Source organism: Podarcis vaucheri (assembly GCF_965113315.1).
Source record: "Podarcis vaucheri genome assembly, chromosome: 4".
In the NCBI taxonomy this organism is placed as follows: domain Eukaryota; kingdom Metazoa; phylum Chordata; class Lepidosauria; order Squamata; family Lacertidae; genus Podarcis; species Podarcis vaucheri.
In genome coordinates this window covers 103,536,606-103,590,694 of record NC_138762.1, presented here as the reverse complement: position 1 = coordinate 103,590,694, position 54,089 = coordinate 103,536,606, and the positions used below count along the sequence as shown (strand labels likewise).

The following is a 54,089-nucleotide window of genomic DNA, read 5'->3' as shown; positions in this document are numbered from 1 at the left end:
TACTGACATAATCAGATGTCTGAGGGCTCAATGGTGTCTTAAAGACACACAAATGCAATAGCACAAACTGCTGTGCTCTCACAAACTGAGAGCTCTCCCAGATATCTTGGCATCAGCAGAATAATTGGTAGCCATTTGTCCATTGTCGACTTTTGGGGAAGGGAGTCACTTGGGCCGCCATCTTAAGCTTATTATGACGCCTTGATCTTGTGTGGAAGGGGTCAGTTAAGATGATAATTTGGTCAGGGCCTCCAGTTCAAGAGGTAGTCAATAATTGTGATGAGCTGTATGTCTGAAATCCAGAAAGCTTTATCCTGAAGAAGCAGATCAGTAGCAGGGGATCAAGTATGCAAGCACTCTCGTAGAACAACAAATAGGAAGACCAGTGACTAGAATAAGGTTAGCGGATGCCCAAAGCCATTTCCGAACTGGAGAGGAGAGGGGGTTGCGGGCTACCCCCTCCCACACTCGCGGGGGCTGGCCTTTTGCCCCCGCGAGAACAGGGGAATCCCCGGGCGTGCCTGCAACCCTGCCCGCCAATCGGCGGGCTGGGGAGGCGTGGCCTATCCTACTTAAGGCCAGGCACACCCGGGGACCACCCTCTTTGCCCTGTTCCAGCTGACCGGTTTTCCCATCCCACCCACCCTTTAGGCTTAGCTAGCTATGACCTTGCTATGGACGCCGCAAGGGGCCTGGTAGGAATTTTTTCCAACTTGGCGCACTTCCAGCCTTTTGGTTTTTTCGCCTACCTCGTAGCAAACGTCACAACTTCCTCGGTATTGGCGGTTAGGCATTGGCAGGGGTTAATTGTTATGCAAATGAAGGGGGAAGGAAGCGCCATCACCTTCCCCCAATGAAAAGGGTAGTCCGGTAGAGGACTCCGGGGGGTGTTGCCTTGTCCGAAACCTAGGGAGGTGAGGGCCTCCGGCACGCCCCCGAGTGGTGACACTCGTGGGATCCTAGTTGGCGTACTTCAACAGGACCACAACGGCTTGTGGATAACCCTTCCCGGTCTCCATGCCGGGTAGTCGATAGGAGCCAATGCCTAAGGCCAATACCTTCCTATTCCTGTAATCAATAAAGTTGTGGCCTTTTTATGCCCATTAACCTTAAATAATGTGTCCCGTGTCTTCATTTCACATGGGGGAGGGGACTTGCCACGCAAATAATTCTAATAGTTCAGACCAGAGAGATGACTCAGAAATTTGCTTAGAAGGACGAGCCTCTGATATTCATTCCAATACCGCTAGCAAATCCCCAAATGGTTGCCACTGCTAAGTCCTGTACCATAGTGACCAAGCTGATATATTTTAATGTCCATATATATTTCATAATGCTGTATGTATTTGTCACTGTGTTTTGCTTTGCTTCCTACATTTCTGTTATTTGTTTCTGGCTCCTGAGGTGAAAAGGAAGCCGTGGTTTACATGCACAAAGTTGTATAAACCTAATCACAATTTGAAAACATGGGAATTGGAAATCTAAGGCCCATGAACCAGGTATGGCTGACCATGTTTCTCCCCACAGAAAAGGTTTCTTCTAGAAAAACCAGTCCCTGAGTTGGGCATAACTGGGAACTCCACGAGCCGGAGAAAGATTGGTGGAGCATGTTCTATGGGCATTAAGATGCCTGATCCGGTGCCAAGAACGAAATACCGTACTGATTTAAATTATTCCCCTCCATTTATACAGTATTCACACGGGGGGGGGGGTGGACTGAAGCTATCTATTCCAAACATGTCTTCACCCAGAAAATGAGGGCTATATTAAGACTATTTACAGAAACATTGTAAAATTAATGAATGTTAGAATGATGTTGGAATGAATCTAGGTGATTTTAGCAAAAATGTATCAAAGTTAAGAAAAATAGACTGTTAATTGGTGAAAAGAGGGAAAGTAAACTTATATTAAGATCAAGATAAATTTTCAGGATAAAAATTTTGAAGAGAGGGAAAGGATTTGCTGAAATGGATAATTGACTTAGAATACAAAAAAGGGAGGCGTGAGGAGGTCAGGGAAACAAGCAAATGAAAGATAAGCTATGGGAAGGTTTGATTTGTTTTTTTGTTTTGTTTTTTCTTTTGTTTTTAATTGTCTCTATTTTTTATTTTTTATTGTTATGTGTTGGTTTTGTTATTGTTCAATTTGGTGTTTTTTCTTTTGTCTTTTTGTAAACTTAAAACTTTAATAAATACTATTTAATAAAAAAAGAAAATGAGGGCTATATTAAAATGGCAGAAAGGACCTTTGTTTACAGAATCTATTCAACATACAGTATAGAGGATTGACGCCAAAGATGGTGGATGTTTGTTATAAGAAAAACAGGCTGGAGAGCTCCAGATCTTAATGGCCCATTGCATTAGGGTTAGAGAAAGTCTAATTGAAAGGATTATATTTTGCATCAAGATGGATTAAGAAACCCACTATGGTCCACAGGAGACGAGGGAGAGTTACTCCATCTGACGAAGATAAGCTGTAAGGGTGAGAGAAGAACGACTTTTCAGGCTTTTCCTGGCCTTCAATTTCCCTGCTATTTAACTTTTAGATTAACCTTTCCCCTTTCCAGAGCTCCAACCATCCACAGGTGACGGCTGCTATCCTAATGCTGCTGCTGCTGCCTCAAAGGAGAATTTACTCAACCTCTCTCCCCTGTTAAAGCTCTTTCTTACAGTCTTAAGTTGATTATGAGAGAGCAGTTTCAGACTTGACAGCCGTTGTTGCAGAGTGACGAGGACACCTGAATTCGTCTAAAGCATTGCCCTGTCCATAAAACACATTTTGCCTCTCCTCTGCCTGATGTGTACCCCTCTCAGCTTTCAGACGGATCTGCTGTGGCTGTGAACAGCAACGCAGTTCAGGAAGAGAAAGGGGACAGTATTGTTTTGAGTCTTCAGTGGGTGGAAGTAGGCTTTATGCCCAAACCTGTCTAACTCTTGGCTCCAGCAAGTGTTAAAATATAAGCGAGGCTAGCTTCCTGATGAGGTGATCACCTGGGTGATGGGCCATTTGTCAGGCTTCAGGGAATCAACTTCCTCCCCCCTTTGACAGTAGATAAGCATAACAAAGGAAAAGGAGTCTTCTTACCAGTTAGAAACTTTAGTGATCACAGCAAGAGAAGAATCAATTTCCTAGGAATGGTGGTGCTCCCAATTAAGGGTTGCACCCACTTCCTCCCTAGTCACCCACATCACTACTGCGTCTTGTAACCTGAGCTCATAACCACTGTGCTTTCTGTGCTGCCACCTTATCAGCTCTTCTTGACCTTGGGCTGAGTGGATGAATGCTTTCCAGTGACAGTGAGTCTGTCAACTCTCTTTCCCAGTTCTTCTTCTCCTAGCTGTTCACCACCCAGGACTTCCCAGCTTCTGCCTTCTGAACTATGTCCCTCTGCAAACCACTGTTCCAAATCTATACTGTCCTCCTGCTCCTGGGAAGATTCAGGATCCTGATCAAGAGCCAGCGAAGGCTCCCTCCATTCCTCCTCAGTGCAGCCCTCCTAAGCACGGTCCCTGACACCATTTAGGAAAGGGGCTCTAGGTGAGATGGCAAAAGGGTGGGGCCCTCAACTCATGAATGGTTAGACGGACAAAGCGAGAGCTGGGAGTTGAGCGGTGCAGTGATGTGAGCTAGAGGGGATTATTCAGTTGTTTTTGTTTTGATTATGTATTTTGTGTTTTATAGTGTGATTTTATATTGTGAACAGCCCTGAGACCTGCAGGTATAGGGCAGTATACAAATTTAAATAATAATAATCAGATGTTAAGGAAATAAATAACTATACAACTTTGAGAAGACATCTGAAGGCAGCCCTGTTTCAGAAACCTTTTAATATTTGATGTGTTGTTGTATTCCTTATATTTCATTGGAAGCTGCAATACAAACTTCCAAGAACTCTGGAGAACAATTTGAAAACCACTGATTTAATAAAATGCCACATTGCTAAATCCAGTATGTTTCTGGAAATTATGGTAAGTAGAAAACAAGCAAACAAATTATGGCTTTTCCCTTTGAAAGTAGAAGCATGTTGGCTATGTGAGATTAGCAGTGAAAATGGTCAGCTGGTTCCTGATTAATGCGGACACCTCCCTTGCTGGATGGCAAAATAGGTCAACAGAGCTTTCTTTCCACAGTTGCCTCGAGTAAATGGAAATGTCCGTATCCAAGTCTGCAGGAGAGGGCGCATGCATTCACACGTACACCCACTCAGCCCTTTCTTTACATAGATCCATATTTGCAAAGACTCCACCTTTGGCGGGAAGGGGGAAATTCCTTCTTTGTAAACCTGGCACCAGCCTTTCCCAGCTTCTGCTTTCAGTGGCTCAGGTTAGCAGCGACGGAAAGCAGCAGAACCTCCAAGTTCAGCTCGCCCGGGCAAGGCAAGGTCAGTCAATTAAAGGAGAGGAGGGGGTGAGTCGGCAGGGTGAAGAGAGGAGAGCAGGTGGGGAAGTGCAAAGTGACCAGAGCCCTAAGAACGGTGGCTCAGTTTCTAATGGCAACCATCTCAAAGGCTTTTGTCTTTGTGCCCTGCTTCGTAATTAAGTGTTAAATAGAAGTACGGCTCCGTCAGCAGTGCTTCCTTCCTGATAAAAAAAAACCCCTTGGCTTATATTCATCTTCTGGCCTGACAGCTTATTAGAGAACTGCAGTTGGAAGATTCTGCATACTTGGGAACAGAGGAAGAGATCAAGAGATGATTCTAAAATCCCAGATTGGTCAGTGTCCAATATTGCAATGGAGACACAGCACGTGTGTATGTGTGCAGGCAAACCATTTTGAGGCATCTAAATTTTATTAAATAAAACAGGCACTTGTAAGATTGTTAAAGCAAACGTCGGACATTTAGGTGCACTGTGCAGGTCAACAGGCCCTGACAAGTATGAATGTACGAAAATTCAGCAACACATTCACAAACCTTTATCCAATTGCCAGCCATTAAAAAAACGTGGAAATATATGGATCTGTTTTGAACATATATGAAATTAAACTGGGGTTGTCAGTAATCATGTGGGACTGTCAACAGCCACCATAATTTGGACACTTGCTACACACATGCATAAAAATATCCTCGAGCATTTATGCAACATTGAAGAAGGTTCAGGGCAGTTCTTTGTTTATGATGTGCTCTGCACAATCTCATCCATTGTATGTTTGCGCATGACTGCAACTAGTAAGAAAGATCAGCAATAGACTGCAGATTGAGAAATAATGTCTAAAAGAAGACTATTGTGCCTAGCAGCCAAGCAACATGTTACATTTAAGGTGCCATCGCATTTAACATACATTTTTGTTTTTGGAAATGGCACCCACATGGGGAACCAATCAGGTCTGGAGCCACAGGGCACTGGGAGGGGTGATCAATCTATCCCCCGCCATGCTGCTGTCTGACAAAAATTAACCTGCTGTTGGCGCAGATATTGGACAAGGTTCACCCAATGCTAATTGCGTCCCACTGCCATCACTTTGGAAGGCAGATACCTCAAAGGCATGTAATGTAACATAGTTTGCCCGTAAGGCTGCCTAAAGATTTGGCTCTTGGCAAAGATGAGATCTGAACTGTGGACTCCACAGCGTACGATTTCAGCAGCTACACTGAACTCCAGAATATACAAACTCTTCCTTTTCCCCACATTAATATGTTACTAAGTATGTTCCAAAGTTCACAGAGGATTCTTGCTGGGGCAGCTTTTTTCCAGTCCATTTCTTCCAAACGGAAGAACGGGGAAATTAAATGACAACTGACACATTCGTACTTGAAAGTTGCTGGTTATTATCAATAAAGCATAATGAGGGGGAAAGAGTCAGTTCCTGGGGGAGAGAAACGAACACAATAGCAAAGTAATATCTGTGGCCAATTTGGCTGTGTGTGCATGAACAGCCAAAATAAATCTGTGTGCTGCATGTGTAAGGACCAGTACCCCAAATTCATGGTCCTCTGTATGCCACTATCTTTTAAACATTTGCTTGGGCACCAAAGCTGTGGCAGCCCCCGTTCGCTTCCAAAGCATGTGAAAGGGCCCTGCTACAAGTGTGTCAGGGACTAGCAGAACTCTGACAAGTGTGTGTCAGAGGCAGGGCACTAGGGGACTGACCCAGCAGAGGGGGCTAGTGATTTTGTGGGTTATCAGTGTTTCGCAACTTTGACCTGTTGCAGGACCTTAGCCAGACCTTAGCAGAGCATACGCAGAGTTCCAGAAAGCAATCAGTTGCAGGCAGGATGGACGAAGCAGGAACCAGATGTTGCTACTAGTAACTTGGTTACTTAGAGATGTTTATTATTTACAGCAGACTCTACAAGTTACCATATACAAGAACAGATACGGATCTTAACTAGCTGTCTCTTAACAAACTCCAAACGACTCTCAGAACACCACACCGACCAACACACACTCCGGTCAGTAAGGTCATAAGTCATCATGCCTGTGTGAAACCTCAACCAATGGTAGAGCTGTATCCAAGGTCTCATATCTCCAGGCAGAATAACTCCTCTCTGCTCAGTCTTCTTGGCTTTCAGCCAACTCTCAATTGACTCTGTGTGAAGCTGCACAGAGTGGCACGTAGTCAAAATCCCAACAGGCACCACCTGCGAGGCAGCAGCCAGGGTGGGAAGGGGGTGGAGGAATGATCAGAGCTCTCAGAGGCAAAGGTGGGCATTCAGGATGTGTCAGAGGAAGAGGCTGTTTCAGAGAGGGACTGGCCAGTCAAATACCTGCCATCTCCCACCACAATGTCTCCTAGAACCAAGAGGGGTTTGAAGAGGGAAGAGCAGCGACAACTTCCATGTAGGAGAAGCCTGAGATTGTGCACGCCGAGGTCACAAGAAGCAAGAAGCAGCAGTGGTGTAGGGTGGGTTGTGAGCACCCGGGGCAAGGCAAGTAATTTGCGCCCCCTAACCCCTAACCTGCCGCCGCTGCCAGCTTCTTCTTGCTGCTGCCTGGGCTGGTCTGGTGTGGTTCTCTCCCGCGCTCAGCACTGCGCTGGGCGGCCGCTGCATTGTCCCTCCCCCAGATAGTCCCTCGCTCTCTCTCCGCACCGCACGCCTGGCACCCACCCCCTCCACAGTGGGTGGCGACCCAGCGGCTCGGCTCGGATTCGCACAGCCAGCACTGCAGTGAGAGAGAGTGAGTGAGCCAGGTAGGGGCAGAGAGCTGCAAGTGCAAGCGCCCCCCCAGATGTTGCGCCTGGTGTGGCCGGGCCCCCTGCACCGCCCACGCTACGCCACTGAGAAGCAGCAAGGTCTGGTCTGGAACGACGAATGTTGTTTCCAGCAACTGACTGAGGCTGGAAACCCTGCTTTAAAAAGCTGGAGAAAAGCTGGTTCTCATCAGGAGCAAGAAGGCAGCAGGTGGAGTCACTTCGCTTTCTGCTCCTTCAGGCTGCTGCTCAGCAGGTAAAGCCGACCCCTGGCGCATGACACTCGTAAGCTGGGGGGGGGACACACTCCCACTGCTGTTGCAACTGCTCCGCAGGGTGCAGACCTGGGGACAGCATGTGTATCCAGGGCATCGTGGGAGTTGCTGCCAAGTACGTCCTGTTCTCAACAAAGAATTGACCATCAGATGTGTGTCTTCCTCTGTTGGGGCTGCCTAGGACAACGAGGCAGTCAGTAACTCTACATTGCAACATATAGAATGCTGGTCTTCATTCCCAGAATCCTCTACAAGATGCTGGAATTCCATGGAAGATGTTCCATGGTGCAGACAAGAAAACATGGAGATTCTTGAAGGTAGAAATGGTTGGGATGCTATTTTAATCCTTTTCCATAGTGACTCATCTGGCTAAAAGGAATCCTGATGTTAGCTGCATTAGCTTTCTAGAAGTTTGTGAAGAATTCTGGGACATATTATATGTTGCAGACTCAGTTCATATGGTGCACTGCCTTGAGTGGCCGTTGTACGGCTATTGTACATGAATTCAGAGTTCAAAAAGCCTGCCCCAGCCGCAATGGGAAGCAATGGGAGAGGTTAAGCTGCCTTTCAGAGATGCTTGTCCACCACCGTTGATCTTCTCGGTGAGGAATCCCTGATAAGCTTCTGAAGGGCCCTAGGAAAATCACTGATCAAAGCCAGACATTTAATCAGGAAGAAGCCGGCAAACTGAACAAATGGATAGAAGCAAAAGCACTAAAAGGAATACTTTCCCCCACATAAATACATCACAGTCATGTAATGTGCAAGGAAGTTTGCCTTTACCAGCAAAACATGTTTTGACAATCTTGTAATATCAGTAATCCATTTTAACAACTCTTCAGCCAACGCAGCACCACTGCTTTTGGAAATCTAGGCATTGGAGGTAAACCATATATCTCTAAGGAAGAACCACAATGTAAAGGAAAACCCTGCCTCTTTTTATATCTTCGCATCTGGAACGCAGATTTGAAATGTTTCTGTATTAGTGGTGAGAAATGAAATACTGCAATGAAGTGGCCAAACGACTAAGGGACATAAAGCAAAGGAAGTACGAGGTAGGATACAGATCAGAGAAGCCGTGATAAGAAAACATCACACAAAACGTTCCTGTGATTTTCTGCGTATCTCACAGTAAACCACAAATTTCAGAAAAGGCTACAATTCGAGGAAGTTAAGTCCCATTGAACTTGATGAGGCATGTATATAAGTATATGGGTTTAAGATAGGAGTGCAAAAAAATGCATTGTAGAAAATGATTGCAAGACTTGTGATGGCTCATCATTCACAGTGATAGGCAGTGGAATCCAAGGCAAGTCTACTCAGCCAGAAATCTCACAGAAGTTTAATGGGCCTTATTCCCAGGTAAGCAAGCATTTGTTGTTGTTGTTTAGTCATTTAGTCGTGTCTGACTCTTCGTGACCCCATGGACCAGAGCACGCCAGGCCCTCCTGTCTTTCACTGCCTCCCGCAGTTTGGTCAAACTCATGTTTGTATCTTTGAGAACACTGTGCAACCATCTCGTCCTCTGTCGTCCCCTTCTCCTTGTGCCCTCCATCTTTCCCAACATCAGGGTCTTTTGCAGGGAGTCTTCTCTTCTCATGAGGTGGCCAAAGTATTGGAGCCTCAGGTCTGATTTCCTTCAGAATGGATAGGTTTGGTCTTCTTGCAGTCCATGGGACTCTCAAGAGTCTCCTCCAGCATCATAATTCAAAAGCATCAATTCAAAAGCGAGCATAGGAAAACTTACATGGAAGTAAATCCCATTGCACTTACCTCTCAGTAGATATGTATAGGTTTGTGCTGCAAGAACACCAGATTAAGGGTTGATTGGCAATATGCAAAATACATCCCCCCTGTATTATGACTATTTTGAATTTTGGATGATTGTTTATACCAGGGATGGAGAACCTGCAGCTCCCCAGATATTGCTGAACTACAACTCCCAACATGCCTGATCACTGGCCATGCCAGCTGGGGCTGATGGGGAGCTGGAGTCCAGCAACAGCTTGAGGGCCTCAGGTTTCCTGTTCTTGGTTTGTAGATCATGTACATGGTGTGTTATAGGGAAACATAATCACAAGAAATAGCCCCCTGCCCAACAGAGCTTACAATTTAAAATCGGGTGAAGGGGAAGTCAACAGGGGGAGGAGTGGAAGGAAATGAGCAAATCTAGTAATATCTTGGTTTTGCTTTGGTTGGAGGAGGTGGTAGGCCAAAGAATTCACAGAAAACACTGTCTGTGAGGAGGAAATTGAAGAGGAAGAGGCGAAATTATGATGTAAGTGCTTTGGCACAGAATTCTAGGTGTAGTGAGCAGCAAGAAAGAAAGGGCATAGTCACTTAACAGGGCAGAGCTCCTTCAGGCAGAGACGGAGAACACAAGGACATGGGCGGCAAAAATATTGGGAAGTGTCTCTTTTTCTCTCTTTTAAAATATTTTTTAATTGATTTTTTATAAAGAGAAATGGAAAGGTTAATATCATATGTCCTTTTTTGTCCAAAACTAAAGCATTGATCTGAATACAATTAGATCACAGAAAAAAAGAGAAAAAAGGGAAAGAACGAAAGAGAGAGAGAGAGAGAAATAAAGAAGAAGGAATATACAAGAGATTAAAAGATAGACAGAGAGAAGAAAGTTCAGAAATTAAAGAACTTCCAAGTTCTTCATCTGACCACTGTATATAAACAATATTCACTCCAGTATAACACCCTCCAAAGCCACTTTCTACAAACAAACCTAATCTTCCATCCTCAAATTCAAATGTCATCATTTCATTTTCTTTTTTGCGCAAAAGGTCTATGAAAGTTTTCCAATCTGCCATAAACATTAACAACGACTTTTCTCTGAATAAACATGTCAGTTTTGCCATCTCAGCTAAGTCCATTAATTTTAACAGCCATTCTTCCATTGTTAGAAGTGATGAGCCCTTCCATCTTTGTGCATGTAAGTCTCACTGCCAAAATCATATACTGAAGCAAAGTTCCATAGTTCTTTACTAACTGTATATCATTAAATCCCTGCAGGAAGTATTCTGGCTTCAGTTAAAAGTTAATCTTCAAAATTCTCCATATCAATTTTGGGTTGTTGTTTTTAACATGTCCACCAAGCATGATAAAATATCCCTTCCTGTGTTTTACATTTCCAACAAGTATTGGGCGTATTTTTATACATTCACTGTAGTGGGAAGTGTATTTTGAACTGCAAAAGTCTCTTGGGAGACTTTTCGCTTTGACCAGCACAACAGTTCTCTACATCAGATCATCACTGTTGGCCTACCCAACAATTGCACCCAAAAAAATATTTTTACAATGAAAATCATTGTGCAGATAGCACCGCTGTGGACTTCCGAGGCATGAAACCAAAACTAAATCACAACCTAACACACCACAATTTGTCTGTGAATTAACCTTAGATGTAGCCAAGAAGAATAATCATTTGGAGTTTAGTTCCACTAAATTCTCTCTTCCTCCCACCAAGCCCCCAGGGAAAGGCCACAACTAATTAAGTCAACCCCTTTCTCCTTGTCTAGCAAGAGACCCTTGTGAAAGGCAGGTCACTGCTACCCAGTCCAACTCCCCCCCCATATTTAAGGGAGGGGGACCAAAAGTACAATTTGCTTTCGCACCATGGCGTCTCCCAAGCCCACAAGGCTTGCTTCACATTCCCAATGGCACCTGCTGGTGAGCTTGAGGTAGACTGACTTTCATTCCACAAGGCTGTCTTGCAATACAGTGGTACCTTGGGTTAAGTACTTAATCCGTTCCGGACGTCCGTTCTTAACCTGAAACTGTTCTTAACCTGAAACACCACTTTAGCTAATGTGGCCTCCTGCTGCTGCCATGCCACCGGAGCACGATTTCTGTTCGCATCCTGAAGCAAAGTTCTTAACCTGAAGCACTATTCCTGGGTTAGTGGAGTCTGTAACCTGAAGCGCATGTAACCTGAAGCGTATGTAACCCAAGGTACCACTGTACAAGAGACTGCCCATGTGCAGTCTTGTATTGCTTAAAGAACACCCCATAATGATATTATAGATTAAGCATTTTTTTAAAAAAAAGATTGTTTAAATGAATTTCCAACAAGACAACATCCCGAGAGATAAACAAGGTCTCTGAAAGTTCCTGGGCTTCATGACTTTGCTCAGGGAACTATGCCTTATTAAGTCTTACGATTGGTATAAATATGATCTGTGTTGTAAGGTGAGCTGTCTGCGTCTGATGAAGTGAGTTATAGCCCGTGGAAGCACGTGACAGAATAAGTTTGCATCTTTTCAAAAGGTGCAACAGGGCTCTTGGTGGTTTTTGTGATGATGGACTTGCTGAACTGCCTCCTGGAATTAGGATCTGAATCGCGTTGCCTTCCTTCATATCTAAACACATTGGTTTTGTCACCGATGCGGCTTAATCGATGCAAACCTGAACTTGTGAGCGTCGGCTCCACAGGGCAGGCAATGTCACAGAGATTCAGCGCTGGATTTTCCTTTGAAAAGAAGAAAGGCATTGACACGACGAGGGGAGTGAACGTGCCTGCGTGTCTGTGCACCCAGCTATATCCAATTCCCCATCCATTCCCACCACCCTTTATTTTAAGGGGGGGGGGACATTATAGGGGCAGAGCCCTGCTAAGAAATGTATTCAGGATATCCGCTCAGTGCTTTTTTTGGTCTGGTTGCAAAACATCTTTATTTAGACGAACCACCTGAATTTTCCCTGGACAGAGCAACTTGTGTGTCAATCCCACGTTAGGAGCTCAAGCGTTGCTTTGTTTGCATTGATTCCCTGCTCATCCAACACTGCAGTAAGTGGTTTTGCATATTAACGAAGTGCACAGTAACCTTCCTTTACCTCCTCCCAGCCCCACCTCCTCCCACCCAGCCTCAGGAATCAACACTATTGCTCAGTCAGATACTTGGAGAAAGCTGCCAGGAGGTTGCTATGGCAACTGTTCTGCTTTCAGCAGCTGCTTCCCTGGTTCCAGGCGGGGGGGGGAGGAAAAGGGGAGGGAGGGGGACCTGGGGAGAACTAGGCGGCCTCCGATCAGAAGTTCAGATAAAGAGGGTCACTGTAATTTGCTGGCGCAGATTAAAAATAACGCAGCAGATGCAGGCGCTGGGAAGCAATAAAAACAACGTAGGTAACGCAAAAGGCCAGTCATTAAGCTGGAGCGTTTGTAGATTTATTTAATTGCAGATCATGAGATTGCAGAACACCTCCCTGCTCTGCGCATCTTCCTCCTGATTGTAGGAAGGGCTCGGGGAAAAAGTCCAGACATGCTACACAGAGCACAGGTAGCCCTGCTGACCTTTAGACAAAGGGGAAGAGAAATGCAAGTATGATCTGATGCATAACACCCAAAAGCATGGATTTATGAAAAGGCTGAAGCATAGTGCTCTCTCTCTCTTCCCCCCACTCAAATTAGGAATGGGTGAATCTTTCAGTTTCTCCAAGTTCCTTATTTTTCCATTCTTGAGTTCAGTTATTCACATTTCCACATGACAGTTTGTGACTTAAGTCATCAGCATTTTAGTGCAAATTTCCCCTAAAGCTTGTATGCATTCCCCCCAATAGATACATTTTTGAAAAGCCATTTCCCCTAAGATGATGCATATTATTAGTATATTATTTTCACGAACATATGCATTTTTATGCACGCTCTACCCCGGTATATAAATGTTTACATGCTACTTGGCCGGGAAACTGCATTGAAAAATTCAGAGAAGTGCGACTTTTGAAAGATGGTTGCATTTGTCGTCTCATATGGTAACGGAAAGTGCAGGTTCGGTAGATTCATCTTTAAAGGCAAACTGGATGGAGCAGCTCCCCCACCCCTACCACACATGGGCACATAATTCATATTAAAGGTGAAAGAAGCCCATCATGGTGAAACGGTCAATTGGAAGGAACAAAACTTCCCCATAGGGCCCAGTGATCGACAGAACCTAGTTTATTTATACATAGATCCATATATACACATGTACAGTGGTATCTCGGGTTACATACGCTTCAGGTTACAGACACTTCAGGTAACAGACTCCACTAACCCAGAAATAGTGCTTCAGGTTAAGAACGTTGCTTCAGGATGAGAACAGAAATCGTGCTCTGGCGGCGCGGCGGCAGCAGGAGGCCCCATTAGCTAAAGTGGTGCTTCAGGTTAAGAACAATTTCAGGTTAAGAACGGACCTTCAGGACGAATTAAGTACTTAACCCGAGGTACCACTGTATACCATAAACACAAACACAAACACAAACAAACATACTGTATCCCTCCAAAATCCTGTATCGCTTTCAGTCCATTAAATCCTGGCAATTCAGTTCTCCAGGTTAACTGCTTCCCTGATCAGGGTGTTAAAATAATCTGATAAATGCGGTGCCTCACAGCCATTCTGTCCCTCGCAGCTTGGGCTGTGCTTGTCACTCTGTGGACCACGCCTCCCTGCCGGCTTCCCGGGTCAGACCACATCTCCCACCCCCATAAACGTACTCTCGAAGACCCCAGCAGCACTGCCACTTTGCCTCCGCCTCTCTCCCTTGTCAGCGATTGCCTGGAGATACACACACTTTCCCCTGACTCCCACCCTCTCTTCCTTCACCAAATCCGGAGGAACCTTCCTGCATCTCTGCCGTTTCTTAGGAAGAATAGGGGAAAGGAGATGGGCAAAAGGGACGTCCTTATGAATCTTGCTCAGAGGCGTAAAGCACCCTTTGACATAACCTTTCAACGTTCTCTTCCCCCCACACCCTTCCTGTCAAACAGCGTAGAGGTGATTAAATCAGGGTCGTTGTTGCACTTTTGAGTAGCCTCCAAGAACACAACGAACATAACTGAAAGGAAAGGTTGAATTTTGAAATGGAAAAGCACCTTGCCTCTTCATAAGCGCTGGCGTCTACACTCGAAACCTTCAAAGAGGCCCCTGGCTGTGGGCACAGTTAGAATCATAGAATTGTAGAGTTGGAAGGAATCCTGCAGGAATTCAGCCGTCCCATCAGGGGATCAAACCTGCAACCCTGGTGTTATCAGCATCACGCTCTAACCAACTGAGCTATCCATGCACAGTTCTTCTCTCCCTCCCTCCTGCCTACCCCAATGCACATATAGCTTTGTTGACTCGATATCACATGTGGCACTGTGGTCTAAACCACTGAGCCTCTTGGGCTTGCCGATCAGAAGGTCAGTGGTTCAAATCTGAGCGACAGGGTGAGCTCCTGTTGCTCTGTCCCAGCTCCTGCCAACCTAGCAGTTCGAAAGCACACCAGTGCAAGTAGATAAATAGGTATTGCTGCAGCGGGAAGGTAAATAGCATTTCCATGCGCTCTGGCTTCTGTCACAGTGTTCCATTGTACCAGAAGTGGTTTAGTCCTGTTGGCCACATGACCTGAAAAGCTGTCTGTGGACAAATGTTGGCTCCCTCAGCCTGAAAGCAAGATGAGTGCTGCAACCCCATAGTCACCTTTGACTGGACTTAACTGTTCAGGGGTTCTTTACCTTTTACCTTTATAACATATGCAATAGATAAATTTTAATTCAGAAATCTTCTAAGCATCTTTCCAGAAGAAGGTCATGCGCTATGTAGCAAATGTAGTGGTCTGAAAAGACCAAGGAAACCAGAGCAGCAATTCTCCATGCAACCACATTTAAGAAACATAAAACTATCCAGTAGAAGTATTGGCCTACATTTTCTTGGTGATTTGATGGTCATTTTCAAGACTAGTGATCGCTAACAATAGATTTTTAGTTAACAGCCTTATTTACCAGTGGAAGGGAGAAAAATATGAAGGTGCATTTGATCCAAAGCTTTTCAGAGTGAGGAGCCAGTAAAGGTAAGTACAAAGGAAAGTGGCATAAATTAATTTCTTTTAGAGTTTTGCTGCTGGCTGCTCCTGGAAAAGGGCTTCATTATATATGTACGCTCATAAGTTTAAGTGAAGCGCTGGCACTCAAAAGTAGTGGCATCACTCCCCTGTGTGCCCTTAATAGACCCCATGGCTCTACTTGATATATGTAATCTGTAATATTAAAAGGAGACAAAAATGCCAGTTCTCGGAGGAGGTGGTTATTGAAATACTTGACCTAAAACAGTTACCCAAGGGCACCAGATATTAATGATGCTTGTCCACTGCATTTATGGGCCAGAACAGCTCCCTCCTCAAAGGAAGCTACAACTAGGAAGAGGAAGACAGATCAGGATAAGCAAGGGAGTGAAGGCTAGAACTGGGAAATGGAGAAGTAGGGAAGGAAGGATTCAGTATGGGAATAGTGAGGTGAGGTGAGAATATTCTCCGGAGAATATTCATGAGAATGAGAATATTCTTGAGAATATTCTCTGCTAGAAAATTCTCTGGAGAATATTCTCCACAAACTGTAAATTCTAATGTAAGAACCAGTTTTACAACCCACATTTTTAAAAAAATCTAGTAAATAATAAGGCAAGCTGTGATATTGCCAGTGTTAGTAATGGATAATGATTTTTTTAAATCCAGTTACATTACTGGGCATTGTGTCATTCACCGTTGGCAGTTGGCAACATAATTAGAATTCAAAGTTGATGGAAAATATATGGTTAGTGGCAGGTTTAGTGATGAATGTGAGTCATTCACGTTGAATTTTCAATTTCAAGTTTGGTGCAAAAAATCAAATAATGTGAATGCACTGCATTGCCCCATTGAATAAAAGTATCTGTACGGTTTTTGGTTGCCCTCTGAGCAAGTTTACCTATTTATAAACATGTATAATTATATCATTTTCAATGCATTCAAATGAATATTGTCCTATTTTAAATGAAAATTCTCTAATATACTCATTAATAGAGAATATTCTCCAAAAGATTATTCTCGAGAATTTAACATCACTATATAGAAAAGATGCTAAAGAGAGAAGCTAACTAAATAATTAAAGGTTCCCTGCAATAGGATTTTATCATTGTCTTGTTAATCAAAATTATGAATCTGTGGCTTGTGCCCTTCTGAAATTTTTGAGGCTGTGATGTGGTTATCCCAAAACACATATAAAATGGGACAGAATGCTTTACATAAAATAATAAAATGCAACATATGAAGCTTCCTGCCTGGTTGAGAATAATAATAATAATAATAATAATATTTTATTTATACCCCGCTCTTCCCTGTTTAAAAACCGGGCTCAGGGTGGCTAACAGCAAATATAAAACATTGATTAAAATGCAACTTAAAAACAGCATAAAACAGCATAGAATACAACATAAAATGCAGCATCAGTATCAGTAAAATCCAAAAATTCAGGGGTCATTTTTTGGGAGGGAGGGGAAACCCAGTCAGTAGACATTGAAAGATCACCAGAGTTAACTGGCCAAATCGGTCCTACTAGGTGTGTGAATAAGGAATTTAAATGTGGTGTCCCAGAAAGGGTTTCTTCGTAGAAGAGGAAGGGGGAAAGGGAATAGAGGATCAGGCTAATTCAAATTGAAGGCCAGGCGGAATAGTCTTACAGGCCCTGCGGAAGGAGGTCAAGTCCTGTAGGGTCAACCTATCTCAATATTAGTGTTGTTGACTCAGCATCGGTGGGTTTCTGGGTTCTCAAGAAGATACCATTCCCGGCTCTGCTTCCTGAGAACTTTTACCCGGAGATGTCCGGGATTGGATCAGTCAACATGCAAAGCACCTGGCTGATTCTTAGACATGCAGTTCCTATCACTAATAATTACAGTCACTTTAAGTTTAAAATGCACAAAAGCAAAGCATTTAATGTTTGTTTTGGAGCAGTGATCAATGGGGGGGGGGAGAAAGTTGCTAAAATGGCGGCTATTGGAAAGAGTTTTTGTGTTTTTAAACCATTTTTAAAAATCAGTCTAATTTTCATTTCAGCTGCATTTTGCTAATATTCAAATGTCTGGGGTATTTTTTTTAAGAAAGCTGGAAAAGTGTTTTAGCACTAATCAACAGGTCAGCTGAAAATAAATAAAAGGGTCATCTACTCCCAACTGCCTGCAATGGAGGAATCTCAGCTAAAGGCAGGAATCTCATAGAATCATAGAATCATAGAGTTGGAAGAGACCACAAGGGCCATCGAGTCCAACCCCCTGCCAAGCAGGAAACACCATCAGAGCACTCCTGACATATGGTTGTCAAGCCTCTGCTTAAAGACCTCCAAAGGAGGAGACTCCACCACACTCCTTGGCAGCAAATTCCACTGTCGAACAGCTCTTACTGTCAGGAAGTTCTTCCTAATGTTTAGGTGGAATCTTCTTTCTTGTAGTTTGGATCCATTGCTCCGTGTCCGCTTCTCTGGAGCAGCAGAAAACAACCTTTTCCCCTCCTCTATGTGACATCCTTTTATATATTTGAACATGGCTATCATATCACCCCTTAACCTCCTCTTCTCCAGGCTAAACATGCCCAGCTCCCTTAGCCGTTCCTCATAAGGCATCTCAACTAAAGCATCCTTGGCAGATGGTCAGATGAATGATAAAATGGCAGCCACTGCAAAGGTCATAGTGAATGTGTGTTGAGCTGTGATACATTCACTTGATATGCCTTGCCTCTTAAAAAAGAAGGTGGGAGAGTAGCGCAATGGACTCCTACACCTGGGGAGACTTTCTGCGCTCAGAGAAAAGGTGGAAGAAGGGCAGATAAACCACAGAAGTAACTGGATGATGGTTTTGTGTGAATGCCCTGTGAAAAGTCATCTGAAGCCACACCAAGCATTTGGGGTGGGTGTCATTATTTAATCTGTGGCACCATCAGGATGGTGTTTTTGGTTTCATCATTTATCATCTTGTCTGTGACTTTGAGGATGGCCCTGTATGGGCCAAACAACAATAAATATTCTGCAAATTTGACACCGATCACAGGCCATCTTCCCTCCGATGGGGATGGGGCCCATTCTATTCCTTTCTCATTGCTTCCGTTCATGGCTAGGAGGAAAGATATTCAGTCTCTGGGCTAATGAGCAGCGTGCCGAAAAAGCAGAAAAGGAAACTCAGCGTTCTCCAAACTAATTTAGGCTTCCCGTTCCTGCAGAGAGATGAGGAATAAAGTGGCAGCACATGGCCTAAAACTGCCTTATTACAACTCTACTCCCAGGTGGCCAGTTCAAATGCTAACTAATAGTTCTCATGCTAACTAGCTTGGCAACATGATTTGAATGGGTGGGTGCAAGAACATCTGCCTCTCGGCTTGCACACTTGCCAACACAGACGTATGAGGCTCTCTGTTGTCGTAGGAACCTCTCGAGCAAATGGAAAGGGAAAGTGAAGCTCAAAACCACCTGCTCGAACTAACGTTCTGGCAAGCTCCTCTTTGCCCAACAGTGCTCAGTTGTGCACAGTGTGGGGAGGAACAGGGAAGCAGCTGCAACAAACATGGCTTCGTGTGTCTTGCAAGGTCTGGATATCCCAGTTAACTGCATATGTCATGCATGTTGTTGCACGCTACCTGCAATCTCTAAGGGGTCATGTTTCCTTTTGGGAACGAGGCACAGCAGAGACTTTAGTGTCTTAATGATAGATGGTTTATTTACACATATATACAACCTGGGCCTACGATGGAGAGATTCACAACATAATTCCTTCCAGAGGGTCTTGCTTCTGTCCTAGCTGCAGCCTTGGAATCCAGCAGACATCAAACATCATGTTCTCCCTGCTGCTTTGTGTCTCGATCACACAACTTACATTACTCCCTCTCTAAACTCTGCCTTTTTCAGTCCGCCCATTTGACAGAGTCCTTTGCTCCTCTGTTCTCTTAATGACTTATCACCCCAGGCAATTACCTCATCAGGAACTTATCCTTGCTTAATGAGCTTTCAACACTTGCTGATTCCAGGGGATTGGGAGCATCTAGCACACAGCTTAATACACACAGGTCTGGCACCCAGTTTTAACACCCCATGCCTTTATTTTAGCTTGAGAGTTCTGGCACTCATAACAATATAATAAGAATGGACCATGATGCTTTCGTTGGCTATTTCCCAAGGCAGGAAGAAGCAGCCAGCGAATGGCAAGAAGGTGGAGGACCAAAAAGAGTAAGCAGGCCTGGGCAGGCAGCCACGTTGGGATCCTGTCTGTCTGGGGCAGCTCCCTAGCAGAGCAAAGAAGGCATTGCCTATGCTAGTGGTGGAGGCAGGGTTTCAGAGAAGGGTAAAAGGGGTGCAAGAAGGGGGAGGCGGAAAAGGAGGGATCCTGTCCACGGCAAAGGTCACAATGGTGGTGGCAGGAATGGGAAAAGGGCAAGGGTCATAAGACAGCCTGGGTCTAAGTTTGTATAAGACTTCTGGGCTGCCTAGCAAATTTCATACAAAGTATTCCTGGGGGAAAATCAAGAGACTCCCTTTTCAAAACTAGGCTGGCATTCATCTATAGATAAACGAATAAAGAAGAACATCATCTCGTGGGTCAATTGCAGCCAGTTAATCTATGTATCTTTCTGTCAGAAGCTCATCGTTGTGACATCCGAGGACCTAAAAATGATGGCTTATCTAAAAGCCATAAATTACACGAGAGATTTGATTGAAAGTAAATTAATTGACATCACCACCTATGAGATCAGATGGTTGTATTTCCCAGTCCCAACACACGCATGCATTTATTTCATTGCATGAAACATGCGGTTTTCATAGTATTGTTGAAAGATTTGCTTTACCTCCCCCCCCCACGACAGTCACTAAAATATGAATAAAGAAGTCTTAGTTGTTGCCTTAAAAAAAAATCCATTAGAGCTTTCTTGTTGCCACCCAGCCATAAAATGTTGTATTTATTTTCTTCACTCATAAATTCCCCTTTTATCAGTTAACCACCTCCACCTCCCCTCTGAACTGAGGCGAGTGCCCACGCTGATGCAATTTCAGTACTTGCTGAAAACATATTTATTTTTGGAGGCTTTCCCTGACCACTCATACCAGATGGATTCCTTTAACCACCTGCGACTGACCTAGCAGCTGCTGTTTGATTCTGAATGTTGTCATTCTACCGTATTTTTAGATATCGCTTTGTAATTAGGTATGAAAAGCGGTGCAAGAAAATAAACAAATAAATAAATAAATGACTGCATGATGAATTGTCTTTCTAGAGACATAAGAGCACAAGGCTACTGAATGAAAATCAGGCAACTGATTAATAAAATTATCAGCTTAACAAGAATCTGAGAGCATTTATCTTTTTTTGTTAATGCACACAGTAGCCCCAATCCAACAAAGCACACAAAGAAAGCAGTGGGAGTTGTGGAAAAAAAGGCTGATTATCTTCTCTGGTGAGAAACAGGAGAGCAGGCAGAAGGTGAAATCCAGTCCCTTTTGCTCTTCTCACGAGTAGCTGATCTTCATAGTCTGCAACTTATTTGCAAGGCTAGGCAGCAGGTATCTGTTGGATCAGGAAGGGGAACAAAACCTATTTGCCTGTCCAGCATGTACAATCCTTAGCTGGATCAGGGGAAGAAGAAGAAGAAGAAGAAGAAGAAGAAGAAGAAGAAGAAGAAGAAGAAGAAGAAGAAGAGTTTGGATTTGATATCCCGCCTTTCACTCCCCTTCAGGAGTCTCAAAGCGGCTAACATTGTCCTTGCCCTTCCTCCCCCACAACAAACACTCTGTGAGGTGAGTGGGGCTGAGAGACTTCAGAGAAGTGTGACTGGCCCAAGGTCACCCAGCAGCTGCATGTGGAGGAGCGGAGACGCGAACCCGGTTTCCCAGATTACGTTACTACCGCTCTTAACCACTACACCACACTGGCTCTCGGGTGGATAAAAATTAAAGAAATTCCAGACCAAGAAATCATAGCCTGTATTGCTACTGCAGCAAAGATGCTTGATCTGCTAAGGATGGAAAGATGAACAAAATTCCAGGTGAAGGAACAAGTAGGACCCGAAGCCAACTGGCAAGAAAGGTGAGGTACAACCGCAAGAAGGGCAAATACAGTGGTGGCTCGCAAGATGAAATTAATCCATTCCGCGAGTCTCTTCGTCTTGCGGTTTTTTCGTCTTGCGAAGCACGGCTATTAGCGGCTTAGTGGCTTAGCGGCTATTAACGGCTTAGCGGCTATTAACGGCTTAGCGGCTTTAAGAAAAAGGAAACAAATTCGCAAGAACTCGTAAGACATTTTGTCTTGCGAAGCAAGCCCATAGGGAAATTCGTCTTGCGGAACAACTCAAAAAACAGAAAACTCTTTCGTCTTGCGCGTTTTTCGTCTTGCGAGGCATTCGTCTTGCGAGGTACCACTGTAAATATAGTGCTATGAGTTTGTGGGAGCCAGACGACTGCAATTCCTGGATCCAGCATGTGTTAAAAGCTAATCAAGCCAGGCTCGCTTCCTAATGAGGCAATTGCCTGGGTGATGAGCCATTAAGGGGGATTTACGGGCGAGGTGCGAGGTGGCAAATGGGTGGGACCGCCTCCCTCAACTTGCAGATGGAGAGAAGGACAAAAGCCAGAGTTGAACAATTATGTAAGCTAGATGGTGGAGGCAAAACCAGCGGGCTGGAGAGGGCTGTGGCTGATCTCTGCTTGAATCCAAGGCTGTGGCTAGGGGAGAAAGAAGGCCCTTTTGGGGTGTTAATACTGTGAACCTCTCCACCGCAGGCTCAGGTTGTATATAAACCATATATCATAAAGACAACACGCTCTCTACTGTGCCTCATTCCCAAAAGGAAACACGTTATCCTGGTTGAGCCTCCGGATCCCTTGGGATCTTGCACCGCTCAGAGATTGGGGTGGCGTGAAACACTATTGTTCACTAGCTTCTGGAACTCACAAGTCAGAACTAGAAATAGTAGGAGGCATGTGGCTGCCTCTGAACTCTGCCGCCCCTAGGTTTTCCCCTCCTTTCCTCCAGGAACATCTAATAATATAAAAAGAAAGGTGTTGTGTGACATCATCCTGCTCCGTGTTTCCTTCATTTTCACTTCACTGACTGTTGCCTGCCCGCGCTGGCAAAGCTCAAGATACAGTGCAATTGCAGAACGGAAATACTGCTTGTTTTAATTGTAAAGCCCAAGTCCGCCATCAGCTAGATGGACCACACTCTCTCTCGTTGTCAGGAAGTAGGGCTTCGATGGTCCCACTTTCCATCCGCTCTGTCATTGCTGCCCTAATGATAGAGATAACAATAGTAATTTTATAATTTACAGTGGAACCTCGACTTATGTATAATAATAATAAAATTTTATTTATACCCCGCCCTTCCCGGTTCAAAAACTGGGTTCAGGGTGGCTAACAACAAATTTAAAACACTTAATTATAAAAGCAGCATAAAATACAGTATAAAAACATGAATAACAATAAAATTCAAAAATCAATTTAGGGGAGATAAGCATCAGGCTAGCTGGCTGAATTGGTCCTACTTGGGCCAGTGAGGAGACCAGGGGAGAATGAGCTGTGGGGTCTCAGAGCAGGTGATCTTCATAAAAGGGGAGGGGGAGGGAAGAGAAGGGAAATAAAAGATCAGGCTGAATTCAAATTAAAGGCCAGGCGGAATAGCTCTGTCTTACAGGCCCGACGGAAGGAGGTTAAATCCTGCAGGGCCCTGGTCGGCCAACTGGTGCCAAAAAAGGATAGAACTTTTTTCATGTATGCAACAACAGCAGCAAGAATACTGATCGCAAAGTATTGGAAGACACAAGATTTACCCACCTTGGAAGAATGGCAGATGAAAGTGATTGACTATATGACATTGGCGGAAATGACGAGCAGAATTCGTGACCAGGGAAAGGAGACTGCGGAAGAAGACTGGAAGAAATTTAAGATTTATCTTAAGAACTATTATAAACTTGATGAAGTTTAGAATGTCGAGATTCTACAGAGAGAAAGGGTTGCAGTAATATAAGATTAGATTAAGAAAGGACTATGATGAATTAGGATGGGAAAAAACATTTATATGTTGCTATAAAACTTGGATATGAGGATGCAGAAAGGGGAGGTATGGGGAAGTCCGAGGAAAGAAGTTTATGAAAGGACATTTTGAAATTATATTTGTTTGTTTGTCTGTTGTTGTTTTTTATGTTTGTTTGTTATAAAAACTCTTGTAAAACCAATAAAAATTTTATAAAAAAATAAATAAATCCTGCAGGGCCCTGGTCTCCTGGGACAGAGCATTGCACCAGGTCGGAGCCATCACTGAAAAGGCCCTGTTCCTGGTGGAGGATAGTCTGACTTCCTTAGGTCCCAGGACCTCTAAACTATGGTTATTCATGGACCTGAAGGTATGGCTCTACTTACGTACGATTCCAGTTACGAACTTCAGTAGATGCTTCGACTTATGAACTTTCCTCTAGATATGAACAGAGGCCTTGTGGTGTAGATATGAATGAGAGCCAGTGTGGTGTAGTGGTTAAGAGCGGTAGACTCGTAATCTGGGGAACCGGGTTCGCGTCTCCGCTCCTCCACATGCAGCTGCTGGGTGACCTTGGGCCAGTCACACTTCTCTGAAGTCTCTCAGCCCCACAGAGTGTTTGTTGTGGGGGAGGAAGGGAAAGGAGAATGTTAGCTGCTTTGAGACTCCTTAAAGGGAGTGAAAGGCGGGATATCAAATCCAAACTCTTCCTCCTCCTCCTCCTCCTCCTCCTCCTCCTCTTCTTCTTCTTCTTCTTCTTCTTCTTCTTCTTAGCAGCCCAGAGCTCGCCCGGCCAGCTGCAGGGCAGCGCTGGGGCCTCCGCCACCGGGGAGAGGGCCCCCATCCCACCCCCGAAGCTGTGGAAGAGGTGCTGCCTGCAAGAGGCACAGCAGGGCGCAGCCCCAAACCCCACCGAGGAACCAACCTGAGGAAGTCCAGAGAAGAACCTGGCCTGGCAAGAAAAAAAAGTGACCCCAGCCAAAGTGAATCAGCTCTTTACTGACCCTTGCCCCATCCCCAGGTTGTAGCCAGGGAAGCCCACTCACCCTCAGTGCACGTAAGAAAATAAATGTTAATTTTTTTCATCTACAATACTGTCTTATTTATTTTATAGTACAGTACATTGATTATTGCCTTCATTTTCTGGATCTATGGTCTCGTTAGACAGCAAAATCCATGTTAAATTGCTGTTTTAGGGGGTGTTTTCCATTGTCTAGAATGGATCAATTCACTTTTCCATTACTTTCTATGGAAAAGTGAACCTCTAATAATAATAATAATTAATAATAATTTTTTTATTTATACCCCGCCCTTCCCGGTCAGAAAACAGGCATGTAATGCCTTAAGAGAGAATATAATGAAAATAATTTACGGCATGTAATGCCTTAAGAGAGAATATAATGAAAATGATGTATAGGTGGTACATGACCCCAGTCAAGCTTGCAAAAATATATCATTTGCCCGATAACAAATGTTGGAAATGCAAAGAGATTGAAGGTACATTCTTTCACCTTTGGTGGACGTGCCTAAGGATCAAGGCCTTCTGGGAAATGATATATAATGAACTGAAAAAGGTATTTAAATATACTTTCCCGAAAAAAACAGAGGCCTTCCTCCTGGGCATAGTGGACCAATCAGTGTTAAAGAAGGATAGAACTTTTTTTATGTATGCTACAGCAGCAGCAAGAATTCTCATTGCAAAGCATTGGAAGACACAAGACCTACCCACCTTGGAAGAATGGCAGATGCAACTAATAGACTATATGGAGATGGCGGAAATGACTGGCAGAATCCGAGACCAGGGAGAGGAGACGGTGGAGGAGGATTGGAAGAAATTTAAAATTTATTTGCAGAAATATTGTAAAATTTATGAATGTTGAGGACATTGAAATGAATTGCAGGGGTTTTAGCAACAAAGTAAAATGTAAGATTGGATTAACAGGATATGAATTTGCTGAATTAATTTAAAAAGGGATACAGGAATGGGAGACGTGAGGAAGTCCGGAAAATAAGTTAATTGAAGATGAAAATTAAGAAAGAGGGAATTTTTGTTTTTTGTTATTATATGTGCTTTTATCTCTTTTTTTTCTTTTTCTTTCAATGTGTTTAATGTTTGTATTTTTGTATTGGATTTTCTTTTTTCTTTTTTTCTATTTTGTGATGTTGCATTTTTTCTGTTTTTGTATGTTTTTATTGTGAAAATCTAATAAAATATCTTATTAAAAAAAAAGAAAGAAAACCGGGCTCAGGGTGGCTAACAACAAATTTAAAACACTTAATTGATGCAACAAAAAACAGCATAAACTACAGTATAAAACGTGAATAACAATAAATTCAGAATTCAAAAATCAATTCAGGGGTAAAATCCATCCAATAAACATTAGATGATCACCAGGGCTAGCTGGCTAAATTAGTTCTATTTGGGCCCGCAAAGAGGTCAGGGGAGAATTAGCTGTGGCATCCCAGAGCGGGTAATCTTCATAAAAAGGGGAGGGGGAGGGAAGGAAGGGGAATAAAAGATCAGGCTAAGTTCAAATTGAAAGCCAGGTGGAATAGCTCTGTCTTACCAGCCCTGCGGAAGGAAGTTAAATCCTGCAGGGCCCTGGTCTCATGGGACAGAGCATTCCACCATGTTGGAGCCATCACTGAGAAGGCCCTGGCCCTGGTGGAGGATAGTCTGACTTCCTTAGGGCCCGGGGCCTCTAAACTATGATTATTCATGGACCTTAAGGTCCTCTGTGGGGCATACCAGGAGAGGCGGTCCCGTAAATATGAGGGGCCTAAGCCACGTTTCTAGTTATGACCGGACCTCCTGAACAGATTATGGTTGTAAGTAGAGGTGGCACTGTATTAATAATAATCAAAGCCCAAAGTCCTGGCACATTTCTGTCAGTGAAATTCTGCTTGCAGTAGTTATGAGCGGCAGAGTAGAAGGAGCTTGGGAGCAGCTGAATGCTGCTCTCTGGAACGTCTTGGCTTTGTATGAGGCAGTGTGATATCATGGCAGCTCCTTGGTGTTCTAGTAACATTGAAATCAGAAACGATATTCTGTTTGGGCCAGTACTGAGAAAAAGCCCCAGTAAATGAAAGCACATTCAGACAACCCTTCTGAGAAGCATAAAATTATAGATCTGTAGAGTTGGAAGGGACCCTGTGGGTCATCTAGTCCAACCCTATGCAATGGAGGAATCTCAACTAAAGCCTCCAGGACAAATGGCCCCCTCCCACCTCTGCTTCAAAACCTCCAATGGCTTAGAGTCCACCACAAACTCAAGGGAGGACCACAGGTCTGTGTAGGTGCCCTGCATTAGAAGAGACTCTACACCCGTACCAAGGTACACACATGCAGAAATTCTTGGCATGAGGAGGGATCAGTATTCCCCTTCACATGGAGAATCTGTATTTCGATTTCAGTGTTTTGATTTCTGGGAACGGAGTTGAGAGATGACCGAATCTGGGGAGAAAACAGCAAAGACCTGATGAAGAGGTTATATTTTCTGAGAATCCTTTGGAAAAATAATTTCTCAAAGGACCTGTTGATGGCATTTTACCATTGTGCATTAACTTATGGTCTGTGTGTGTGGTTTGGGAGCTGCACAGTCAGGGAAAAACCAATGCTCTCCAGGGTTGTAAAGACTGCAGAGAGAATAATTGGGTGCACTCTTCCCACCTTGGATCAAATCTATGCTTCCAGGGGCCACAAGAAAGCAGCAGAGATAGCGCAGGATAGTGCACACCCCGGAAATGATCTCTTTCAGCTTCTGCCTTCTGGAAGAAGGTACAGGGTTATAAAGACTAGGACTAGCTGCCTGAGAAACAGTTTTTATCCAAATGCGATTTTGGTTTTAAATGCAGTGTAAGGTAGTCTCTGTGGGAGTATATTGTATTTAATTATGGGGTATCAGAATTTTTAGGGGGCTAACCAGCTTGGGATAGCAGGCTTGTTGGTTTTTTAATGTCTGATGTAGATTTTTTCAATTTCGTTGTTCTGTATGGGACAATAACAATAAAGATTATCCTATCATAGGAGCACCCATCGTAATGAATGTATGATAAAGAGGATGTCTGGAGGAGTCCCCAAAGTCATTAGCACAGGGTTATAGTCTAACCTGTTCCTATGTTTTAAAAAGGAGACTTGCAGCGTGTGGCTGGCTTCTGGAATGGCATCACCAAGGAAACGCCGGCCTGGAGGAATCCACTGTCTCACGCAGCCTCTTGCTGGTAGCTGGGGACAGGCATCCTAGGTAGACATTACTAAGGAAACCATCTGACACGTCAAGTTGGTGGGTGTTTGAGGCTCAGCCATCAACTTAGTCACTTGCTCTAAATTTATCTTAGTGGGAAATTGCTCTTTGCAACTATCGCACACGTCTCCTCGATAGCAGTGAAAGGGGAAAGAGATCAGCCCTGGCAAATCAGAATGCAAAAGTTCTGAACAGAGAAACTTGAACCGCAGTTCAAGTTTGCTGTGAAAAGTTCTACTTGCAATTCTCTAAATTATTGGTGAACGTTTGGCAAATATTCAGTGTGTTTTACCCCAGTGATATACAGTTTCACTATTAAATAATTTACAGATGATGTTTGGCAAGATGGTATTTTGTATCTGATAATTTGCATTGGTGTGGTATAGCTTAATATTTTGACTGTTTTTGATAATTGACATGTAATGCTGTTTTGCATGAATAGCTGACAGCTTATTATGTTTTATATTTGACGCCTGCGGAATAAACCAAAGCAGAAACATTTTAAATATTTAGGTAAGCTGTTAAATGTCAAAATGTAAATTTGAAAACCTGCATTCAAAACTGGACTGAAAATAGGTGGTGGGGGCAGTGGCAAATATAATCATGGCTTAGAACTTCTTAGCTTATGGAAACTAATGGAAGAAAAGTTTACTGACCCCATACCTCCCCCCCCGCTGCCCCCCTGCAACCCCTGAAGTCTCCTGGGAGAGTCAGAAGACCTCCAAAACAACGTGAGATGAGACATGGGCCTGCTGAGGTGGGGAGGAAATGGGAAATGTTTATGCAAAATTCCTTGACTTAGGATCCAAGCCCCCTGCCCCATACCTTTCGTTAACTTTTGTTAACTTTTCTAAGGATCCAAGCCCTGGTCTGCTTCTGGCTAGCTGCGGAGATCCTGAAATCACAACGGCAAGATCTGCCTGCTTTCATGATGATGGAAAAGTGATGTCAATCTTGAGGGAAGAGAGGGAGAGGGAGCAGCTTGAAAAGAGGACTGCCGGAAAAGCTGAAATCCTTTGGTGCTTCCAGCAGGAAGCTCCATCAAGCACAAGAGGGGATGATTCCTGCTGCCTCTCAACACTACAGATGGAACAACACTGAGTGGAATAGTAATAGTAGTAGTAGTAATAGTAGTAGTAGTAATAATAATAGGTATATTGTTGTTGTTGAGGTTGGTACAGTGACTCTTAGGCAAACGAAGTAACATTTTCATCCCTCCCTTCCTTCCTTGGTTCATTCTCACTATAAACCTGTCAGTCACAATTGATTTTGAGTGATTAATCACAAGCACTAGAAAATGTCTTAGTGTGTCTGATGCAGCTGGATGATTAAACATCCGCCACCCAGACTTGAAAGCTTATATAAGGAATTTGTCAGATTTGCTTTCCTGGGAGAGGAAGACATTTGAAGACATCTGCAGTTTTCATCTCATTTCCCCCTCCACCCGATATATTGTTTCATGATCCCCCACTACTGATAGCAAGTTCAGGGCAGCCTTCCAATATTCAATATTCTTTAGAGACATAGCACGGGAAACTCAGATGATTCTGTAATAATCTGTTTCTTTACTAATGTAAAAGCAGATGTCACAGAATTGCAGAAGGGAGCACACACACGAGCATTAAGAGGGAGCTCAATCTATGTTGCGTATGCACTGTACATCTAAAGCACATGACTTCTGGCTGTTGGGAACTGTTGCTCTGTGTGTGGGTAAACTACAGTTTCCAGGATACTTTGGGGGAAGTCATGTGCTTTGAATATAAATAGTCCTAGTTCCTGGAAATCAGTGTACACCCCAAAAATGGGTAAGATCGTCTGCCGGTCAATTCAAAATGGCACAGGTCTTTTGCTTGCCATGTTTAGAAGTCACAGTTTCACAGCATGTTCCTGCCATGCTGGGAAGCGTTCTGGGGAAAAAATGGCAAGGTTGCTCAGGAATCAGGATTGAAGGCAGCCTAATTGCCCATTAATGTCCCATAGAGAGCCAAGCCAAGACTAGGGTCATTTATTCATCTGCTAGTGGGAAATGCCTGGCACTGCCTGAGAATTTGAAGAAACCAACAACATTGCGATTTTTATATGGATACTGTAATTTGTGAGTTTCTGGGCTGTTCACGCACTCATCCACACCGCAACCAACTCAAGACCTGACCCTGACCCAGGGAACACCTGACCTAGCCTCAAATCAATTTGTGGTGGGCTACTAGTGCTGAATACTAGTGTTTGGTCCACCATCTTGAGTCAACATGACATCTGGCATCTAAACATAAATAGAGACCACCTCCTTCACCTCAGAAGTCATCTGCTGTTGGTGACAACATCTTCAGAGGCATACAAATTGGCACAGTTTGGACTTGCCGTGCCAAATATCAGACGAAGTCACGCTTTCTTTTAACCTATTCTTCTATAAACCTAAAACAAAACAAAAAACCAAGTTCACTTCAGAGCTGCCCTGAAGGCAGACTTCTGGAATGAGTGTGGAAGGACTTGGGCCAACACAGCACAAGATCCTTGTGTGAGAAAATAGAGCAGTGTGCTTCTGGTCTCACCAGGTTTTTCACAATGGCTTAAAGAAGTTTGCTTGCCCTAAGTCTGTGTTGTACAAAATCTTCCACTAGAAATTGTGCAACAGTTTGCAGAACGACGATCCTGGCAGATTTCCCTCCCTGCATACATGTCTCAGGATCTAATCCAACATGTTTAATTTTGTGGGTATGGGCTGCTTCATGATTCATGCGCTGGCCATGTTTGCTGCAACTATAGCAGTGCTGCACCAGCTTTTCTGGAAGAACAGATACAAAGAATGAAGGGTTGGTACATCTTAGTAAGCCTTCCTAGGATGTCCTTCTTAGCAAAGCTGAGAGGCTGCTGATCCTCAGCGTAGGCCTGCTGCTAATTTAAGAATGTGCATATCTCCTGGCCATTTTCCATGCTTTTTTATGGAGTACACTGGCGCATCTGCAGCTAACAAAATTGCTGCATAAAGCAGTACCATGTGTCCTGAAATGTAATGGCCTCTTTGGCAATGCGGAAATGGCTGTGTAAATAAATGAGAAGGTTCACACTTTCCTAGAGCACACGGCTCATAACAATAACAGGAATGACATGCCATTACAAACCAGCACTATGGTGCACATTCCTACACCCAACCTTAGCCAAGTTGTTCTGCAGAGTCTGTTTTGGGACCACAAGTGATTTCTGGTCTTCCTCAGTCATTACAAGAACAGCACGTTGTCAATAAATTTAGGGTGTGGAGACCACATAGATATTAACAACAGTGTTATCTGTAGGCAGAGAAAATTCCCATGGTGATGTATTTAACATCTTAATTTCAAACAGAGCACAGCTGGTAACTGGTGTTTGGAACAGGAAAATGGTCTTAGAAGAGAGATTCATAAAACCTGTTCCACGTATACCCCTTCGAGGAAGAGATAAAGATTTCACTATTTGCCCCCAGATCCTCCACTATAACAAGAAGAGTGCCAGTCAGAAGTGTGGAATAATGACTGGACCTCTGAATGACATCAGTTCTTTCGCTTAGTTTTGATAAAGTAAGTGATCTTTGGATTTGATATCCCACTTTATCACTACCGGAAGGAGTCTCAAAAGCGGCTAACATTCTCCTTTTCCTTCCTCACCCACCACAAACACTCTGTGAGGTGAGTGGGGCTGAGAGACTTCAGAGAAGTGGGACTAGCCCAAGGTCACCCAGCAGCTGCATGTGGAGGAGCAAGGAAGCGAACCTCGTTCACCAGATTACAAGACTACCGCTCTTAACCACTACACCACACTGACTCTCCAGTTTGTCCCATTGAACTAACTGGGTCTTACTCCCAAGTATGTCTGTAAGAGGCCAAGGCTTCCCAGTGGAAAGGAGGAGTTAAGGGAACTAGAAAAGGTCTGGAGGTCGCGGCATGTGGCCGTGTGGCTAGGTTGCCCTAGCTCAGGGCGTTTGGGGAAACGGGCTCCTGTTGCGATTGCAGGTGCAGCTCCTGTGACCGGCTTGCACCGTTCCTTATAAAAGAGCATGGGGAATAGATGAAAGAGGGGATCAAGAGACTGAGTTGTCTGAGGAGGAAGCCTTGAAGCCTCCAGGTACCCAGAGGCAGGAAGCAGTCAACAAAAGTCAGAAAAGGACTGAAAGGGTTTTAAACACCGTTCCCACTTGCCCAATATTTCCCCTTTCCCTTGGTGCAGGATGGTACCGCATGGCCTGACCCTGATGCATTCTTTCATATGGCTTTTCATTTAGACTGTATCTGTCCTCCACGCTGGTCTCTCCCTCTCTTTCAGACCTTGCAGCGATTTTTTATTTTTTTTACAAAAACAGGTTTTATTTTAACGATCACCTTCTCCGTGGAATCGTTACTGACCCTCTTTTCTATTGTTTGGTTTGGGCTCTTCTTATTTTGCTTTTGCTGCGCCCAGATCAATACAGCCGCTCTCTCCCTTAGATCACCTCTTTTCAGTCCCCATTCACCGCTGACAAAGCTGCTCAGAAACCCTCAATTCAAAGGCAGCTTGCCAAGATTTGACAACTCTGTTTCTTCCCCCGGCCTTTGACAGCCCTCACTTTCCAGCACTGAAGTCTGAGCTTTTAACACACCGGCCTGGAACCCAGCTGTGCCCCCGCATTCGACACAGCAAAGATTTCCTCATATTTGAAGATTTATCACCAACGCGGTTAAAAACTTTCCCCAACCACCGCAGAATGCCAGCATTAAGTTAATGCCAAGCAGGTTTAACAAGTCTTGAGCTCAGGGAGGTTAAGTATTATTACTTCAATTGGGAGTGTAGGATGTGTGCAGAGATATCTTATATATACTATGTACAAATCTGTGAGAAAAGGAATTCTATTCCAAAAAACAAAGGCACTCAAAAGCCATTATCGGAACAAAAAGAAACACTTACAGGTATTTATCTGTTCCTATTCACGAAACAAAACCTTAATAAACTTAAAAAACTAAAGCAAATTTGAAACCAGTCATACCTACCCTGTGATGCACAAACCTGAAAACATAGAATTGTGGATTTGGGAGAGACGCCCGGGGGTCGTCTAGTCCAACCCCCTGAAATGCAACGATCCTTTCTAGTACTAGAAAACAATACCCACGAGACAACATTAAAACTGGACTGTTTCACAAAAAGCAGATTAGAATAGAACTTAATAAATCTGGTGCAGTAAAAGATGAATGAAGCAACAATGGCAAACATTAGCAGGGATTCCCAGATGAGCATTTTGCATAAAATCCACCAAGTGCAGGCCATACCTTTTCAAGAGGAATTGTTTGTTTATCCATGTACGCAGCTTTTATATTTAGCTATTTTGAAAACCTGTTACTCGACTGATTTATAGCATATCTGGGAGCCATGCTTTTTATTATTATTATTATTCTCAGCCATTAAAATTAATCTTTTAACAGCCACACTAGTGCTTGGAAACCATTTTGTGTCAATCAAATAAGGGTTGGGGAACTAAGAGGTTCCTTTCATTGCACTCTGGAAAGAAAAGCAGTTTGTCTTGTTAAGATTAGCTCGACTAAGGAGAATTTCCCAAAGCCATTTTCTTTTTTCCAGATGCTGCAGATCAATGGATTTGCCATTTGGAAGGGAAGGGAAGGGAAGGAAGGAAGTGGCTGTCAACTGCTCAAAAAGTGAGATGCTACCTGCTCCAGGCCCGCTTAGAAGAATCCTGGGCATCAGGAATCGAATGATCCATGGGCTAAATCTTCTCTTCTTCATCCAGAAGCCACAGGTGAACACCATATGCTTTCATATAGCTACCCTCTGACCCCACAAGATCTCTCATCCACCACACAGCCTTCCTGCAAAAGCAGCAACCAACCATTTCTTCTACGCTGTCTCCTTGTGAATATTGCTGCTAAGGCCTGGCTGAGACGTTTGGTGATCTGCACACACTCAACCTTGGAGAATTTGTGAGGTTGTAACAAAATCATGGGACGCGGGTGGCGCTGTGGGTTAAACCACAGAGCCTAGGACTTGCCGATCAGAAGGTCGGCGGTTCGAATCTCCGCAACAGGGTGAGCTCCCGTTGCTCGGTCCCTGCTCCTGCCAACCTAACAGTTCGAAAGCATGTCAAAGTTCAAGTAGATAAATAGGTACCACTCTGGCGGGAAGGTAAACGGCGTTTCCGTGCACTGCTCTGGTTCACCAGAAGCGGCTTAGTCATGCTGGCCACATGACCTGGAAGTTGTACGCCAACTCCCTTGGCCAGTAAAGCAAGATGAGCGCCGCAACCCCAGAGTCGGTCATGACTGGACCTAATGGTCAGGGGTCCCTTTACCTTTACCTTTTTTAACAATATCATAGAATTGCAGAGTTGGAAGGGACCCTGAGCATCATCTGGTCCAACCTCCTGCAATTCAGGTAAAGGTAAAAGGTAAAGAACCCCTGGATAGTTAAGTCCAGTCAAAGATGACTCTGGGGTTCCAGTGCTCATCTCGCTTTCAGGCCAAGGGAGCCAGCGTTTGTCCACAGACAGCTTTCTGGGTCATGTGGCCAGCAGGACTAAACCGCTTCTGGAGCAATGGAGCACTGTGACAGAAACCAGAGCACATGGAAACGCTGTTTACCTTCTCGCCACAGCAGTACCTATTTATCTACTTGCACTGGTGTGCTTTCAAACTGCGGAAGCTGGGACCGAGCAATGGGAGCTCACCCCGTCATGGGGATTGGAACTGCTCAATTTCCAAATGTCAAGCCCAAGAGGCTCAGTGGTTTAGACCACAGCGCCACCCGCGTCTCATATGGGGCTCAAACCTGCAACCTTGGCATTATCAGCACCAATGTTCTAACCAACTGATCTAGCCAGGTGCTTTAGGTGCCAACTATATGAACCAATAGGGACGCGGGTGGCGCTGTGGGCTAAAGCCTCAACGCCTAGGGCTTGCCGATCGAAAGGTCGGCGGTTCAAATCCCCGCGGCGGGGTGCGCTCCCGCTGTTCGGTCCCAGCGCCTGCCCACCTAGCAGTTCGAAAGCACCCCCGGGGGCAAGTAGATAAATAGGTACCGCTTACCAGCGGGAAGGTAAACGGCGTTCCGTGTGCGGCTCTGGCTCGCCAGAGCAGCGATGTCACGCTGGCCACGTGACCCGGAAGTGTCCCCGGACAGCGCTGGCCCCCGGCCAATAAATGTGAGATGGGCGCACAAACCCCACAGTCTGTCAAGACTGGCCCGTTCGGGCAGGGGTACCTTTACCTTTACCTTTATATGAACCAATGTCTCAGCATGCAGGCCTTCTCATTGCAAATCGCTGCAAGATAAAGTTGGTAGATAACAAACTAATAATAAATAAATAAAACAAGTCCCATGGGGCTACAAAAGGGGGTATCCTTAACCAAAACTGCAAAAAGCAAAGGACGGAGAAGTTATGGAAACAATTATTAATTCAGAAACACATGTTTAATTTAAACAAAACCCCACGCCAAGCTGACTAAAGGTGTGCCGCATATAATATTGTTGCATGGAGGTTCCCTCATTGTGAGAAGCGAGGTTACAGGGAACCAGGCGGAGGGCCTTTTCGGTAGTGGCACCCTCCCTGTGGAATGCCCTCCCACCAGATGCCAAACACATAAACAACTATTTGATTTTAGAAGACGTTTTTATAAAATAAACAAAATTTAAAAATATACAGTGTGAAGTACTAAGCTTTTTGTCTGCCCTCAAACTGCCACCATTCATTTCATTGGGTGATCCCAGGTTCCAGTACGATAAATGGGAGAGAGAAAGTGTGTGTGTGTGTGTGTGTGTGTGTGTGTGTGTGTGTGTGTGAAGATTGTGGTGGTGGTATCCATATATTACTAAAAGTGTGGAAGGTGCCAGTAAAATGGGCAGCAAAAAGAAGAGGAGCTGGTGCTATGTACCACTGACTATTGCCACAAACTCACCCTCAGCCCTGCACATAAAGCCATTATATTATCAAAAATTTGTTCTATTGTATTTTTTATTTTTTAAAAATAAACATGTCCTCCGGGTGTGAAAAACAAAACACTCACATTCAGCTTTTCTGCTGATTAAAGAAGTGTGAGCTAAATAACTCTGCCTTGTAAACAAGCTATTAGTACTACTTGTAAACACTACTAATTTGTAAATAAGTAATTACCGTATTTTTCCGTGTATAACATGCCCCCGTGTATAAGACTACCCCTATTTTTTGGGGACTCAGATTTAAGAAAATAGCGGGAGATGGCCCGGAGTTGTTGAGCTGACAAGCTCTTGCTCGTGGCTGCAACCAATCACACGTCCCCACACGCACTACCTGTGTATAAGATGACCCAAGTTTTTAAACATTATTTTACAGTAAAAAATACTCGTCTTATACACAGAAAAGTACGGTTATATATAAAAATTGTGTGTGTGTGTGTGTGTGCACGCACAACACCAATGACATACTTTTTCTTTGCAGGCATTTTGCAGTTCCTTTCCCCATCAGATTTTGACTGAGCTGGAAGCAGGGTACGAGACGAGGCCCTTGGAAGAGGCTGTGGGAGCAGCCAGGAAGAATGTGAGGAAACACATAAACACACTTGGGTTTTATTACGGATTGTGAGGAATCAGGAGTTACAGCAGAAACTGTGAATTTTGAACCGGAAGGAGGAGAAAGAACTCCGGGGAGGAAGTTACCAAAACATCGGTACAGATGTTTGAGATATTTTACATTTCATTGCCTTAAAAAACAACTCATTGTTCGAAGGATTGGGCGCCCTTCAAAGCAAAGTGTATATTTTGCCTGGAAACAAAATTCTGCGATGAACATTAAACCAAGCAAGTGAATACTATGTTGGCAATGTCTGGAAGCATTTGTATGCCTGGAATATTTCTGCCTCCAGGGAATCAGACCATTATCAATCACAATAAACTAGAAAGGTTTGTATTTTTTAAAAGCAAGGGAGAATGTGATGGTATCTACACTGTATCTCTAGTAACTGTTCATTGCATTGCATTAGTATACATCCATTGGTAGTCAAGGGCTCTACATACTGCAGTTTCACAAAGTAAACATGCACATCTGTGAAGGCACATAGAAGGCACGTCTTAAGATCCGATCACACTCAAGTGTGACCGTCAGAGTGAATCCTGGAGTGAGCAATGCAGATAAACGGGAAACCTCATTCAGTTACCTCTGCTAATTCTCAAGGATAATACGAGAGAAATTAAATGGCCTAATTTAGCAGGTTTTGCCTAGGTGCATTATTTTACATTTTCCAACCAGATAAAAGCAAGTTCTGCATTGCAGTGGAAACAAATTCCATCCTTCACCTGTGAAGAGGGTAATCTAACCTCCTCACAAAGGGATCTCACATCCCCACCAACATTTCTCTGATGAAAATAGGGACGTCCTATTCCATAATAGGAATAAGGACGTGGATGGCGCTGTGGTCTCTAAACCACTGAGCCTAGGGCTTGCTGATTGGAAGGTCGGTGGTTTGAATCCCTGCGACGGGGTGAGCTCCCATTGCTTGGTCCCTGCTCCTGCCCACCTAGCAGTTCGAAAGCACGTCAAAGTGCAAGTAGATAAATACCGCCAGAGCGGTAAGGTAAACGGCGTTTCCGTGCACTGCTCTGGTTCGCCAGAAGCGGCTTAGTCATGCTGGCCACATGACCCGGAAGCTGTACGCCGGCTCCCTTGGCCAATAAAGCGAGATGAGCCCCACAACCCCAGAGTTGTCCGCGAATGACCTAATGGGCAGGGTTCCCTTTACCTTTATTCCATAATAGTAATAGTAATAATTTTATTATTTGTACCGCACCCATCTGACTGGGCTGCCCCAGCCACTCTGAGCAGCTTCCAACATATACAAAAATGGAAGAAAATGTTAAACATTGAAAAAACTTCCCTAGACAGATGTCTCCCAAAAGTAGTATAGATGTCTTCTAAAGGTTATATCATTTCTTACCTCTTTGGCTCAGGGGTTGCATAACTCCCTACCCTCCAACATTTCTCTGATGAAATAGGGATGTCCTAAGGAAATTCGGGATATTCCTGGATCAAATCAGAAACTGGGACGGCTTCAGTAAATCTGGGTCTGTCGCTGGAAAATAGGGACACTTGGAGGGGCTGATCCCATCAGCACTTAGCAGACCTCAGAGATTCTTGGAGTGTGCAATCTCACTGACTCGTCCACCCACAAAAACTCAGGGTTTTTCAGTTTGCCAATCAGGTGAACATCAGATGCTCAGTTGTTCCTAGGGCACGTTCCTCTAAAACATGGATAGGCAAACTAAAGCCCAGGGCCCGGATCCGACCCAACCGCCTTCTTAATCTGGCCTGCAGACGGTCTGGGAATCGGCGTGTTTTTACATGAGTAGAATGTGTCCTTTTATTTAAAATGCATCTCTGGGTTATTTGTGGGGCATAGGAATTCGTTCATAGTTTTTTTCAAATTCTAGTCTGGCCCCCAACAAGGTCTGAGGGACAGTAGACCAGCCCCCTGCTGAAAAGGTTTGCTGATCTCTGCTAAAAGATAAATGTTTTAACAGTTTGAATGCACTGGTTACAATTAAATATAATACTCTAACTATCAGAGGACGTCAAAAGAATAAGCCAGGTCACTGCTGCTTCACTGATCACCCAAAATTTCAAATATTCTTTTATTTCAAATTCAAGATTACCTTTACTTAAAGAGCCTTTGGCAGTCTTAAGAATTAAAATGAAGTGTCTTGACTTAACCCCTTTCAGTTATCTTAACACTTCCCCTCAAAGTTTCCTGTTTTCTGGAACAAAATGTGTGAAACGTTCTTGCACTTTAAATTCCCAAGCTCAGCTGAACAGCATCAGTGCATTTATCTGATGTTCATCTATTTTATTATATTTTTACAATCTGTTAACAGGCCTTCCTATTGGTAATAAGCTGTTGACCCTAGGTTTGGTTAGATGAAAAGTCTTTTTACAGCTTAATTCATCCGTGTGTAAATAACTTTTTCATCTTCTGCTTCTCATCTGCTACTTTTTATAGGTCTAGGATTATGTAAGCTGACCTATATTATACCGCTATTATTATGTTTGCACTGAGTCAGACTAATACAGTAGTGACACAGCAACGGACGCTGAGTAGTTGTTTTTTTTTTTTTTGTCGTTGAAGGGGACTTTTCAGGCTGGTGCTCAAAAGCATGGGTAAAATACAGTACGACAAATTATTTATAAGCTAATAATGGAATCTTGAATTGGTCCGGTTTTTAAATCAAACATTGTAAAAGACTTGCACTGCAATAACTGTTTACTAAAGGGATTGTTTTATTAACACCAGTATAGATATACAGAGGGACATGGGTGGTGCTGTGGGTTAAACCACAGAGCCTAGTACTTGCCTATCAGAAGGTCAGCAGTTCAAATTCCCGCAACGGGGTGAGCTCCTGTTGCTCGGTCCCTGCTCCTGCCCACCTAGCAGTTCGAAAGCACATCAAAGTGCAAGTAGATAAATAGGTACCACTTTGGCGGGAAGGTAAACGGTGTTTCTGTGCGCTGCTCTGGTTCGCCAGAAGCGGCTTAGTCATGCTGGCCGCATGACCCGGAAGCTCTATGCCGGCTCCCTCGGCCAATGAAGTGAGATGAGCACCGCAACCCCTGAGTCGGCCACGACTGGACCTAATGGTCAGCAGTCCCTTTACCTTTACCTATATATAAACGCCGTTTACTTTCCTGCCAGAGCGGTACCTATTTATGTACTTGCACTTTTTTTGGCGTGCTGTCAAACTGCTAGGTTGGCAGGAGCTGGGACAGAGCAATGGGAGCTCACCCCGTCGCGGGGATCCGAACCGCAGACTTCCGAACTGCAAGCCCAAGAGGCTTAGTAGTTTAGACCACAGCACCACCTGCGTTACATCAGTCAAATTTTCATGAGGGAGGAGGGGAGATGCCCTAGCTTTAAATGCAAGGTAGCTGAAGGTCTGCCTTTCAGTGAAATTTTTTTGCCACCACTGTTTTCAGCTGCCTGGCTGCATCTCTAGGGCACAAAGATGCCACCATTGTTGTCCTGACATGACCCCCCCCCAAGGATATACTTACTGGCTTAAAAAAATTAAATTTCTATTGGGGTGTGGTTTTGTTTTTTATATGTTGCATGGAACGTCAATACTTTATTTATCAATTTTTCTTTTTTTATTTTCTGTGGTGCAATGTTTTTTTAAATGTCAGTTGCTTGGATGCTCTGGATGAAGGACCATGTGTTGAGATTCCTGCATTGCATGGGGTTGGACTACGTGACCCTTGAGCATGGGTGGCGCTGTGGTCTAAACCACTGAGCCTCTTGGGCTTGACGTTCAGAAAGTCAGCAGTTCGAATCCCCGTGATGGGGTGAGCTCCCATTGCTCAGTCCCAGCTCCCGCAGTTCGAAAGCACACCAGTGCAAATAGATAAATAGGTACTGCTGCAGCAGGAAAGTAAACGGTGTTTGCGTGCACTCTGGTTTCCGTCACGGTGTCCCATTGCACCAGAAGGAGTTTGGTCATGCTGGCCACGACCCGGAAAGCTGTCTATGGACAAAAGCCAGCTCCCTCGGCCTGAAAGTAAGATGAGCGCCACAACCCCGTAGTCGCCTTTGAGTGGACTTAACTGTCCAGGGGTCCTTTACCTTCCAACTCTACAATTCTATGATTCTATGCTTCTTGCCTCCACAGAACTCAAGGGATCACACAAGGTCCTCCACATGTACCCTTCCCTGTCTTATCCTCACCTCAACCCTGTGAGGTAGGTTTGACTGAGAGATGGAGACTGGCCCAAAGTCACCCAGGGAACTTCATGGCTGAGTGGAGATTTGAACTCTGGTCTCCCACGTCCTTGTCCAAACTCTAACCATCACCCCACAATGCATCTTGGGGATTCATTGACTGTCCCCATTGTCCAATGATCTTAGAAAGGTGGGATCTGCCATTTCTCTTGAAATTGCTTCCTTTTTAAATTATTATTTCATAAACAGTGTTGGAATCCAAGTGACATTTTCTTTTCTTATCTAGCTCCTTTTTCATTCGAAAGTATTTTAAAATTCTGAACAGGCAATTTTTTTCTTTTTGAAAAATGTTTTTCTGCAACTTTTTGCATCCTTCCATTGCAGGATCTCTGGGGGAAATCTCCCTGCACCTTTTCTTTTTATGGCGTTTCTTCCCAAGGGACTGCTCAGAGAATGAAATCAGGGCTGTAAAATGCTAGGTTTACTGTTTTTATTACAAATGACTTCTCTGAAATAGTTGGTGATGTTCTCAATATGCCAGGAACCCAATTTTCATTTAGCTGGTTAGTACTGGCACTAACAAGGTGACCTGCCATCAACTGCCTCGTGGGAAGGATTCTGGCAACTTTATAATATGTTATTGTTGTTTAATGTCACTTGCAAGCTGCCTTAGAAGAATTTGTGGAAGCAGGATATACTGTACATAATTGTCATAAATAAACACATTTCAGTTTATTGCCCATTTTAAGCATAGTGCAATGTCTGCATTGGTTCTGCTCATGACCATCACAGAATGTGGATTCCAGAGCATTAATGAGCTCCAAAGGGAGCTGTTAACTCAGCAAAAGTTCAGGGGAGACTGAGAGGCTATACCTGTATAGGGCTCCTCCAGGAAACTTATTTATTTATTTATTTATTTGCCATTCATCCTGATTTGCTTTCACAAAGTTCATGCAGAAGTTAGATTATATCTTTTTTTAAAAAAATTGAGCACTTGTTCAGTGGGCAAGCTGGCCCTGAATGGGGTAACTGTGCCCCTGAAGGACCAGGTGTGGAGCCTGGGAGTCATTTTGGACTCACAGCTGTCCATGGAGGCACAGGCCAATTTTGTGTCCAGGGCAGCTGTTTATCAGCTCCATCTGGTACGCAAGCTGAGACACTACCTGCCCGTGGACTGTCTTGCCAGAGTCGTGCATGCTCTGGTTATCTCCCGCTTGGACTACTGCCTCAGCCCTGTGTACCTGAAGGAGTGTCTCCACCCCCATCGTTCAGCCCGGACACTGAGATCCAGCGCCGAGGGCCTTCTGGCGGTTCCCTCCCTGTGAGAAGTGAAGTTGCAGGGAACCAGGCAGAGGGCCTTTTCAGTAGTGGCATCCGCCCTGTGGAACGCCCTCCTATCAGATGTCAAGGAAATAAACAACTATCTGACTTTTAGGCCCAGCCAGATGGGTGGGGTGTAAGTAATAAATTGTTGTTGTTGGTGTGATTTGTTTGCAGGGAGCTGATACAGCAGTGAACTGTCATCCTGATTTGCTTGTGGGCTGTTTATGCATCTATCTGTTAATCATTCGTTCATGCCAAACTTTTCCCAATCACTTTCCTGAACGCAATATCTGCAGAGCCAGCAGCTGCCTGCCAATGTTAAGTGGAATGGAGGCAAAAATGGGCAGAGCATTGTGGCAGTAGCTACATGCCAACCATACTAAAGTCTGGGGTCTCTGCACACTCCCTATGAGTGCGCTCTCTCTCTCTCTCTCTCTCTCTCTCTCTCTCTCTCTCATCTTGGCAGGCAAGAGGCATTTCTCCCCTTCAAGGAGACATTCCAGCCAGACAAAAGCACTCAAGCTGGACACAGAACAGGGTGAAGGAGGACTGTGGCTTGCGGAAAAAGCATGGCGAAGAGTCCTGATGCAGTTCCTCAACCTGAAGTTCCCAGGTTTAAGGAGGAGGACATTGACTGGAATAATCTGACAACGGAAGATCCATTGTGTTCATTTAAAACAAGTTCTTCTAGACCCCACAGATTTCTTTCTTCGCAAAGGAGAAACCAAGGGAATTAGGGGGAGCCACAAGGTTACACAGTGAGCCATAGAGGCTGTTGAGAGTGGCATAACTTCAACAGGTGTGCATAAGAGCAAAGCAGAAGTTTCTGCAGCTGAAGGGGTGACCTGGGACTCTGCTCACCAAGAACTGTCTGAAGAGAGCAATGCAGTGAAGTGAAGTAGTGAATAAAAAGCAACAAGAGAGTCATGCGGTTCCAAAAAAGGCAGGGCGAGTGAAACAAAGCAAAACCACCAGCAAACCACAAAAACACAGCACCCAAACCAGATGCTGGCACAAGAATATGAGAAGAGCTACAGGGGTGCAATTGTGCCAAAACAGGTCATTAAATCTATGGTCACAGCAACATAATAGATGGATGCTCACAGGACAGGGGTTTGGGGCTATGCTGCCACCTAGAAATCAGTACAGTGGTACCTCTGGATACGAACAGGATCTGTTCTAGAGCCTTGTTCGCATCTTGAAGTGAACTCAACCTGCGTCTGTGCATGCAGCGTTTCGCCGCTTCCGCACTTGGGCGTGATGTCATTTTGAGCGCCTGCGTGAGCACGTTCCGTTACTTCTGGGTTGCCGCAGAGCGCAACCCAAAAGCACTCAACCCGAAGCACATTTAACCCGAGGTATGACTATTAGCCCAACCGATGTCTTTGCAGTTCTTGGAGAGTAAACTAGTTTCCTCAACATACAGAAATACTGGTCTACATGGTTAATTGCATGCCACATGCAAAATTTATAATATTCAAACACGGGGGGAAATTATCCAAGGGCATGACTTGCTCATTTGTTTTTTTCTGGGGAATGAAAAGAAGATTAACTGAACCTAAGACGAGAGGGCCAGAGTACCAAATGCATTTTCCCCATGGGGAAAATGGGGCTCGGAACCACAACCTCCACCTCTAACTTGTTTTGTCCAAAGTCAACACATCCCTTTTTCTTCAGCAATAATAATAATTAATAATAATAATAATAATAATAATAATAATAATAATAATAATAATTTATTTATACCCTGCCCATTGGGCTGGGTTTCCCCAGTCACTCTGGGTGGCTTCCAACTGAATATTAAAAAGCGTGTTCTCCTTCATGGAGAGCACATGTTGCGGTGGGGTCTGCTGAGCCACCCCTCTGTTACCAGGCAGGGTCTCTAAAGAGGGCCTGGGGCAGTGATTGGTTCACTGGGTTGCTGGGGTAAAAGTTATGTTGCAATTTTGGTGGGAGGGGTAAAATGTTTAAATATTCTGCACGCAGCCTGGAGCTTTCTCTTTGCTGCGTGCAACGGATCACCCGCCCACCCTGCACTGTCTTTCGGTGGTGCCCGGAAGTCAGTTCTGTCCCCAGGTGGGGGGACAGATAGTCTTAACCAATGCCTAAACAACCACTCATGGTTTTGTATTTTAATAAAGTTGTGGCCAAAATTATGCCAAAAACCTTAAACAAAAATTAAGTGTGCGTTGTGAGTTATTTGGGGGGTGGATTGTGACCTCGACACGCAAACAGTACAGCATCAAACATTAAAAACTTCCCTAAACAGGGCCTCCTTCAGTTGTCTTTTAAAGGTAAAATAGTTGTTTATAGCCTTGACATCTGCTGGGAGGGCATTCCACAGAGCAGGTGCCACTACTGAGAAGTGCCTCTGCCTGGTTCCCTGTAATCTCACTTCTTGCAGTGAGAGAACCGCCAGAAGGCCCTTGGCACTGGGAAAACTCTGACTGCTGTTCATCTACTGCATATATGTACCAGACTAGTGCAATAATCCAGCTCAGGTTGATAGGAAATTGGTATGACCAATGAGGTTGGAGTGTTGGATTAAGACTGGAAATAATAGAAATGTTTAGTATAGATGTGAATTTCTGGTGGAAATGACTGGCAGAATCCGAGACCAGGGAGAGGAGTCGGTGGAAGAAGATTGGAAAAAGTTTAAAGACTATTTACAGAAATATTGTAAAATTAATGAATGTTAGAAGAATGTTGGAATGAAGTGATATGGCTTCAGTAGAAAGGTTATAAGGAATTAAGTACAAATAGATTAATAGAGTATTAATGGAAATAAGGTTAAAATGTGTTAAGATAATTATAGGACAGAAAACAGGGGAAGATGGAAAGGAATTGCTGAAATAATTAATAGAAGTGGAATACAAAAAGGGAGGCGTGAGGAGGTCGTGGAAATATGTGAAAGAAAGATAAGATATTGAAATTTCTTTTTCTTTTTCCCCCTCTTTTTCTTTTTTGATGTGTTTTTAAATTGTTTTTGTTTTGTCTTGTTAGTTTTTAGTGTTGTGTAGTGTCTTTGTATTGTAATGTATTGTTTTCTCTTTGTTTTTTTTGTAAGTGTTTAAATTGTTGCAAAAGTAATAAATATTATTAAAAAAAATAGATGTGAATTTCTCCATCAAGGACCGGTCACCGCTAACCTACATCAGAATATATATATATATATATATTTTAAAGAGGGATGAGGAGCTATGTATGCCATCTTGAGCTACTGCGAGGAAGAATGTGATAAAAATGAATAATGCCAGAGTACAAATTATGCACAGATGCAGTAGGCAGCCTTCTCTGTGGATGGGTGATTTGGACTGGACTAAACATTTACATTGAGTGTAAATGTTTGCACAATTTAAAGCCACAAACTCAGCCTTGGTTTTTGTGTTAATTTTATAACCATGTGTGTTTCAGGCACTTCAGTAATGGAGCACAGAAGAACTGAAAGGTCCTCATAAAATGTTTAGTAGCTGTAATTAATTTTGCTTTTTTAATCCTTTTTTTTTTTGACTAGGGAAAGTCGGTTTGGAGGGTCATTGTCTCTTCCAGCCCTTTTCATAGAAGAAGGATTAAACTGGGATCTCCAAAGAGGGAAACGGAAGCGGGATGTCAACATTTAAATTGCCTTGGCTTTGACAAGTACAAATGGGCAAAATCACCCCATCGCTGACAGCAGTTTGCAGGTTCCCAGGGGCAGCTGTACAAAGGGATCTTGCACCAGAGTCACACAGCAGCAATATATATTTGGTACTTTGGCAACATTCAGAATCCTTCATTTTCAAGTTAAGTAACATCATGCCATTCATTCCTTCTTAAATTAGCAGGTACGTGAGTATGATATTCAGGTTCAAAAGGTAACTTTTTAAAGAATAGGCAGCATGTTACAGAAGATTGATCACCACCACCGATACCTCTACAGCATGATCTTCCTGGCTTGCAGCAAACAGGGCTGACTCTGAAGTGATGCAATAGTGTGGCCCTATCAATAAACCCACAAAAGTTGCTACCTTGCTGTTATGTACTGAGCTGAATCCTAGAACAATAGGATCCAAAATGCAGCAGTCTGATTGGTCCGCAGGAGCCACCCAATCCAGCTCCAGGTGGAAGTGAATCAGTGACCTGATTGGCCTGCAGGAGCAGCCAATCAGGCTTCTGGAGGAGGTGAATCTGCAACCTGATTGGCCTACAGGAGCAGTCTGGAGTTAGCCAATCACACGGGGCCCATTGTGTAAATAATGTATATATAGCTAGACGTTTTGGGGAAAGTTTCATTCGTTGCTACTACGAGCTGAATAAAGAGCGTGAAATTCACACTCGACTCCGAGTATATTTCACTTGCAAAGCAAAATTCACTTGCCTCCTGGGGACTGACAGGTGAGGGATTTTGAGCTCTATCCATCCCCCAAATGCCCACTATTCTCTATGCTGGGTGTGGAAGAGGATACTTCTCTCCTCTGTCAGCCAGCAAGGAGATTAGAGGACTCTGACTATTTACTAGGCTTGCTGAGCATTTTTTTTAGGAAGACCCCAAAATTCCAAAATGGTTGAGCTTTTTGACTTGACGAAGATCCAAGACAAAGTGCCACCTTTTGGACGTCAATTCTGTCTTTGACATCCCAGTAATTTCGAACAGTGGTGCCTCGCAAGACAAAAAGAATTCGTTCTGCGAGTCTTTTCGTCTTGCGCTATTTTTCGTTTTGCGAAGCATGGTCCATCGCAACTGCGCCTCTTCAAGCGGCTTAAAAAAAAAAGCGCAAGACGTTTTCATCTTGCGAAGCAAGCCCATAGGGAAATTCGTCTAGCGAAGCAACGCAAAAACGGAAAACCCTTTCGTCTAGCGAGATTTTCGCCTTGCGAGGCATTCGTCTTGCGGGGCACCACTGTACTGGGAAGTTAACCAATGACATGTCCAATAATTGTTACCCCACATTTTCTAGTGCAGTTATTCCCATTGCTTTCCATATCACAAAGGTTTGTTTTTTGAGGAGAAATGAGCTTGCTGTGCAAGAGCACCAAACCATAATTGCACAACATGTATTTGCTGGTATGTGACTGAATCCCTTCAAGAAATAGCAACGACCTGGAAGCAGCCGGAGACACAAGCTAGATACCAGTTCATGATAAGAAAAGTCCTTACCATGGGCATTCAAGACACCTGGATATTTAAGGCAGGCTGGGATTCTGTCCTCTGAAGCTGGATAGGAAGATAGAGAGGCTGCCTTATTGCAGAGCTTTCTTTAAAATAAAATAAACCCTCTCCTGAATCGTTTGGAACAGAAAGCCAATGCACTGATACAGAAGGACTAGGTCATTATTTAGCCAAATGTTTTTAAAGCGCAGGTATAAAACACACACCAGAAGAAAAAGCAATTATGCTTTCGTCTTCCGGTAACTAATATTGCAATCTAGTCTGACGGCCAATATAGAATTCCCTTGTGCTAGCCTTGTGTACTCAGTTCAGGGAATAATTTGCAACTGCCTGATTAAAAATACTGGAAGGTTGATTCTTTCTAGGAACGACTGTAGGATGGGAGGAAATTAGGAGAACTCAACCAGAACATCACAAACAGGAAGGAATATATTTTATTAAAAAATTAAAAAAAACAAAACTCAGGGGAAGAGATAGCTAATTGAAAAATTATGTAATAGTTGCATTAATTCATTAATATGGCATCGCAACTCAATTCTTACCCAGTTTTGCAATTAGATTATAAACATGTTCTGATTAAATAATTTTAGTTGATTAATCACCTTCCTTTTAACCAATTGATTACTTAATAAAAACAAATCTGCATATAACCAAAATCTCAATATAGGTGTCCCCTGAGATGCTGGAATAAGTGTGTGGTTAATCATAATTCATCAAATAAAAACTACGACGAATGGTTAGTGGTACAAATGTGTACTTTCTACAAAAAATATATATGAGAAAATGGACTTGATGACTGTTGTGGTTAACAACTGTGGACAAACAGGGAATATTGATACAGAAACCATTCAGGGACCAACTCATGAACCTGTACTGACTGGGCAAGTGCAGAAGATAATGGAGGAGGATGCGGTTGCACCTCAAATAATACAAATGGAGAAAACAAGGGCCCTACAGGAGTATAAGCCGCTGTCATTGAAGATTGAAGTTGGAATGGGCCAGGGGGAGTCTGGAGCTGAGGAGGCTCCTAACTTTGGAGAGACCTTGAAATATTTTTTGGATTACATTGATGACTGTGGGGCTGTGGGGAATGGGCGGGTTTGATGAAGGGAGATGGAGACAATTTTGGGTTGGAACCCCCCAGAGACCTACTCCTCAATGAGAAAGGAAAGAAATTAAGAAAGAGACCAACAAATGACAAGGAAAAGGGCAAGTATAAACAAGAAGAAGAAGATCTGCAGAAGGGACATGGAAGAGACTTAAGGGCCTCGGACATAAGACTTCCAGGTTGATGGACTAGATGGAATGGACAGTAAGGACTGACACGACCCGAGACCAGGAAGAAGAGACGTTGGATGAAGATTGGAAGAAAATTTATAAAGAATTTTTTTTATTTGGGGAATTAGCCTAAAATCAATGAATATTAAGGAAAATGTTGGAATGAAACTGTATGACTCTAGCAGAAATGATATTAGGGGTTATGTATATTTGAGTATTAAGATTCAAGGTTTAAGGTACTTTATGGTAAGGTAAGGTTAAATAAATTAAGGTAATTTGAATAACAGAATATGGGGAAAGATGGAAAGGATTTGTTGAGTTAATTATTAGGTTAAATTGTTAAGATAAATTATTTAACAAAAATTGAGAAAGAATTTGCTGAAATAACTAATTAAACTAGAATACAAAAAGGGAGGTGTGAGGAGGTCAATGAAACAAGCAAATGGAAGTTAAAGATATGAAATTTGGGATTTGTGTCTTTTCTTCTTCTTTTGTTGTATTGCTGTATTGGTTTTTATGTTTTGTGCTTTTTCTTCTTTTTTATGTATTGTAGTGTTGTTGTTTTTTCTATTTTTTCTTTTTTTCTATTACTCTGAAACTATGAATAAATATTATTATTATTATTATTTTTAAAAAGTGTACTTTCTAGTACAGAAGTGCACCGGGACAAAAAAAATAGCCTCAAACAAGTATGTGCCTTCATGATCTCAAACCATCCCATTGATGAATAAACTAAAGCTTTAGTAGATTAATCTACTAGTGAAATCAGTGAAAGTTCTGAATGATGGGGCTGAATAAAGCTAAAGCTAGGTGTAATGGGTATGAGTTACTCGTGCGTAAACTGGTGCCTTTCTTGGTTAATTTGCCTTGTTAAAACTTTCTGACTGCACAGCCTCTCCTCATGGTGGCTGCCTCAGTCACTGGCAGAATCCGTCAGTGGGCGTTTCTTGAACCTCTTCCAACATAAAAGTTGTTTGACACCCAGTCTCCTCCTCCTCTCACTGCGCGGGAGTCTTCTGCGCAGGGAAGGCGTGGGTAGCGGAGGACCTGGGCTCTCCTCACTGATGTCCAGTGAAGAGTCCTGGAGCCCTCTCTCCACTTCCCCCGTCTGCCCCCCTTTATCCCCGGTGTTGCGCTGATTGGCTTCCTCCTCTCCTGAGCTGTTTCTCCCCCTGCTGCTGGGTCCTCCGCCAGCATAATCTGGGAGCCTCTCCTTCGCCTCTCGCTCTGATGTCAGTTCCCTGACACTAGGTATTACTAAATCCCATTGAAATCAACCGGACAGGGCTTTAGCCTAGTGGTAGAAGCTCCAAAACCCTGGAGAGGCTCCGTCAGTCAATGTAGATCAGGCTTAGGGAATCTGTGGACCGCTGGTTGCTGGACTACAGCTCCCATCATTCCTCACCATAGGCCTTAGCGGCTGGGGCTGATGGGAGCTGAAATCCAACAATATTTGGATGACCACAGGTTCCCCATTCTATTGCTTCCACTTGGATTCAGTCATCATGGTTAACCTTAGCAGAATAGGGGTCCTAACATACCTACATCTATCTCAATTTCAGTTCCTTCTGGTAATATGTTCTTGGGTCTTTTCTGTCTGAGGTTCTGACAACAACAGGCCTACAAAAATTGTGAGACTCCAAGTGCAATGATGTCCCCAAGCCATGGTATATTTCCTGTTTCTGCTGCCTGCCCAGGATTTAAAAACCAGCAGGGCTGTTAAGTACCAGGCAGGCTGCAACACATGAGGAAACTGTTGGTGCTACACACTTATCTGCATATTTATCACACAAATCCAGGATGCAAAGACCGTGGAAGGTGGTGTACGCTTACGGACTGCCCCCATTCAAAAAGGCCATTGTAGAGCTGGGAAAGGTGCAGAAAATGACAACCAAAATTATTGTGGTGCTACAGAAGCTTCCCTATGAGGAAAGGCTATAAAGCTTTTAATTTAGAAAAAAAAGACCCAACTAAGTAGGAACACACTGGAAATTGTGTGTGATGTAAAGAACCTGGACAAACAGAGGCTTCCCCCAATACTGGAATTTTGGGGTGCTCAGTGAAACTGATTGGAAGAAGATTCAGGACAGCCCAAAGGAAGTACATAATTACCATATTTTTTCGTCTATAAGACGCCCCCCATGTATAAGACGCCCCCAATTTTTGGGGACTCCAATTTAAGAAAATGGGGGAAGATACTATCCGTGTATAAGACGAGCTCAAATTTTGAACATTATTTTAGAGTAAAAAAGCATAGTCTTATACACGGAAAAGTATGGTAACTTATGAAACTCATTACCTCAAATTGTGGTGAAGACCACTGATTAGCTTAGATGGTTTTAAAGGGGGGATTGGGCAAATTCAGAGTCAGCCTGGCCTTTGCTTGGTGCCATCTCACTTTTTCTGAGGTCCCTATACAAAGAGCTGAGCCCCAGATTTTAAAATAAAGAGGAACAAGGACATCTTGATTGTGAAGATTATCCTGGTGATTTATTTCATAATTATTCACAGCACCCAGCATGAGGTCTTGGGGTATTTTTTAATCAATCATGTTTATTAATGCTATTAATTTTCAAACATTCCCCTGAAAGACAGGATAATGTGCTAGAGAAACACATGAGTACAAGATAGAAATTGCTGTAAACTGACAGATGAAATTAAGTAGGTTTTGATGCTGGGGCACAAATTAGGTAGCAGATATTTAACTCCCGTGTCCAAAAGTTAACTCCAGATGGTTCTTCAGTAACCATTTGTGGGATCAAGTGATTATTTCAGACCCCTGATTTGTTGCATCCATAAAAACTAAAGAGGGGATCTTTCTGAAACTTCACATAACATATTTGGGTGCTTTTTCTCCTTTTTGCCAGGCAGAGGAGGAGGAGGAGACTCACAGCACAATCCCATGCATGTCTACTCAGCAGTAAACCCCACAGAACTCTGTGAGACTTACTCCCAGGTACACACAGAAGGGGTGATGGACTTGTGACCCTCCATGTGTTGCTAGACTACAACTCCCATATCCCCGTGATAATTTCCATGATACTAAAGCAACGTCAAGGGACTCGGGTGGCGCTGTGGGTTAAATCACAGAGCCTAGAGCTTGCCAATCAGAAGGTTGCCGGTTCAAATCCCCGCAACAGGGTGAGCTCCCGTTGCTCAGTCCCTGCTCCTGCCAACCTAGCAGTTCGAAAGCACGTCAAAGTGCAAGTAGATAAATAGGTACCGCTCCAGCGGGAAGGTAAACGGTGTTTCCAGTCTAGACTGGAAAGAGAAGCTGCTGAATTGCAACTCATTACCAAACTCAAAACCATGGAGAGACCTGGTCTGAACAGAGACATTGGATTCTTATCTCATTATACATGACTAAGCCATTTTTCACCTTCTCACCCCTTGCCTTTTCCTGTAAGACCTATTGCAGTCGTTAAGAGTCGTCAACAGGTTCATCTCAGCTATCTGCCAATCTCCCATTCCCACCACCCTTCTGAGTAATACCCCTCCCCACCTTCTCACTATATAGAAGGATCTGGCAACTTCTGTTTCAGTGTATCTGAAGAAGTGTGCATGCACACGAAAGCTCATACCAAGAACTAACTTAGTTGGTCTTTAAGGTGCTACTGGAAGGGATTTTTTTATTTTGACTATGGCAGACCAACACGGCTACCTATCTGTAACTGAATTCTAGAGAGTTCTCTAGCAGTTCTCATGTGAATGACTAACGTTGGTCACATGGGAGGTGTGTACTGAAGGAGAGACTCTCTTTTATGCAAAGCAAGATGGCTGTGTTTTAGGATCCACTGTGAACACTGCTAAGTAGAATGGAGTGTTTCCTCTCTGCTTGAAATAAAGAGAGTGAAGGTGCAGGAGAAGGTAAAAGTGGAAATCTCTCATAGGAGCTGCAAGGCATGGCCTAAATATGATTCCGAAGGCTGGGTGCTGAGCTCTGGAAAGAGAGGAAAATACACTTGTTTGGAAGTTAGAAGAAGAGATGGTAAACCCATGCTTGGGTGTAAATATTATGCTTTAATTTATCTATAACTATAAGTTTCCACAAGTAAAGTTTTTGAACATTAAAGTCTGGACATTGGTTAAATTTTCAAAGAAGGGTGTCAGTCATATATATATAGCTCTGTTCCAGTAACAAGAAGCCGAAAGCACCAGCCTGAAGATGACGAGTGAGACCTCGTCGAAACGTCGCACAGACACCCCGACTCTTACACGGGAAGACACCCGAAGACACCAAAACCTGCATTCCTGTACCCGTGAAAATCTACGAAAGCATATATATATATATATATATATATATATATATATATATATATATATATTTGCTTTCGTAGATTTTCGACTCTTACACGGGAAGACACCCGAAGACACCAAAACCTGCATATATATATATATATATATATATATATATATATATGATTTGAGCATCTTAGCTGCTATTTCGCTACTCTGACTTCAACAAAGTGGAACCTTTAGACATGCTTGTGCTAATACTGGAAGAGAGGGGTAAATATTAGATCTAGTGGATTTAGTGTGAAACACGACATCAAAAAGACAAGGAGCTTCTTTATATATAGCTATGGCAGCAACAAGAAGGAACAAAGACAAGACAATAATCAGTCATCATTGTGGACATTTATATTTCTATCATCACCAGTAAACAGGTCGTACAGGATTTTGAAGCATTACAAAATCTTACAAAACCTATTTGACCAGATGTGATATAGGGAGAACAAAATCAGTGGACACATGATGTGCATCAACAACTTAATAGACCGTAAAAGTATTTTTTGTCTTCTACCTATCTGCTTGGTCTCCCCACTCCCCCGTACACCTTTGCTGTTTCTGTCTTGTCATTATCAGGAAAAGACTAGGAATCTAGGCTATGTCTGACAAGTGCTCACACTTATCAGGGCAGTGTATTTTTTCAGGCAACGCAACTAATTATATAGCATAAGGAAACTTTCAGATTGGTACTGATTATTCATTTTGGTGAGGTGCCTTGTAACATCGTTAAAAGGTCATGTTTTCTCAATTTGTACTAGTCGATGTCAACTTTTATATATTCCGCAGCTCTCTCTGGATTAAGCCAAGCTGCAGTCTGCATGCCAAATTTGAAGTCATCTATAATCCAAGTAGGCTGTGATTAAAAATTACAGTGCTGATATCCTAAACTAGATTTTAATAGCTATTGCGATAAGAAAAGTGGCCTTATTGGATTATCAGCTTTGAATTAATTTTAGCTATCCACTTCTCTCTTATAATTGTTTCTCTCAAGCCTGAACATCCTACTTCCTCTTCAAATTCCAGAGAATCTAATGAACATTAGGAGAAAATAAATAATTGCGTAAAAGCTTTTAAAGTTAAGCAATTGCTCTGAACTAATTAAAGCTTCGTGCAGTACCATGTTAAAGAAAGGCATTTAGCCAACGTGGAAATTAAAAATTGCCATGCCTACCCTATATTATGTAAGTCTTATGCATTTAATAATAATATTAAGCATATATAAGGAGCGTTTTGAGTATGCAAAGCACTACATATAGCTTGAGTGATGCTTATAACAGCCCTATATTAGGGCTGGTGCTGTGGTCTAAACCACTGAGCCTCTTGTGCTTGCCGATCAGAAGGTCAGCGGTTCGAATCCCCGTGACAGGGTAAGCTCCCATTGCTTGGTCCCAGCTCCTGGCAACCTAGCAGTTTGAAAGCACATCAGTGCAAGTAGATAAATAGGTACCACTATGGCGGGAAGGTAAGTGGCATTTCTGTGTGCTCTGGTTTCTGTCACGGTGTCCCGTTGCTTCAGAAGCAGTTTAGTCATGCTGGCCACATGACCCAGAAAGCTGTCTGTGGACAAACGCCGGCTCCCTTGGTCTGAAAGCGAGATGAGCGCCGCAACTCCATAGTCACCTTTGACTAGACTTAACCGTCCAGGGGTCCTTTACCTTTACCTTAATAGGTCAACATGATTATCTTTTCCCATCTTCTAGAGCGTGGAGGGATAGCGGTTTGCTTTAGACTACCAAGTGAGTTCACAGCCAAGGTTAGATTTGTACCAGAGGGTTCCAGGAACCTGAGTCTCTTTGGTATACCAACTCTTAAATGCAACACCACATGCTGTAGACTGAGGACTCAGCTACATATATTGGCAAAGAAAAAGTGCTTTATAGACTGTTTATGCAGTCTAACATGATGAAACCAGAGGGGACTGTGGAGTA

The 54,089-nt window shown here is 43.6% G+C and overlaps 1 long non-coding RNA gene across 1 annotated transcript; it reads left to right on the top strand.

The window, feature by feature from the left end:
- Window positions 1–4,170: 4,170 nt before the first annotated feature.
- On the top strand, window positions 4,171–36,149 carry LOC309531766. The gene is made up of 3 exons (XR_014219438.1): window positions 4,171–4,381; window positions 33,013–33,190; window positions 35,861–36,149. It is a non-coding gene; the product is annotated as an uncharacterized lncRNA (long non-coding RNA).
- Window positions 36,150–54,089: the final 17,940 nt, after the last annotated feature.